We start from the raw sequence: 72,089 nt of genomic DNA on the forward strand, positions 1-72,089 counted from the left end.
CAAAGTGCTATATGCTTAATTAAGAAAGTAGGAGTAAATTCTTTTAAAATATTTATTAAAATCTGAAAGCATCTTTCTCGTTGATAAATGTAACAGCCAAGGGCCAGTGAGTTGGCTTGGAGGATAAAGGCACTTGGGAGTCTGACAATATGACTTTGCTCCCAGGACTCATAGGGATTAAGATGAGAACTGACCCTTACGGTTGTCTGTGTTCATGTGTGCTGTAGCTCATATGAATGTCAACCCATGTACACACACACACAGACACACACACACAATTGTGCAAGTTTTCTTCCTGTTAATGTGTTATGCTGTTAAACACAAAGCTTGGAAGAGCGGAATTCATCCAGTTTATTATCACTGCTTTCCTATTCTAGGTGGAATATTTCATTTTAAATATATGCCACACTTTGTCAGTAAACAGATACTTGGATTTCTTCTGCCTTTTGACGTTTATGAATAATGCCACTATGAAGATAAGTGTCAGTCTGTCAGACTGCTAAAATAAAATAATGTCCTAGAGTCTCTCAATAGCCTAGAAAATACGATGAAGTCAAAGATGAACAAGTCCCGCTCTATTGAGGGGTGTGTTGAAGGTAGCTCATGTCTTCTTGTTGTAGTGGGACAAGGACCAGGATCTATGGTCTCTTCTTATCAAGACATGCGTTCCATCTATCTAACCTCCAAAATGCCATCACACTGTCAGTGTTCCAAATGAAGGCTGAGGACACACTATGAGTAAATGATCACTGCTGTGCAAATGTGTGTGAGTCCTTGCACTCACCTTTTTAAAAGATTAAAAGAAAAACCAAGCCTATGTAACTAGAAGGAACTGCTAGATGATGTGATAATCGTGTCTAGTTTTCTGCAGGACTTACACCGTTTCCCACAGTAGATGAACCACAGTAAATCCCTACAGGAAACGCCAATTTCTCCTCATCCTAGCATTTGTTCATTTCCTGGCTTTTAAGCTGCGCAATAGACTTTCTTGTAGGAGTGAAATGAAATACTGCTTGGTATCTATTTGCACTTGCTTTAAAATTGGGAAGTAATGGTGGCGAATAGCTTGTCGTGTGCTTTTGGACATCTATAGGATTTCTTCAGATAAGTCTTTTTAAGTCCTTAGCCAGCTTTAAAGTAATCTACTAATTCTTTGAGAACTTCATACATGCATACAAGGTACTTTGATGATATTCAGCCCTATTCTTCCCAACCCCTCCCAGGTCTACACCCCATCTCCACTCCTCTCAAATTTTGTCCACTTTTATTTTCATTGTTTTATATTTGTTTTTATTCTATGTGTGTGTGTTGCCCGTATGTATCTACATACATGTACATGTGTATGCTTGGTGCCTGCAGAGGCCAGAAGAGTGCATCAGATCCACTGGAACCGTACTTACCATTGTGAGATCAGTCATTTATAAAAACACACTACCACAAACATCCTTCCTTTACGTAATTACACATTTCTTGTGTAGACAGTATATTTTAAGGCATATTTCTTATGTTTATGTCAAAGTTTTCCAGTTTTTCTTTAATGTTGCCTGTGCTTTTGATATCCTATCCAACAGATTACTGCTCAGAGGAAGTTTTCTACTCACGCCACATAGGAAATTAAGCATGAGCAAACTGTGTCAGTGACACTGGGTGAATGGCATGAGAACAGAGTTCAGAAGATGAAGGCAAGTAGGACTTGCAGGGCAGAGAGTACCAGAAAGGGAGTTACTTGTCAGAGAAAAATGCTAATAAGACCTCTCTGCCCATGCAGGTTGTGAAATTCCAATCAAGGAAAAACCAGCAAATAAAATATTTACACAGGACTGGGAATAGAGTGAGCTTCCTCCAGCCAGCATTAACAAATGCATTACAGTCAAATCCTCAGAATACCACTCGAAAATGAAGCCATAAAACCCTACATCAACCATCCTATCTTACCTTAACTTTATCCTCTTTAAACATCCCACCCTTTACCCCACTCTCTGCAGCCTCAACACAGTCACTCTTCCTTTTACCTCTACAAAATTAACTTTTTTACTTAATGTTTTTATTTTATACGTTTTTATTTTTTAATATTAATCACAGGTTATTATTTACTTTGTATCCCAGCTGTAGCCCCTCACTTATTCCCTCCCAATCCCACCCTCCATCCCTCATTTCCTCCCTGCCCCTTTCCAAGTTTTTTAAAACTACCTCTAAAGGAGAACTTTTATGCCTTTGTCATAAAGGAATGATGGAAATTTAAGGTGATGAATACGCTAATTTCATTGTTAGACTCATGAAACAATTATGCATTTAACAAAACATCATTTATCATACCCCCATTAATATGTAAAAAAAAGCTATTCTTGCCTTTCTAACAAAATTTAAAAGTGAAAGAAAGAAAGAAAGAAAGAAAGAAAGAAAGAAAGAAAGAAAGAATTGAACTTAGCTTTTTGTACATTCTTTAACTAGTCCTGAGGAGGAAACGCAAAAGTAAAAGTTGTGAATATTCTGTGTAATAAAGACTGTTATCACCATCCAAAGGTGTTAGGTTTTAAATGGGGCAGAATTCTCCAGAGAATACCTAGATGGGTCATTGAGCAATAAATAATTTATCATCTGCTATGGACAGACAAGGTCAAGAACATGGTGAGGGCTTTGAGGACAGTTCAGACTCAGTCACCATACACAGACAGCGCAGTGGGGAGAAGCAGAGGCCTGTTCTTACAGCTTTCTGAAGATGGGAGGTTTCACAGCAGGAGCTTGCAGCCAGGCTTTCTGGTTCCCAGGCAGAAAGAGTATATAGGGGCAGGACCCTTTCATGTGAACCAGTGGGAACCTAGTGAGAAATCCTGGTATGGGTTGCCTGTCAGCTAGGAACTCAGAGAATGTCTCAATAGGGAACCTCAATATATAAAGTATCTGCAGAAGGAGGGCTGAGGCAGGGCTGAATTCTAACATCACATTCTTACAGATCCCAGTGCTATTTTATTATAGGTTGGTATCTACTTTACATTTTTAATTTTTGTTATGTTTTGGTTTCTTGTATTTATGGTGGGGATGTTTTTAAGAAAGAGAGAGAGCATAAATTTGGATGGGTCAGTAAATGGGAGGATCTGGGAAGACCTGGGGAAATGCCAAAACTATGATCAAAATATAATGATTTAAAAATTTTAAATTAAAAAAAACTTGAAAAATGTTAAAAAAAAAAAAGAGTTTCACTAAAGGAACTCTGGGAACAATATTTCTTAATGAGTGCTTTTGAGAAAACTTATTTACAAATACCTTGGAGGTAACCTGTTTGAATCAGTATCTCTGTTGTTCTTCATCAATTTTTCTGTCACCAAATATACATTTATTGTTTCTATGTGTGAGGCTGTCATGTTGGACAGAAAACACGGATAGAAGTCTCTGGTTCATGTGCCTTTCTCCAAATATGAGAAAGTATGCAAGCATACTCCAACTGCTAGTACTGTGTATCTCCAGTTAGGTGGCCTCTGGGTTAGTCACATGAGATTACAGTAAAAGGTCAAACATTTCTGTAGCATACACACATACACACACTAAGTCAGTCTTTCCTGAATCTTTAGATATTGAGAATGATTTTTATGTTATAACTAAAGTTCTTATTCAGTTGGCTTTAATCAAATGAAAGGCCATTCTGAACGGACCATTTGACCTACTCAGAGGAGCTAAAAAACCTTTCCTCTGAAGACTCCAACAGTGGCTGTGCCTGCAGTTCCTCTCCCTGAGCCCCTGCCATCTTCCTGCCTGCCTGCCTACTTGCAGAGAGCAGCTGCCACCTTGTGGTCCTTCATAGGTTTCTGTTCAGTTGTGTAAGCCAGTTCCTCATATTAAGTCATAAAGCACACACAATTCTCCCTGGTGAGTCTTCTCATTAAAGCCTGATAACAGAGGTTTTCTTTCTACAGTTCCACACTGTGTGCAAAGGTCTGCTGTTTCTCACTGATCTGTTTATTCTGAATGTGCCCTATAATTATCACCAATCCTTCTCTTTTAGTTCCAGTTCCCATCCAGAAAGTATAAGAATAACAGATGTGTCTTAATTAGGGTTTCTGTGCTGTGAAGAGATACCATAACCTCAGCAATTCTTATAAAAGAAAACATTTAACTGGGGCTAGCTTACAGTTTCAGGGGTTTAGTCCATTACTGACATGGTAGGAAGCATGGCAGCATTCAGGCAGACCTGGGTGCCAGAGAAGGAGTTGGCAGTTCTACATCTGGATCTGAGGACAGCAGGAGTCTGTGTGCTACATATAGCATAAGCATATATGTCCTCAGAGCCTACTTTCAATGATAGAGTTCCTCCAACAACGCTACACCTTTGGACTATTCTTTGGACTATTTTTATTTTCTTAACTTTAATAAGAAAATCTATACAAATCAGCATGTTTCTAGATCTGAAAACTCACTTATTTTATGTACACAAGGTCACACCTGCTGATAGCACCATTCCCTATGGGCCAAGCATTCAAGCACATGAAGTATATGGGGGCCTACATATTCAAACCACCACGTATGCTGTCCTAATCTTTTCCTGTTTTGTAATATGTGGTGACTGTGGAACATTTACTTTCTTTTCATACTCTGTCATTGTCCAATTCCAAAAGTTCTTTTGGTGAACACAAAGGCTTTGATCCAAAAGCAGAAAAATTAAGACAGAATTGTATTTCCTTTGGAATATTCTGAAACAAATTAATAGTAAAATGTTTAAATATCAGCATTTTTTACATATAATGATAAACAATCTATAGTAAGGCCAAATTTATCACCTGTGGATCAGGCTTCTGGGTATTTCAGGAAATTTTCAAATGGTGAAATTTTTACTACTATGGGATTCAGGTAAAAAAAATGATAAACATAAAATCTAGTATCTTTTGATGACTATTCTTCTCAAAGTGGTATTCAAAAATAAATGACAGAAATTATAAATAGAAAAACATGTCATGCCATGTCATCCAGCATATAACAGAACACATCACATGAACGACATTTATTGAATATATATTTCTTTATTAAAAAGTACATAACTGACACAAGGAATATATTGCTGACCTTGAAGTCTTAAAATGAGAACAATAATCATGATGCTCTCCCAAAATTCATGTTATGAAAACTAAAATGTATTATAGTGTAGTTTATTTTTTTATTATGTATACAGTGTTCTGCCTGCATGTATGACTATATAATGGAGAAGAGCACCTGATCTCATTATAGATGGTTGTGAGCCAGCATGCGATTGCTGGGAATTGAACTCGGGACTTCTGGAACTGAGCCATCTCTCCAACCCATAGTGTCGTTTATTAATTCTACAGCAGTATATGATTATGCCCTCCACACTACCTGTAATACAGAAGTTTACAAAAGAACCTTTGTTACTCATTTCACCTTTGTTGAATGCCTCATGTTAACAATCAATGATTCTCTTCCTTCAATAAATGTATAAGGGTTCTTTGGACTATTTTTATTTTCGTAACTTATCTTTAATAAAAAATCTATACAAATCAGCATGTTTCTAGATATGAAAACTCACTTACTTTATATAATAGATTTAGATCGTCATGCTAGAAGAATTCACATGGCCATCAGCACTTCCTTTAAGGAAATGTTCACAAACATCTTTTCTGGAGTTTTGAGGCTGGCCTGACATTAACAATATTATTCTCATGCTGAGAAGGAACTGAAGCAATCGTGGAAGGCATAACTGCTTGTGTACCCTATTACATTGTGCAGGGGATGATGCAATACTTTAATTCAAGCAATGGTAGGTCTGACTGAGGATCATAACCTCAATCTATTTCCATCCACAAATTCCCTCCACAATTTCTTCTAATATAAATTCCATTATTTTATTAATACATTAACACAGAAACTTGAGTTTCTAGTACTCAAATCAACACTAAATTGAAGTAATCAACTTTTTTATTTTAATTTTGTTTTTTAATATTAATTACAGTTTATTCACTTTGTATCCCAGCTGTAGCCCCTTTCCTCACCCCCTCCCAATCCCAGTCTCTCTCCCTCATCTCCTCCAATGCCCCTCTCCAAGTCCAAGTCCACTGATAGGGGAGGTCCTCCTCCCCTTCCATCTGACCTTAGCTTATCAGGTCTCAACAGGACTGGCTGCATTGTCTTCCTCTGTGGCCTGGTGATCAAAGAGCCAGCCACTGAGTTTATGTCAGATAGAAAAACCTGAAGGGAACAGGAGTTCCACAAGGAATATTTTTAATTTTCATTTTATTTTTATTAATTACATTTTAATCACTTTGTATCCCAGCAGTGATTTTTTTTTAAATTTATTTATTATTTATACAGTATTCTGCCTGCATGTGTGCTGGCAGGGCAGCAGAGGGCACCAGATCTCGTCATAGATGGTTGTGAGCCACTGTGTGGGTTGCTGGGAATTGAACTCAGGACCTTTGGAAGAATAGCCAGTGCTCTTAACCTCTGAGCCATCTCTCCAGCCCAAGCTGTGAATTTTTTAAAGGCAAAGTTTATTTATTTGCCAGACATGGTGGCTCATACCTTTAATACCAGCACTTGGGAGGCAGAGGCAGGTATATCTCTGTGAGTTTGAGACCAGCCTACAGAGTGAGTTCCAGGACAGCCAGAGCTACAGAGTGAGACCCTGTCTCAAAACAAAGCAACACAAAACAAAACACAAGTTATTTATAAATAATTGTATTATTATCTCTAAGCAGTACACCATTTTAATTTTCTGAAATAATGTACTTTGGAAATACTTGGTGTAGATGATTTTCAGATTTTCATATTTTAACTCAGGCTCTCTAAATATGTGTATTAGCATGACTGCACATTTATAATCACTGCCTTTTAATGAAAGGCTTCCAAAGCAAACACATTAACAGGTGTTTGAATTACCAGAAGACATAGTTTTATTACTCTCTTCGAGTATAACTAAAGATCCAGGTGTTACGCAGATTGCTGCTTCTCTGCCAAACACTTCTCAATGTCATCAAGCACCTGAACGGCGGCCTTGGGAATCCGGGTTCCAGGACCAAATACATTGGAAACACCAACTTCATACAGAAAGTCATAATCCTGTTGAATAAATTTGCTTGATTAATAGAGTCTTGCATGTGTGTGTGTGTGTACACCTTTTCCTTTCTACTGTGTCAATGTAAAGCTTTTCCTTTCTTCTCCAACATCCGAAACATTCTCAGCTGGACACTGTTTGCATGTGGAGCTTACACGAACACCTTCCTTGAATGAAGCAGCTGATAACTAGCAGCACTGTGCTCAGATCCCAAGTCTAAACCAGAATTCTGCCCAGTACTGTTTGTGATCCAAAGCTATGTAGCCCTAATGAAGGAGCTGCACTTTAAAACCTAATTTTCTAAGTCTTTACTGCTTGTCATTCTGTGTTAAACTCAGGATCATGATATGTCTCTGATATGTAGATATGTATCAGTCACTGGTGAATAGTGATACTTTGAATCTGGCCTCATGATAAATCACTTTGGTCCAGGAAGACCAGTTGTTTTTCTGTTCTGCTGCCACAGTCGTTAGCTTAATTTAGTGACAGCTAGTGTTTTTGTGTAAGGATTCCCAGGGCTCGAGTCCTGCCACAGGCTTTAGGCTGAGTTAGCATCAGAACATGTTTGGCTCTAACACTGTGAGCCTTGACCCATACCATACAGGAAGGTGGTCTGGTTTGTGTTTAACTGTTGCAACACTAGTCTTTTCCACATTTTCAAATAATCAAAATTAGACAATAAATTACAAGTCACACTGATTATCCACCATGTGTCTCTTCCTACCTTGGCAGTATTCTAACAACACAAAGATTTTTGAAATAGCATTTAACATGTACTCCTGAACCTGTGTCCTTATCCCCTGTATTTCTGAGAAAGGAGACCATGCCCCTACTTTGTATCCCCAACACCGAATCTATACACACTGAAAACGCATCACTGAGAAAGCAGGTGCTACATGTTTTAAGAGCACTTGTAAGAAGAACTGGAGCACTTGGTAACAATTATCTCCAAGTTAAGAACAGGCTGATTGCCAAGCTATCTTCTTTTCCAATAATGCATAATGTTCCATGGCATTATCCTGACATCTGACTTGGGATGGGGTATAGACATAGCAGAACTATGGGGTACTCTGAAATTCTGTAACCAAAAGAAGGTCTCACTAAGCTAAGTCTTACATAGGATTTGTAAAATGCACCTTAGTGGGTGGATTAAAAGTCAGTAATACCTGATTATGTGCAAAGGGCACACAGATGATGTTTATGCTGTTTTTTTTTTTTTATTTTTGCACCTTAGGTATTAATTTAAAACTATTTTTAAATAAAAAGGTATTTTACAATGTCCTCCACATACTAGGCCTAAAAATTCATGCTTCAAAATGTAACTATGAAATCACTGGGATATAATTTGCCTGTACATCTAAAACAAATTCATCCTTAGAAACATGTCTGTCTGTCTGACTGTGTGTGTGTGTGTGTGCATTGTTAGTCCCATATTCTATCAACTATCTATCTATCTATCTATCTATCTATCTATCTATCTATCTATCTATCTATCTATCTATCTATGTGAGTTGTAGTTTCACGTTATATCTAATCTCATATACTTAGGCATACACACGAAGGGGGGGCAGGTGGCAAGGTTTGTGTGCATTTTACACAGCAGTTTCCTCTGAATCACTGAAATTGTCCTTCAAGAAAAAGGCAGGAATCTTCCTGAGTCTCGGGAAGAAAACAAAATTTACAAGTCTAGGATAGGTGAAACTTTCAAGATTCACAAGGACCCCACCCCTTGTTACAGAAGCAGTGAGCGACTGCTGGAGCCTGACCAACAGAGCTATGAAGGGAGATTTTTCTGACCTACTGAGCTGCCCACGTCCTGCAGAGAGCAGACTTCTCCAGTGTGGACTGGGCCTTTTGGTGATACAGCTGATTTTGGGTCATCCCTGCTCCTCTAAGTAACCCCAATACACCACATATGCAAGTGTGTGCACATGTACACGTACGCATGTGTAGAAAAGCATGGAGAAGAAAATACCTGTGGTGGAATCACGCCCCCACACATGACAAGGATATCTGGGCGTCCCAGGGCAGACAGTTCTTTGATAAGCTCAGGAACGAGGGTTTTGTGACCAGCGGCAAGTGTGCTGACACCCACAGCATGCACATCTGCGTCCACAGCCTGCTGTGCCACTTCACGGGGAGTCTAAGGCACATAGAAGACAGAGACAGATCACTGGTTCTTCCCAGGTAAGGTACAAGCAAGACCTGCTAGGAAGCACTGGCTACTTCCCTCAACAGGAGGGATTCTTCCTGACTGTCACTTCCTATTTCCTTACCTTTAGATTTTGAATAGTACTGAAGTTACTGATAAAATGAACACCAATCCTGTATTTGTTTCTGGGACTGGAATTTACCAATCACGTCTAAGTTAGAACAAAAAAATTTCCTCAAGGATTCTTCAAGGTAATCTTCATGAACCACAAAATAGCAATCAACTCTCAAAAACTACATAATAAAATCTCTTAAAGTAATCTTCACTTTGCAAAGCCTCATAAAAATTTCATTCTGCACTTACATTTATTTTTACAAGAATCTGAGTTAACATGAATTTTGCTTTATTTTTATCATAAATTAAATGGATTATAAACATTGGAAAATGCTGAATTTGTTGGACTTTTTAAAAATAACCTTAAAAACATCATCTTGGCTATTCTGATTTACTTTTTCTAAATGTGGCACATACCTGAAAAAGAGGCCCTATATCCACATCAAAACCAAGATCAGCAAATCCTGTAGCAATGACCTTGGCTCCTCTGTCATGGCCATCTTGCCCCATTTTTGCCACAAGAAGACGAGGTCGGCGACCTTCACGTTCCTTGAACTTATCAACTCTGGGAACATTTAAAAAGGCAATAATAGTTAAATATTAGCTGTCCAAATATAAGATATAAAAACTGCAATTTATACTCAGAAATCTTTCAAGAACATCCACTTATGTACATCTCAAAAACAAAATCTCCCAAAGAAAGAAAAAAAAAAAAGCTTTTGATTTTTTTTTCCAAGTTCTACCAAACCTTCAATGCTCCTCAAACTGGTCCATAAACAGAAAGGAAAGGAACACTACCACCCTCATCCTGTGAGGCCAGTATTAGTGTTTACTGGCCATTGTGATGACACACAATCAGAATGCGTGTGTGTATAAAATGACAAATTATACTAACCATGACAAAACGGTATGTCAATTTTGTCTTTTTAAAAAGTTTCTTTTGTGGCTCAGTAATACAGTAATACAAGTGGGTTCCCTAGTAAGGGGAACAGGGGCTGTCTCTGACATGAACTCAGTGGAGGGCTCTTTGATCAGTCACCCTGAGAGGGGAGCAGCCTTACCAGGCCACAGAGGAAGACAATGCAGCCAGTGCTGATGAGACCTGTTAAGCTAGGGTCAGATGGAAGGGGAGAAGGACCCCTCCTATCAGTGGACTTGGACAGGGGCTTGGGAGGAGATGAGAGAGGGAGGGTGGGATTGGGAGGGGATGAGGGAGGGAGCTAGAGCTGGGATATAAAGTGAATAAACTGTAATTAATATAAAAAAATAAAATTTAATTTAAAAAAAGTTTCTCTTGATGACCTTTACCTTGGCTATTTAACATTTACAGAGTGCATAAGTGCTAACACGGTTTTTGGAAGAATGTGCCTTACACAAGTTGCAAACACCAATCACTCAGAAGGCAGTTTTCCACCTGAGAAACAAATCATCGCAGCTTCATGTCAGGCAGTGGCATTAGCCCTCACTGTCAACTCAATCAAGGCTGATTTTACTTTTTGCACAGGTAGCAAACAGCTGTTTATTTTCCAAATGGAAAAATTAAGTTTTAACTACGTAAGCAACTAAACCATGTGAAGAAAGTTATGAAAATCTATAGCAACATCACTGCAAGCTCTCCACCTGGAGGATATGAAGCAGTGTCAGTATTAGTTATACAAATTAATATTTGACATGAGAAACTCCTAATGGAGACTGTGGTGTAAGGAAAAAGTAATATTCATTTTGCCAAGTGAATATTAGTTTTAATATTTAATTTTGTTTTTTATTTAATAATTATTTATTATTTTAGTTAATATTTTATTTAATAATTATAAATACTCATTTAATATTTAATTCTCATTGGTCAGTATATGCTATATTTCATATATATAATTCGTTAGGTCATAAATTATTGAAGACCAGGATATCTTTAGAGAAACACATCATGAAGAGGCTGTGTCAACATACAAACACTATACAATATACATATGCTTGGTGGTACTGCCTACTACACATTTGGGCTCTATAATATGTGTATGCATGCACGTGTATGTGTGTGTGTGTGTGTGTGTGTGTGTGTGTGTGTGTGTGTATGTTATAAATTTTTGCTCCTACAAGTGTTGGAAAAAACACAAAACACATCAGATTCAGGAGAAAATGGTGCAGTTGAGAAGCAGTAAGCAAAAAGCAGGTGAGGCTGCTTCCTGCCTGCATACCATTTTGCAGTATCCCTTTTTACCACATTCTAAAATAAAAATTTAAAATACAGCAAGTGAGTAACAGCATTGTTTATTATCACTAATTACTACATAGTGTTCATGATGGTAGGTGGATACTTCTGCGTAACTGGCAGAGTACAGGTGTACAGCAGCAGCATCATAACCACATGATTGTGACCACGGTTTCAACATCACTAGGTGCAATACCACTGGGAAACAGGAATTAGCACCATTATCATCTTATGAGATTGTACACACACTCTACTGATGGTCAAAATATCAAAGGTTCACATACTGGCATAGGACTGTGTATTTATAATTATAAGACTGTGTATTTATAATTACAGTTAAAATGATAAATTATGTAATATTTTAAATTACAGATTAATCACATATTAACTGTATAATATATTTAATATTTGTTAGTTTTATAAAAATAACAGACTAGTAGAAAAGTCAGTTCATTTATTTCCCAAGTAGCGAGGACATTAAGCCATCAGCAGGCTCAAGGGAGTGGTATTAACATGAAGATGAAACCTGAAATCACTCAAGCTTACACAGTACCTCTTGATGGCAGATGTTATCTCTTTACTTTCTCCAAACTCCTGCCGATATGCTCCACTCACCATGCGATCATTAGCTTTATGCTCACCAAATATCTTTTTCAAAGCATCTGTGATTTCTCCAACTGTGCATCTGTAATATTAAAAGCAGGTACCAGTAAGAGCATTAATTTGTCGAAAATACATTCATGTTTACCTCAATAATTAATAAAATTAGAATATTTTGTTAATAAATAAAACAGGCTATAAAAATTCAAAGATTTTTAAAGATACTATGAAAATATTTTTCCTGAGAACACTTATATAAAAGTGATTCTTGGGGCTGTTCTAGATTGTAATCCCTTCATAATACCTGTCCACCAAAATAAAAAGTAATTGACAGCAGGGTGGGCTGGCCCATGACTGTAATCCTAGCTCTTAGGAAGACAGGCACACGGATCTCTGTGAGTTCAAAGTCGGCCTGGTTCTACAAAGTGAGTCCAGGACAGACAAGGCTACACAGAGTAACCATATCTTGAAAAACAAAACAAAGGAACAAACAAAGAAAAGAGTAAATTACCTAAAAGTTAGGAGTAGGTAAGTATCTGAAGGCAGCTCAACAAAACCCCATTTATATCAATACAAACAAGCAGAGCAGAAGTATCACTGGTATTTTCTGATTAGAAATAAACTTTTCGGTATGTTTCACTCACAGAGAATGGTAAACTCAAGAAGAACAGGTAGGTTACAGAAGAAAAGGATGTGAAACAGAAAATAAGAGAATAAAATCCATTCTCATAAGTGCTCTCCATTCCTTCTCCCTGCCTTTTCACCCTTCCCTCTATTTTTATCTTACATTAGACTAATTTAGCAAGAGGAGAAAAGCTTAGGGTTGGTGGTTGTGTATTTTTCTGGTTGCTTAATGATTAATGACTCAAAAGTCATGATGACATTAATTTTTTTTTCCAACAATTATCAGTTTAAGAGTTTCCCCTCTCCTTCAAAGACTATGTATGCCAAGGTTGTACACATAACCTTGCCTACAAATGAAAGAAATTGATGCAATATTAATAGTGACAACTGTTCTGAGCTACAGTGAATTGCACAATTATTAAAACCCCTTTAAGTATATTAATATTTCAAATGTACTGAAACTTGAGAAAAACTAATATAAAGTTTCTATTATGTTCCTCTGGGTTCACAGAGTATAGAAAAACAATGTTTTACTTGAATACACTCTGAAAAGCTACAATGCTCAAACTTTCATTATTTGAAAATCTCCAAATTCCCCCATGTTCACCTTGCACGAGCTGCATCCACTGCAAGAGCCAAAATATTGCCGTCTCCACTGGCAGCACACTGGGTAAGTGCCTCGAGGGCCCGTTCAGCCAAAGCTTGATCCCGGCTGGATTTGATCTTAAAAAGAAGGGAAGGGACAGTTTATGTGGAAAGGCAATAAAATAGTACCAAGAGATTAAACCCTGATACATACTTTATAAACCATTTTCCATAATCTTGACCTCAAAGGGGAGGGGGGAATAGAAGACAATAATATTCAACCTAAGAATTATGTTCATTTGTTCAGCTTAGTCTGTAAAATAATTCTGATTTAGTACAAAGCCAACAACTCAGAAACAAGCAGAGTAGAAACTTCCCGAATGGTTACCCAGACTTTTCTGAAGCAACAACACAATGAAAATAGGTGAGCCTTTTAAGGGGAGATGACTAGGAACACTCAGTTAGCAATGGGAAGACCAGACCAGAGCTTAACTATGCAGAAGTGTCATTTAGATGACTGACAACATACTGGCTATAATACATATCGCTATTCTTTTTATTTAAAAATAAGTCCAAGAGAATGAGCCAGAGGCTGAAAGAGACTGAGAAAGAGAAAGAGAATAGAAACCATGGCTCAAACCACATCCCTTCAGGTCCTAGCTTTACTCTACCCTATCAACAACTTGTACAATCAACGTTACTCAAGCCCACATCTCACAAGATGCACCTCCTGCAAAAAGTCCAAACTCTGACACTTCCCAGGATGCCACTGAGATTATAACATCTGTTATCACAGATAGAATAGAGAATGTATATTACAGCAAGGAAAAACTCAATGCAAAACTCTCTACAAAGAGAAAAGACCTATTTTTCTTTGTTTTATGCTACATGTTTTAACTCTGAATGTTCCATCCAAGGAGAGTGTGTTAGTGTGGTGCCTCTCAATTATGACTTCTAACACACTGCACTGTGATGGTGTAGATTTAACAATTGTGTAGCTTGGTGCGATTGTGCACAACTGTAATCCCAGTACTCTGGGAAGCACAGGCAGGTAGAGCTCCGTGAGTTCGAGGCCAGCCTGGCCTACAAAGAGAGTCCAGGACAGCCAAGGCTACACAGAGAAACCCTGTCTGGAAAAATAAATAAATAAATAAATAAATAAATAAATAAATAAATAAATAAATAAATGAGATAAATGATGAAATAAAAAAATAAAATAAAACAACACAAAAAATTGTGCAACCTCTTTTATAGAATTTAAATGAAACAAAACATCTAAAGGCATGGAATGTAGTTTATAAAAGTATTGTTTGCTGAAACTTATCTTTGTAACAGGTACACTCACACATTATACATATCTAGAAATATGGGAAAATGCACCCTTTACTTGGTTTTGAAAAATGCTGGAAAAACACTAGTATTAAAAGGAAGAGAATAAGCACAGAATCTACACATACTCGGTTCAACTTCCAACTTCCCCCTGACATTCACTATGTGACAAGTCTCAAGAAAATACAGACATCTCTCCAAACCAACTTCCTATCAGGTTAGATTGATGATAATAATAGTAATAATAATAATAATAATATAAATCTTAACAGAATTAAATTTGAAAAATGTGTGTCTAACGAAAATGCTGGCATAACAAATACTCAGTAAATCTTAGTATTAAAAAGAAGTTGTAATAACAAGAATGCAGAGTCATTGTTGTTGAAAACAAGAACTTCAGCAAGTATGATCTGTACTTATATCCAGAATGGCTTAACTATTCAATCCTTAATATATATTTTCAGTAATTATGATCTAAAAGCAGCATTAGTCTTCAGTTCATGGAATCCCAAGCTATTCAACTCACGCAATAATTAGCATGGACAAAGTTTTACAATTAAAATGGGCAACTATTATCTAAGCAGCAATTGATGGCAGCTGTATTAGTCATTGTGACTGATTATATCAACAAACAAAACAATGCTCATGCCTTCCTGTCATTTTATTTTACTCCTGGATTTTTAAGAAAAAACACTAAGCAAATAAACAAGTAAGTATCTAATTTAACAGAAGAAAAAAAAGCAGATTAGATTAAAACACTGAGCAGTGCAGCTGGCAGGAATTACTACTAACTTCTTAGATAAGGTAATATTTAAGACAAGACCTGAAAAGCACACCTTTCCAAATTCACTAAAACACTAGTACTTCTTTATTTTTTTATTTTGGTTTTTCAAGCCAGGGTTTTTCTGTGTAGCCTTGGCTTCCTTGAATTCACTCTGTAGGCTCACCTCAAACTCACAGAAGAACTCAAAGTATCATAGCAGAAATGTATTTTAAAAACTTCTTGATTTTAACTACGGTAAAAGTTATTTTTTTATGATGAAAGAATTTTGATTTGGCCATGGTCCTAAGAAGTCATTCTAGGTTTAAAGTTTTTAAAAAGCTACAGCAGAGCCTTCCATTTTTCTAGAAGCTGAGTTTCCTTGCCCCAAATATGGTTTAGAATAGCTTACGGTAAATAGTGTCCCAAGTTTTGACAGTATATAGTTGATATAGTATACAGGTAAGAAAGTAAAGTGCAAGTGTCAAGGGTTTCAGCTGTAATAAATCCTCGGACTCCTGTGGCTGCAGAGGACATAAGGCTACTTGTTAAACAGAACATCTCAATGATAAAATGTGATACTTGATTTCAATCAAGGATGAACTTGGGAAAAAGATCATTCAATATCTGCAAAGAATTCCATGCTATCTAACTAGAAAAGTCTATTTGATTTTTATAGAATGTTTGAACTAAGGGAGAAAAAGCAGTTTCTTAATCAGGAAAAGTAAGTGAAGAAAAAAATTAAAGGGTTTTGTTTCTTGCCTGAGAAATAATTATTACAAAAGCTAGAGACTAGAAAACAGGTAACCTCAGACTGTAGAATATATATGACAACAGTAAATGTTTTGTCCATTTCTGTATAATTATAACATTTTTAAAAGACACTGAAATGAAACATAAGCATAGTGCTCACCAAGATGAACATACAGAACACCTTCAGCAAATGCACAGAGCTCCCTAGACACTGAAGCTTATAAAGGTGCTTGCAAAGACAGATAATCTTAAGTATCAGAAAGGAAATGAACCATAGGCTAGTGAAGGATCATTACAGTGAAAGCCCTGACTCAAACACTGACCTGAAGCCCCACCATGTACTTTGTGACTTCAGCTCTAAAGTCTTAAGAGATATAGACTGAGTCATAACTGTCCAATTATTTATTCCAAGCAAGTTTCCCAATTACCCTTTAAAAAATTTCAAGAGAAATAATATTGACCTCATGTGGATGTTACAGACTTTATGTAGAATGATAATAAGAACTCAGAACCCAGAGCCCATGACATCCTTAGGAAACAGTAACCAGTAATACCTTCTTAATTTTCTCAATCTGCTTCTTGCGCACTGAAGTGTTGTCAATGGCCAGGACTTCCACAGAGTCTTCTTTTTCCAACTGATACTTATTTACTCCAACAATTACTTCAGAACCTACAAATTTCCCAAAGGAAAACATGTGGACTTACTCATAAACAGTTTCCTATTTCTCAATAGGAAAAATTCTATTCTCATACTCTCATTATCACATTTTTTTCTAAGTTTAATATTGTTAAGTAGCATTCTTAACTCACAATGACTTCTGGAATAATTCTGAAATTGAAGAACAGTTACACAGTTACATGACAGGTTCTCTGCAAGGAAGGGCTTTACTATTCTCCTGAGCTACATACTTTCTCAGTTCTTAACCCAAGAAACCAAGGACAATCAGTTACCAGGACAGATTTAAAAAGCAAAGCAGGCAGCAATGCCCAAAGGCTTTCCAGTACTTTCTACAATTCTCCTACAGTCAGTGTTGTTAAATGAAAAGACAAATGCTTTTCAAATCTGTCAATAATAAATCAGTACTATGAACAAACTTTCTCTCACCAAAAGGTAACTCCCCACTCTTGCATCCCAGGCTACACTCCTTATTTCCTTCATAGCACTTACCACCATCAATAATTACTTTGTTTCTTTAATTGTTCAATTCCTCTTTGACTGCAATGACGCTCTATACTCCCAAGAGTTCATTTCTGTCCTAATAATAGCTGCAACCCAGCCACACAGCAAGTACCTCAAACATAACTACCAAAAAATACCTCCAGAAAATGAGGGAATTCCTTCATGTAGAGCAGAAAGACTGCCAAGCATGTCATCCTTAACACAGTCAATGGCAATAGCCACTCGTATATGCACACATGTGTTACAAACATGCTTGCCTGTGTGCTTGCAAAAATGCAAAGATCTAAGATACAGATATATGGATATATTTGGATATACAGATATGAGAAATGTTCTACTGAAGCCCTATTTTTTCATTATTGTTTCATTTTTAAATGTATTTGTACCAATTCTGCATGGTATCCATAGACAGAAACTAACAGTCCTGCTTAATTATAGAATGTCATATATAAACTTTTCTATTCTCTCTTACCAGAATCTATTCTAGCTTGTCTTCGGGCAGCACATTCTTCAATTCGAAGTTTAGGTATTCCTTCAGCTACAGCTTTGGCCATTCCACCCATTTCTTCAACCTCATGTATCAGCTAACCAAAAAAGTAAACAAAAGGGGAAGGAGGGACAAAAAGAAAACATTAGCAAAACTAAGAGATAAAAGCATTCAAACTATCCATGTCTATTATATATTCCCTAATACTATTCAAATTACAAGCTAACTGTTATTATTTTTTATAAGAAAATCATTAAGTAAATACAAGAGAAATATTTGGAATTTATGTGCTTAAAGCTATCTAAAAAGACAAAAAAAAAAACCTTTAAAGTATATTTTGAATAACCTGAAATTTCTTCAATTTTTTTACTCTTTTCTTTAATTTATTTTTTATTATTAATTACACTTTATTCATTTTGTATCCCCCCATAAGCCCCTCCCTCTTCCCCTCCCGATCCCACCCTTCCTCCCCTTTCTGCATGCATGCTCCTCCCCAAGTCCACTGATAGGGGAGGTCCTCCTCTCCTTCCTTCTGATCTTAGTCTATCAGATCACATCAGGAATGGCTGCATTGTCGTCTTCTGTGGCCTAGTAAGGCTGCTCCCCCCTCAGGGGGAGGTGATCAAAGAGCAGGCCCATCAGTTTATGTCAGAGGCAGTCCCTTTTCCCATCACAATGTAACCCACTTGGACACTAAACTGCCATGGGCTACATCTGTGCAGGGGTTCTAGGTTATCTCCATGAATAGTTCTTGGTTGGAGTATGAGTCTCTGGGAAGTTCCCTGTATTCAAATTTTCTTGTTCTGTTGCTCTCTCAGTCTATTCTTGTAGGAAAAAGGTAATAATAGTTCCAATTCTTTAGGCTCTATTTTTGGTTACATAAATAAAGTTTTAAGGGTTCTATATGACTCTCCCATATATATATATATGTGTGTGTGTGTGTGTGTGTGTGTGTGTGTGTATGTGTGTGTTTATGTCAAAATGCAAGTCTACTTTCAATTTAAAAAACAAGAATATCATATATGTGTATGTGTGAGATAGAAGAGAATCATCAAAAACCAAAAAAAATTAGAAAATTGTACATACAAGATGTGTGTCAACACAAAAATCAGAGATCTTGATGCTTTCAGAAAGAAAGATCTAGAATAAAATAGCATGAAATTTCTGATGACAAATATTGGAGGCAACAGTGAAAACTCAGAATGAAAAGCAGACTAATATTAATAAAGTTGCTCATAGAGTTATGAATAAAAATAATTTCAAACTAAGTCTGCTGCAGTTCATGTGCAAAGTTCTGTGAACTTGACTGGGGTAGGGGATGGGGAATAAGGACACAATATTAAGAACAACAGATAGATATAGAACATAAGCAAAGCTGGGATAAGACAGACCCTAAGCTCCCTCATGGAAAGATGCACCAGACATAAGCAATGGCCAAGAAACTTGAGTGTTTTTATTATGTACAGCACAGGAAGAGGGATAAGCTAGTCTCCTTGTGAGGTCTGTACTAAGCAGCGGCCTCATACTGCAGTCATCCAGGAGGAAGAAACTGCAGTTGCTGTTTTGCATACACTGTCAATATCTGCCCAGGGAAGAGAAAGACTGTGTCAGTTCTTTGGTCTGAGGCATTGACTTGACATAGCTGAGGTAAGGATTTCATCCACTCCTTACAGATTCACTCTAGGCTTCCTCTGATCCTTGCACTAGTCAGGAATAAGAGCAAAATGGACAAACTTTCAAACATGTGAAGTTATAAATGACTCATCTCCTAGGAAGCTTCTGTGAGAAGTGCTTCAAGATTAACATAGATATGTACAACGGGTCAATGCTTGAAGACTGAGAGACTGGAGTGCTCCACACCAAATGCAACGTTTCTATCACATTCCTTCCCCCAAGGTTCAAGTAATCATTGTGGATGGGAAGGTGGAAAGACTCTTAAGTGGCAGAGAAGATAGACTTCTGGGAAAAAAAGTTTTGCCAGCCATGACAGCCCAATTGCACACATGGACTCACAGTAGCTGACTTGGACTGCAAGTCAAAAGAGCTGCTCAAGATTAAGCCAGTGAAAATTTTAGTATGGATAGGGAAGGAGTTTGAGTTCCATCCCCATCTCAGGAGCTCTTGGCAACTGACATCTACTAGGAGAAGGAGAGAACATTTTTATAGGGAAGAGGGTTCTGACGGTAGACAGTCTCACATCTGTGGAGACAGGCAGCACAAAATGGGACTTAGTATGTATTTTTTTAAGAGAGTTTACATAAAGTTAGAAGGGAAAAGTAGATAAGGGAAGTGTGTTGTTTTTATTTCTTATGAAAGCCATACCCAAGCTTGAGGAATACATGGCTTGCTTGGGCTAAGCCCTGAGAATTTCTATCTAACTATCCCTTGGCCTTGGCCTGGAAGCTTCTAGCCTCTGTATACTCAATCTAATGTTCTTCAAGATTAAAGGCTTCAGCTTCCAGCCTTCATCTGCTAACCTAGGCCTAGAATGTTTACAGCCTCCAAGATTTACAGCTGAATAAGCTCACACTTTCTAGTTCTTTCTAAACTCTGGCTTTTAAGTTCAACTCAGCTGTTCTGGCTAAAACTCCTATCCAAGCTGACTGATTCAAACTGGCTTCTCTCCACTTGTCACTGAATTGTTCTACATGGAAAAACTGCCTCTGAACTCTACAAACTGAAAAGCACTGAAATGTACAGAACCACACTGTACTGTACTGTCTTCACGAACTCTTCTGTATTATTGTACTGTACTCTCCCATTGCACTACACTGTCTGTCCTTTGGAGTTGGGCATATCCTATCTCTGACTCATTCCGTCAAATCTTTCACTTTGCTCTGCAATTAGATATCATTGTTTGGCATTAAAGGTGTGTACTAAATTCTAGCAAGAGGGATTAAAGGTTTATCATGTCTGTATTCCAGTTAGATGGATTAAAGGTGTGTTTTCCAACCAGAGGGATTAAAGGTGTACAATAAGAAAGTATCTATATTCACAGCGACCTAGAACTTTAAATGTTATCCCATGCTAGAGCGGCCATGTTGCTGGATTAAAATTCCTTTACAGGGAAGAATTCAAACAGAAAGAAAAGGGAGTGGATTTGACCAACAGATTCTATGCATGTATGAATATTACATAGTTTTTCAAAAAGAGCTTTCTATTCCCCAAATATCAGAAAACCTAGAGAGAAACTAGTTCAAATCAAATAAGAACAAGAGAATACTACAGAAATGGAGAAGCTGAGATATAATTATATTGGTACGAAGGGGACTAGTAGGAAGGTGGAAAGGAAAGATGGGGTATTAATCAGCTGAAATACTAAACACTACTCAACCAGGAAAGCAGCACACAGTATGTCTAAAGCTTTGTGCCTAATACTTAAATTCAACAAAATCAGAAGAAACGGGATGTGTTTGACTTAAAACACACAGATAATTAAAAACAACAACAAAAACCTGTGTAGCTTACTCCAGTGAATAGAAAATAAGAAATGGAAGAGTGCTTCCTCTCCCTCTTTCTCTCTCTCTCTGTGTGTGTGTGTGTGTGTGTGTGTGTGTGTGTGTGTGTCTGCCTGTGTCTATGCATCTATGCAAGTATATGCACTTTTTAATAGTAGCTATCTTTTAATCATGAAATACAATCATAGAAAAAGAAATATATTTTTAAATTATGTTTCAGTAGTGAAGACTATAGTCAACAATAAATTTCTCTTTTCTCCTATACATTTTATAGTTTTAGTATAAATCTAAAAATGATTATTTATAAATTAAAAAATATAAAAATTGAAGTTGTAAAGAAGAGAAACTGACCTTCAGAGCAGCTTCAAACACATCATTTGTGAGAGATTCCATCATGTATGATCCTCCCCAAGGATCAGCCACTTTGGGAATCCCAGATTCTTCTTGAATGATGATTTGTGTATTTCGGGCAATTCGAGCGCTTTTCACAGTTGGCAAGCCCAGAGCTTCATCAAAAGAATTCGTATGCAAAGACTGTGTTCCTCCAAACACAGCTGCCATTGCTTCGATTGCAGTGCGGACAATGTTATTGTAAGGATCCTAAATCATTTGACCAAAAATTCCAAATCAAAACAAAGAAAAAGACTCATCAACAGTGGAACTAAAAGACATTATATTTAAGCAACAACTATATAAACTACCCCAATGTCAAAAGCAGTTTGGGAATGGATTTGACATCCGATGTCAGCATAGCAAATAAACTCAGGGAAATTAGTCAGTAAGCTAGAAAAGAATTTGGAGCCAAGGAGTCCAGGTTTAGGCATAAAAACATTGTCTCATGAACTCCACAGATATATCAAACACATTTACACTATTTAAATACTATTCCATAAGTATATCAACAAGTATAATTTTTCTTGGATTACAGGAATTTTTCTTTCCTAATTTACTATCTCCTAACTATTTTGCATACCTCAGAATGTCTCCTGGCATAGATGTGTACTCAATAAATAATTAATTAAATGTAAACTCTTAGGCAGGAAATTGGACTCCACTTTATTATATTCTAACTGTGATGTTGGCCAGTTACTGGACTTTCATAGATTTCTTTTTTAACTGTAAAAGTTGGCATACTAAAATATAATTATAAAAGTTCCTTCCAGCCTGAGAATATCTACATGTCCAGTCATAAAGAACCTGTTCACTGTTATTCAATATTAAAAGTAGAAAAGATATACAACTTAAAATCACAGTAAGTAAACATATAAAATGAATGTGTACAGAAACAAGACTACTGCCACACAATTTTAGTGGAATAAAATTAAACTATTCAAATGATAATAGTCTTTAAATACCTGTGTACTTGCTTAAAACACAATATGTGTGTTTTTGTGTGTGTAAAATAAAATGTTAAAGAGGTAGTTTTATGCTAAGATCTCTATCTCTTAAAATCATTACAATATAGTTTTTATTTCTTCTTCATCAGTAAATAATTTTCTACTGGATTAGCACAGTAAATCCCAAGAACTGACAAATGAGATTTCATGAAATTAAAATGCTTCTGTATAACAAAGGAAACAATCAGCAGAGTGAGAAGACTGGCTACAGAATGGGTATATTAAAAAATCTGCCAACTACACATCAAATGGGAGATTAACACCTAAGATACACAAAAAACTGCAAAAATTGGGCTCCCAAGTCCAAACCATTGAATCAACAAATGAACTGGGCTAATGAACTGGATAGTTCTCAAAAGAAGAAATAAAAATAGCAGATAAACAGCTTTAGCCATCAGGTAAGTGCATATGAAAACTGCTTTAAAATTCCATTTCATATGGAGCCTGAACCAGCCAATAAAACCAAAGTAAAGCCAAAAATTAGGAAGAGCTTGGTGAATCCTGCAGGAAAGGGGGAGGAAGAATTATAGGAGCCAGAGGGGTCAAGGACACCACAAGAACATGGCTGACAGAATCAACTAACCTGGGCTCATAGGGGCTCACAGAGACTGACACAGAGAGCCTGCATGGGTCTAACCGAGGATATGTTATAGTTGTGCAGCTTGGTGTTCTTCCTCACCTAGGAATGGCAGCTGTCTCAAGACTCTTTTGACTGCTTTGGAGACCCTTTTCCTCCTACTGGGTGGCCTCGTCCAGCCTTGATGTGAGGTTATGTGCCTAGTCAATGCCATGTTTGATAGGTATCCCTGAGAGACCTGCTCTTTTCTGAAGAGAAATGGAGGAGTAGATCGGGGGGTAGAGAAGGTGAGAACAAATGGACTGGGAGGAGAAGAACAAGGGTGAACTGTGGTCAGGATGTAATATATGAGAGAAGAATAAATTATTATAAACAAAACAAAACAGATTCCATTTCATCCAAGTCTGAATGGCTATCATCATGAACACAAATGATACAAGCTATGATAGTGCGTGCCTTTAATCCTAACACCCAGAGGGCAAGGAAAGACAAGCAGTGGACAGCCTAGTCTACATAATGAGTTCCAGAACAGCCAGTAGTATACAGTAGGATCTTGGATCAGAAGGAAATAAAGATAGATAGATAGATAGATAGATAGATAGATAGATAGATAGATAGATAAAGATTGAAAGAAGAAAAGGAAGGAGAAAAGACAAGAAAACAAATGTTAGCAAAGAAGTGAAGAGGAGCCCTTAGTCACCATTGATGAAAGCGTGAAGTGTTGTGTAGCCACTGTAGATATCAATGTGCCATTTCTAAGAGTCCAGGAAGTAGCACTACCATATGTTCCAGCTATATGGCTCTTGAGTTTACACCCACGGGACTCTAAATCAGCACAGCAGAGACACTTGCATATCCATATTTATTGATTCTCTAGTCACAATCGTTATAAAATGCAATCAGCTTAGATCTATATCAACATATGAAAACAGAATGTAAGAAATAAAAATAGAATCCGACACAGCTGTAAAGAAAATGAAATCATGACTTGCAGGGAAACAGGTGTAGCAAAATAAGCAAAACAATCCAGATACAGGACAAATATCTTGTGTTTCCCTCTCATCCACAAAACCAAGATTTAAAATAAAACATATATGTGTGCATTTACAAGTGTATTTGCAGACCACAAAACTAAATGAGGGCCATGCATGAAAAGAGAGGAAGGTCTCTTTGGTTGGTGAGCAACAGAGAGAAGACATATAAAACTGAATACGTGTGATATGGAAGTTGAATGGGGGACTGTCTAGGAAAAGAAAGGGAACCAGTGGGAAAAGAGAGTGGTGAGGGGGAGGGGAACGAAGAAAACAAAGTATGAAGATGACACGATAAAACAGACCCGCTACTCTGTATGCTAACCCAAACACTAAAATGCAGGATTGTGCACAAGGCACGATAGTAATGATTTTAGCGTTAGCCACCAGAGGGAGCTAAGTCTATTCAATACGTGTGAACTCAAAACCTAAGCATGCATTTATGCTTCACGATATTTATGACTTTTAGGTATTAGCAAACAGGCTGCTGACTATGGTTCTTGGCTGCACCTCTTGCCTAGAAGGAAATGATCATTTTCTTTACTCAAGTTCTCTAGTTTCAGCTAGATACATACCTGCTCAGTGAGTGACCACCCTGATGTCTGACAATGTGCTCGTAGAAGAAGAGATTTAGAGTTTTTAGGTTGGAACATTTTTTCTATTAAGTGAGCCCAGAGTCTCCTCCCAGCTCGCATCTTTGCTATTTCCATGTAGAAATTCATCCCAATTCCCCAAAAGAAAGACAACCTAAAAAAGCAAAGCCCAGAGCACACTGAAATTTCAAAATACAAATCAGAAAGTAAACTAATTGCATCACATACTAGAAAAAAAAAAGTATGTGCAGATTTGAGCATTACACAATGTAAGTTTACTTAAAAAGCAACACACGTTTCTAAGTAACTGTAAGCTTAACACAGAAATAGCTGTGCATGTCTGCTTCTGCAAAGAATATTTTACCTCACAAGTACGTTTCTTTTGAAAAGACTTTCCTCTGGCGTGCTGAGATAAGGACAGGTTCTCAGGCTGGGGATGTGGCTTTGTGGTACTTATGAGGCACGAACTAGAAGCTGAGCTCCATGCCAGTGGCACAGAAACAAACAACTTTTTATTTTCCCAGTGCTGAGATTGAACCTAGGACCTTACACTTGCCAGGCATATGCTTCCACCATTCAGCTACATGTCCAGTTCAAGATCCATTTCTTTAACAAGGAAAAAACAAAACAGAAATGCCAACTTCACGACATGAGGGTTGTGACAGAAAGCACAGAATCACAGGCTTGCTTTGGTAGCACAGGGTTGCTTTTGTGTGTGTTTTAAGATGACTGAGCACTGAGTTTAGTCATTCTCCTCTAATTTGTCCCTAGCCTAACTATTTCCTTTTATCTCACAAACTATAGTGGAGTAAACTGATTTACATATTTAGATTACTGATTTGCCTCTTATGGCCAGAAGGTTGTAAAATCTCATATAAAGCAAATGAGGTTTAAGACTCCACAGTTTAAAAAAAATCAATGTATTCAAGCATGGAGGGTCTAGGATCTATGCTCATTCTTAAAATCTGTGCAGAATGTGAAGAATTTTTCTCTATTTCAATATATTTATCTAAATTTTTCCATTAGTTCATAATAATAAACATATTATATATAAAATTGATAACATCTTATACGAGTAACATTCCTCTATGAATAAAAATTTATCATAAAAGAAGTATTTTTTTTATTTTAAAATATTTTTACTAGAAGGGTGTCTGTTTCAAGTTCCTGTGTGTGCATATATGTGTGTGTGGAGGCCAAAGGACAGTGCAAAGAGTGCTTCTGAGGAATCTTTTTTTGTTTGTTTGTTTGTTTGTTTGTTTGTCTCTTTATTTTTGTGATGGGACCAATTACTGATACAGAACTCATAAATGAGCTGAGATAGCTGGTCAGTGAGCCCCAAGAACCTGTCTGTGCCTTCTCAGCATTGGGATTACAAGCATGCCTCTACCTTTGAAACATGGGTTGTAGGGACTAAACTCAGATCCTCTGCAAGTTTTACATTTTTTCAGATTTCTTTAATGTGCATCTTAAAACAAGATAGTTAAAAACCATATATATGTTCAGTCTATTTTAATATAACACACCATGTAACTTTAGAAAAGCACACAAACTCCAGGGGAAATGAAAATTTAAATGGAAAGCAACATGTTAAAACACTCAGGAATAGTGTAGACCTTGAAGATCTACATAATTCCCAGGAGTAACTGGGTCACATTTTGGAAGCTGCTATGATAAGTGTACAATATCTCAGAATAAATAAACCATCACTAACCATATTTTGCATATTTGAATTGACAGCACATAGATGAGTCTAGTATCAGGGACAAGCTTGCCAAGAATTACTGATCTGAATGAAACCTGGATTTATTTTTGACCAATTTAAATATTTCATAAACTTCATTTAAATGTTTCTATATTCTTTAATCCAACTTTATTAACAATTCATTTTGAGACAATAAAGTTTATAGTATTTTGCATCCTAAAACATTTATACATTACAGAAAAAAAGAGGTGATTTCCATGTTTTCAAATGAAAAAAAAAAATTAAAGTAACTTAATTTTATGTTTATATCTTAATATACCTCCTACATATGTGTTGGTTGTGTTCTGTAAATCCCTAGAAACATGGCATTACTACAATTAACAGAGAACTATGGTCAAATTAAATTGATTTTTTTTTCTTAAGACAGTAGTATCTTATTTTCTTTTTATCACTTAGAAAACTATAAAACAATTTAAATCTATCATGGCATTTATCTCTACAAGTTTATTTTATCAGTATATTTTGCTGTCCAGGTGGAAAAGGGTTCTATGCATGTCTTTAATGGAGAAAAGATTCATTAAGTTTAATCAACTGACCTTGGTGCAAATTCATCAATTGTGAGACCAGCCTGGAGTCCGGTTCTGCAGTACTCCAAGCCATCCGCGATGGTATAGGCCAGTTCTAGAATGGCATCAGCTCCTGCTTCCTGCATATGGTACCCACTAATCGAAATGGAATTAAATTTTGGCATGTGCTACATAAAATAATAAAAACAGCAAAGAATAAAATATAAAAAGGTTTTGTTAAACTTATTTTATAAAAGTAATTATCTTTAAATGATGTTCAATTTCAGATAAACTTGGTAGTTTATAATCTTAACTGAAAGAAAGACTAATTTGTTATATTAAATTCACTCCAAATTTAAATGACTGACCTATGAAGCATCTTCAAGATGCTATGTCTGTTTTTTCCACTAGAAAATAGCTGCACCAGTTATCCTTTCAGCTAGCTAAGGTTTTACAAAGACCTTATAATTTTGCCTGATATGTTGAAGATGAATAAATTTCATATTACTTACATTATTTTTTAATTTGAATGAAGGTATCTAATATGAATAAGTACACAATGAGCAAAAGTGGTTTGATATTAGTGTTATATTTTGAAGCAAAACAGGAAAAAAATTAATGATTTCAGTTTGATTTATTGTAATAGTTAATGCAAAGCATATTCCAGGTTCTTTCTTCCGTGACCACTAAGAACACAACATACCATTATTTTCTAACATTTTACATTTGTCAAGAACCTGACTGAATATATTCTGGAGCGTCAAAGAGCTATCATGCTAATTGAGTCAACTAAACATAAAAAATTTCAAAACATGGGCTCGATGTCAGAGGGCTTAAGTTGTAACCATGATATTTAACCACTGGTAAGTTTCTCAACTTTGCTAATTCATTGATTTCCTACAATATAGAGGTAATAATTATATTGTGTATTATATTAAGAGTAAAGTTATTCATCTAAATCAGACACTAAGCACTTTAAAAAATTAGCTGGCATTATTTATATACGGTATAAAATATACCACATTTATATATATCATTCATATGTACATTCATATAGCATATATACAGTTCTATATTTTACATTCTCAAGTATTTATAACTTAAACCTTGTGGAAAATGCTCTTTAACAAAATCAGAAAGGGGATAGAATCACATAGAATTGAGAAAAATGACTATATTTTGGAATTTACACACAAATCCATGAAACAGGGGCCTTGCTGTGCAGAGGAGTATACTGACAGACTTTTAAAATAATAGAAATAAAAGCATAATAGAATATTATTCAACCTTAAAAAGGAAAGAAATTTTGGTATGTTATAAAAATGGACAAACGCAGGTGATATTATATTAAATGAAATGGGCCTACCCAAAAAAGAAATACTGAATGATCCTACTCATATGAACAATCTGCAGTATTCAAATTTACAAATGTTTATAGCAATACAATGGCTTTATCCCAGAGCAGGAATGGAGGGGAGAATGGGATTTTCTGTTGAACAGAAAAATTAAGGATAAAAGCAGGTGTTGGTAATGGCTGAAGAAAATTACTACAAAAGACAGAAATGTTAAAAGATAACAAGGTGGGCTGACAATGTAACTTACTCAGTCTCAGTTATGAAATTCAAGGTAACTTGTAGCACTTTGTGAAGATCCCTACAAATGATTACAGTAAATCTGCAGAGAAAACATACCTGTGCTGTGTATTGGAAAATGTCAGCAATAATTTTCATGGATGGTTCTGGGGGAAAGATATATGTATTTCTGACCATAAACTCCTTTAGGATATCATTCTGAATTGTACCAGTGAGCTTCTCTTTCGGCACACCTTGTTCTTCCCCGGTTACTATAAACGTCGCAAGGATTGGGATAACTGCTCCATTCATGGTCATGGAAACGGACATTTTTTCTAAAGGAATTCCATCAAATAGGATTTTGGTGTCTTCTACAGTGTCAATAGCAACTCCCGCCATTCCAACATCTCCACGAACTCGAGGGTTGTCTGAATCGTAACCACGATGTGTGGCCAGGTCAAAGGCAACGGACAACCCCTGCTGACCAGCTAGGAACATAAAGAAAAACGTGGGTAGGTTAGATTCTAAGATTGAAGTAACTGGAAGCAGATGGGTCTCATCACAGTATGCTTATCAGCACATATCCATGCTCAGGTGAAACAAATTTTTAGAACATTTGACTTCCTAAGAATCAGCCGTTTCTAGAAGGCTAAGACACAAACTGAGCTGCTAGAGCTGTAAGAAATAAGAGAAGCAACAGAATATCAATAATCTCATACGAGCCCAGGGATTATTTAAATTCATGCATCAAATAATTTTTGTGGTTGTTTTAAGTTTTCTATTGAGATATTTTCAAAATTCGTGAAAATATCTAGCTGATCCCATATTCTTAATACAACTTAGCATGCATATGTTTTTTACCATTTTTTAAATTCTTTAAAATCATCATAACAAAATCAAATATTGCTGGAACAGAATTTTAGAAATTATTTTCATCACCACTAAAAGATTTTAATAGAACTAGGAATTAAATTCAAGGCCTTCTACACACTAAGTGCACTACCACTCAGCTAAGTGTGCAGCCCCATGCAAATTTTTCAAATAACTAGTTTATACTAAATCTAAATTCAATTCCTCCCTAAGCAACATAATCCTAGAATTTTTAAAGTTTAGCATTCAAACAGTAAGATTTTATTATACATTAGAAAGAAAATCATAGATATAATTTTCTAATGAAAACTTATTTCTTACTAATGCATTTGGCATCATTTAAGCTCTCCTACCAATTCTTATCTCACCAAAGCTAATTAAAAGCTTTCTGAAGACAATCTCCATCTCACTTTTCTTCATGCATCTTCATCTCATTTCTTTTCTACCATGTATATAGAAGTGTGATTTATCTCCAAGAATTTGACACTCTTTAAGGCATCTTTTTGATCACACAGAAGTTAAAAAGCATTCATTTGTTTCACGGTAAATTTAAGCACACAACATCATGTTCGCAGAAAGGAATTAGTGCCTCATGTCATTGTAAGCATCATGTCTCACATTAAAATCTTACCCTTAATATTGTCCTTATAGAATTTATTGCTTTCTTCCACAGTACTAAAGCCTGCATACTGACGGATGGTCCATGGCCTATAGGTATACATGGTGGGATACGGTCCTCGTGTGAATGGCTTCACTCCTGGAAGTTCTTCAGGTAAGTCCATTGTGTCTGCCCTGGAATATAAGGGCTTTATAGAGATCCCTTCTGGGGTACGCCATATGAGGTCCTCTGGGTTTTTGCCTTTCAGCTGCTTTTTGGCCAGTGCAGCCCATTCTGGGTGAAGGGTTTTCTGCTGATGCAGGAGCCGTTTCCACGTGGAGGATGATGGATCTTTTAGCTGCTTCAGGTAGTGGGGTGATAACAAAAAAAGCTGATTCTTAGCTCTCAACATGGTGAAGCATGGATACTCCCAAAAGGAAATGAGAACTGACCTAGAAAATTTTAGAAAAACAATACGCATACATTCAAAAGTGTGAAGAAAATCAGGAGCTTTCAATGAGTAGGGGGGAAAGATGGAATATTGGTCCTGTTTCAGCTTTCTTCCCTTTTCTGCTCTTGCACATGATAGTACACCATTGTTCTCTATAATTACTGTTGTTCTGGGTAAGTCTTCTTACTCCAATGCCTCTGAGCTTGAAGTACCAAGCAGTCTTAGTCACTCCAACCCATTCTACGCTGATAAAATGCTAATATGACTGTATCATACTCCCACAAAGTTTGTCAACGGTTATATAATGTGGTAGATGTAACACAGTATTTCAATTAATTTTCATTCAAAACCTAATTACAGATCCTTTAGTTTATGGTAGACATTACATCGGTGTGTGGAGAAAAAAATGCAGCAAACAGGACTTGCAGGCACCAAAGACATCCATGACCTATTCTCTCTGTAGCTGTCAAACTTACCTCTGTCTTTGTCATGTATACATTTTATATACTAGAAACACTTAAAATCTCATTGTTTACGGCTGCACATGCCACATATTTACCCACATAGAAAAGCAGCAAACTGCCTCTATTACTTGATACTTAAGTGTCACACAGCTTCAACATATAATTTTAAAAAGAAAATCAGACATAAATTTCTTTAATATAGTTGTCCCTTCTACAATGAAAGATAAAACAAGACATTCTCTCCTGTTTTATCTGTCGCCCTAGAAACATTACAAATATCTACAGTTAGAATAAGCGCATTACTACATACTCAAATACAGAATTTAAAGGAATTATTATATTTCATATCAGAATTTTACAGCTAACACAGAAAAGGAGGAGAAGACGCAGCAGCAGCAGCAGCAGCTCCATGTTTAAGAACACTGTCTACTCTACCTAAGGTCCTGAATTCAATTCCCTGCAATCAAATGCTGGTTCACAACCATCTATAGGATCTGATCCAGACAAACATGCAGATAGAACACCATTTACACTAAATAAATAAATATCTTAAAAAAAAAAGAGAAGCTTTTAGGGTGACTGTGTGATCCAGACGTGAATTATGTTGATGTTACATAACTTTATGATTATATTATGTTTGTGGAGATTATTATTCTGTGCAATTACCATTGTGTGTGCTTTCTCCAAGTATTTTTCATTACTTTAAAAGTTAGTTGAGTAGCCAGGCATGGTGGTGCACGCCTTTAATCCAAGCACTCAGTGAGGCTGAGGCAGGCAATCTCTGTATCAGTACAGCCTGGTCTACAAAGGGAGTCCAGAACAGCGAAGGGCCAAGGCTACACAGAGAAACCTTGTCTCAACCCCCCCCCCCCCCAAAAAAAAGGTTAAGTTGAGCATAGTTTCTATTAATGGCACCAGGTTCAAATAAATACTAGTTGGAAGATCAGGATACATCCCTGTAAATGTAATATACTCAACTAGGTTTTCTTTTTAAGTTACAGAACAGAATATAAACATAACTACAACAAAAGCAATACCTATTTTTTAAAGCTTTTGTAATTTTTCACCTATTAAATTCAAGAGAGTTGCCATCCATTTGTATTTCAAGCCACATAGATTTGGCAAGCCTAAAAAGGGAACAATATACAATAAGCTTAAAACTTCACTCCTGCTGTGATGCATAACATGAAAAGGAATTTGAAAAATGAAACTGGATTAAATACAGGAAGCATACCCATTTCCAACAAAATTTTAATCAATCAAACAAATGATAAAACAGGGTTCCATCTAGGACAGATTTCCTGAAAAGTCAAAGCCAAATTTGTGAAAGCTGAAACAGCGCTTGAAAATAACAATACTATACAGGCATAGTGCCTTTGAAACAAGCACTTAGAAGGCAGAGAGGCAGTTGGATCTCCGTGAATTCAAGTCAGCCTGGTCTACATGGGGAGTTTCAGTACAGTCAGAGCTACATAGTAAAACTCTATCTCAAATACATACACACATGTATACACACATCACGGAACATTACTGTTAATGGTAACAGGACTTGTACAGTTTCATTGAACAGGCATTAAAAAATAAAAGCTTCAAGCAGTCAAAGAAGCGATATGTAAGTTTGTTAAAGACTAGACGTGTTAACGTAAAGTAATGAAGGCCATCCTCACACCTCCAGAAAAAAAGTAATTTAGAAAAAGACTGAGAACCTTTAATCCCAGTGCTCTTGGGAGACAGAGGCAAATGAATTTTTAAGTTTTAGGCCAAGTTCTACAGCAAGTGTTCCAGGACAACCAGAATTACACGACAAAACCTTTCCAAAAACCAAGTTAAAAAATATTTGGAAACAAAAATAACTCTTAAGTCTGTTTACACGTGGCTCCAATGTATCATTCTGGAATGGCTAACCCCTCCCACTGTTCGATATGCAGAGGTGGTGATTGCACAAAGCGTTACAGTTATTAAGACAAAGGAACTTTTAGCCTAAAGCCGTGGGCTGGGAATCTTTTCGCAAACCTCTACCGCCTCAAAAATGTTCCCTTTACGATTCATAAAAGTAGCAAAATTAGTTATGAAGTGGCAAGGAAATAATTGTTATGTTTGGGGGCGGGGTCACCACAACATACAATGTATTGAAGAGTTGGGAACATTAGGAAGTTTGAGAACTAAAGGCCAAGGAATCATGAAACACAAAACTATGTTGGAAGAAAATCAGCAAGTGGCTTAAAAATCACACACCCATGTGTCACGTTATGAAGGGCAAAGCTGAGACGTTAGAAATTCATATTTTTGGGTCAGATTACGCCTGCTTTTCCTTTTTCATCTCTTCCTCCTGTCGCGGTTTTTGTCTCACCACATCTAGCAAAAACACCCGAGAAACAACCTGAGCCTCCGATAAGCGTGGGTCCAGCGCACCTCTACTTAACTACCGGTGACCTCTGCCTTGCGCCTGCGTGGAAAGCCAGGGAAGAGGCCACAAGGCTGCCGGGCTGCGGAACAGCACTCTGCACCCGCATGCCAACGGCCTAACGAAAACGTGAATTCGGCTGAAGTGAACACCCGAACTTCAGGAACCAGCAAGCGGCTAAGAGAGGAGGGCAGAGAGGTGGAGCGCAGAGATGAACGAACCCAGGAAGGGGGAGACTTGCGAGACCTGCTCCACAGCACACAGGCCTACTCACAGGCCGCGAGGTGGGGGTCAACCGGGCCGCGCCCCGATCCCAGAGCGGAACCCGGATCCCCCGCGGTCACTCGGGTGCTCCCACTCGCGAAGCAGGGGGCGTAGCCGACTCCGCCCTCGGACCGGCCAATCCAACCCCGCCGTCGTGGGCGCGCTTCTGATGACGTAAGGGCACGCCTGGAGCGGCCTCCTGCTAAGAGTGTCAGTTTTCCAAACAGCTACTTCCGGTTCCCGGGTCTTTGTAGTTGTTTTTCTTTTCTCTTCCGGCTGTTCGGGCGCGGAAAGACTGAGGCGCGGGTTTTGAAGAGACAGGGAAGAGCCGAGGAAGCGTTTAAGCGGCTGACGGATCCAGAAGGGGATGAAACCACACGCGTTGTGGTAAACTCTGTTGGTACTTTTAGAGTTAGGTTTTGTGGGTTTGTTTCATTTATTTTTTTGAGGGGCAATGTGTAATGTCCGACTAGGTCTCTGCCACCTTGGGGAGCGGCTTGAGATACTGGATTCTCCAGGGAGGAGTAAAAACATCCGTCTCCCAGTTCCTATTCCCCCTGACCCTCCGGGTTCTCGTTCGTGGAGCTCTGTATAACCCGTCCTGGAGCGACCGACTCTCTCGCCAAAGTTCGTTCTCGTTTGTGGTTCACAGATAAAGGCTTACATTGAGATAAGTCTGCTTAACTAGTGTCAACAGACCAGCAAAGAAAACCAACAACCAAAAAAAAAAAAAAAAAAAAGGGTGCCTTGCTCCTTTTTTTACACTCCTCCCATAAATATCCACGTCTAAAAGGACTTGAAGCAAAACAAACCACTGTTCTTTGAGCTATCACACGATTTATGCTGATTTCATTTAAGTACTTTATTTCTTTTTCCTAGCTAATATTCCAAAGATATCCCCACACCTGCCCACAATTCAGTTTGATTGAATTTAGTATATCTTGCATAGTAATTGTTTTTATATCTGTCTATCAACCCACAGTTTTTTAAATTTTTATTTTACTTTTATTAATTACAGCTTATTCACTTTGTATCCCAGCTGTAGCCCCCTTACCATCCCCTCCCAATCCCACCCTCTCTCCCTCTTCTTCTCCTACACTACTCCCCCAGTCCAATGATAGGGGTGGTCCTCCTCCCCTTCCATCTGAAACTAATCTATCAGGCTTCATCAGAACTGGCTTCATTGTCTTCCTCTGTGGACCGTTAAGGCTGCTCCCCTCTCAAGCGGAGCCTATAATCATATCAGAGACGGTCGCTGGTAGGGGTTCTAAGTTATCTCCGTGCATGGTCCTTGTTTTCAACCCACTATTAAGCTGTGATTTCCTAGGTATCTGGGAACAGTAAGGAATTCTCTCTTCCTTCCTTTTTTTTCTTTTTTAATTTATACTGAAATTGTCCCAGCGGGATAGAAATCATGACTCTTGTTTATATTCTTACAATGTCTGTCTCATGGACTGATCTAGGAGTTTTATGTATCCTGTAATTCCATTTCAGCATTGCAGATACCTGATATTGGTGCTATTTAATCAGTGAGAAATTGAGTAGGGTTAGATCCTTAAGGACTGTACATGTCAAAGTAAAGAGTGTTATACATATTAAGTGAATATTTAATGTATTTTGTTCTGAAGTTTAGGATTGTAAATGACTTAGTAGGCCTGACTATATGGTTGAAGATACATTGGCTCAGGCACATGCACCCAACTGGCAAAGTGGTTCTGAGAGCTTAGAGCCAAGAGTTCAGTTGCTCTTCATGTTGACCTTTCTCTTGGTGACTGGGTTCCAAGAGCAGCTGTTTCTGAGCACAAGGAAGTAGATGCTGCAAATCTCTTCCTATTTAAGCAATGTGCTAGAACAGAATCACCTCTCCCGCATTGTACTTTTCAAGCAGCTGCAGATTCTAGTGTGATATAACAGATTGGCATTGACCCTATATTCCTGTAACAGTAGTGAGAAAGAATTCATACCATTTTAAACTAAAGATCTCAGCCTGCAATTTCCCTCTCACATAGATGCTCTTTTAGTGAACATGAACTGCTTTAATGTCAGTTCTGGGAGAGGTTCACAAGTAAACATGACTTAGTGTGAGTTGGTGTTTGAGTAGAAGTCATTGAGTTATGCGATTTGGTATTTTTTTAACTGAAAGAAGGAGTAAGACTGGGGATTGAGTAATGTGCTACATTACTCGATCTTTTTAAAAGACTCGACACTTACTGTTCTTCAGAGGACCCAGGCTTAACTCCCAGCACACACATGCTAGCTTACAATCATCTCTAACTGGTTCCAGAGGATCTCTATTCTCCTCTGGCCTCTAGGACCACCAGGCATGCTTATGGTTCACAGGCATCATGCAGGTAAAGCACTTAGCCATAAATAAATAAAACTTAAAAGCAATAAATCTGTAGAGTTTAGAAAGAAAATGGTGACAAATTTAGTAGATATATGTATGAATTAAAACAAATAATGTATATATATACTTTTTAAACTATACTTAATTTATAACCTATCCACTCATCAATTTCAGAAATACATAACTCATTCCTCCTTTTTTCTTTTTTTTTTTTATTATAAAGGTCTACTAGAGAAAAGAAATTATTGTAAATGTTATGACTGCTACCTCCATCACCATTCCCATATCTGTTTTGTAACTTCACGAAAGCACCAAGTAATCGGCATACTTCTGTAACCTTATCACAATTCACATAGTCCCTATAGGCACAACCTAACTCCTTATGAGGGGCAGTCTTTCACATTACTATTCACAGTGTGGGATGATAACTCAAGCCTAAAACTTTTCTTTTTTCATCTTTGCCATAAATTGAGTTATGGTGAACCTATTACTTAAAATCCAGTAATGTTCTAAACTGACGTGGCCTGTGTCCATTTTATATGTTCTCCTCTTGAATTTAAACATTGAGATGATATTGCATATAGGAGTATAAAAATTCAAAAGCATCTTTAAAATGATTTTAAAGAGTGAAAATAAATTACAATTCTTTTACTAATGAGAGCCACAGGAGTTCTTTTTGTTGTTGTTTTTATTTTGTTTTGTTTTTTTTACATTTTTACATAGAAAGTTAAATATTTTATGTTCATTGGTGTTCTACCTGAATGTATGTATGAGGGTGTCAGATTCCCTGGAACTACAATTAAAGACAGTTGTGAGCTTCTGTGTGGGTGCTAGGAATTGAACCAAGGTCATCTGGAAGAGCAGTCAGTGCTCTTAACTGCTCAGCCATCTCTCCAGCTCCCAAGAGCCAAAGGCTTTTATTTGTTTGCTTGAGACAAGGTCTCATTTATCTTGTCAAAGGCCTGCCTCAAACGCATCTCTGTAACTGAAGATGGTCTTAAACTTACAGTCTTCCTGATTCTACTTCTGAGTGCTGAAATTACAGACATGCCCACCAAGCTAGATTTACAATGTGCTGTGGGTTTTATGCATTTTAGATAAGCCTTCAACCAACTGAACTACATCTCCAGCCCCAAAGTTATTTTTTTAACATAATTAAATGTTTTTAAAACATAAGATGTTTTTCCCAAATTCTGAAAGCCTAGTTTAGAATAATTAAAATGTAATATTTTTGGCTTGCTCTAGTAGCTGATATGACCAGATTCAGAAACTCACAGCCAAATATCAGGTGGAGCTTGGAGAACCCTCAGAAGAGTAGGGGAGGAAGGATGGTAGGAGCCAGAGGGGTCAAGAACACCAGATGAACATGTTCCACAGAATCAACTAAGCAGGGCTCATAGAGGCTCACAGGGACCGAAGCAGCAATCACAGAGCCTTCGTGAGTCTAGGTCCTCTGCATATATATTATGGTTGTTAGCTTGGTGTTTCTGTGGAACTCCTAAAAGTGGGAGTAGGGCTATTTCTGGCTCTTTTGCTTGCTCTTGGGACCCTTTTTCTCCTACTGGGTTGCCTCAGTCGCCTTCATATGAGGGTTTGTGCCTAGTCTTATTACATCCTGTGATACCATGTTCAGTTCATATCACTGGGAGGCCTGCTCTGTTGTGATGTGAAACAGAGGAAGAGTGGATGGGGGAGAGGGGCCTGGAGATGGCAACTTGGAGGAATGGGAGAAGAAACCACAGTTGGCATGTATTGTATGAGAGAAGAATGAATAAAATATTTTTAAATGCAGTCTTTCAACAAAAAAATTGTACAAGCCTTTATCGTTTTTCTCCATTTTTTTTTTCACCATTGTAGACTATGTATCATTGTAATTGTATGGTTTAGATCGAGATGTCTGGTAAAGCAAATTCTTCTAAGAAAAAATCTCAACAGTTAAAAAGAAATTCAAAACAAAGAGCTGATAAGGAAGTGGATTTGCCTGAGAATGAGGTAATGAAATATCAAATGTATTATTTAGCTCTCTTAGATTAGAAATATAATCTGTTTCCTTAAAAAGGCTAAAAGTCAGTTTTACTACAAATTGTAATTCATATTATATACATTAGTGCATTCTTTGCTTGGATATTATAAAATGTGTTGCAAAGGTATCTCTGTTGTTTGTATGGCTCTAGGTTGGAAACACAGCGAAAAGAAATAAAAGTCATTCAGCACATCGATCCTCTAAAGGTATTATTCTTATATGCCTTGTTTAAAATGTCTTCTACTGATTTTCATGACAAAATTTTCAGGATCTTGGTTATAAGTTCTTCAATAGTAATAGGTGGTTATAAGCAGCCACAGCCTCAGTATTTAATTCTTCTAGCAAATATATAGAGGTTTATCTGCCACATTGAAAGGAACCAGAAGGCAATCATTGTGCCCAACTCTGAATTACTAATCTCTGCTATAAAGACAGACCTTCTTTCTCTTTAAGACACCTGTGCTTTCAGTTCTGCCAGTACTGTACAGATAACTTAAAATCACCAGCTTAAGCTTTTCCAGGTTAATTAGTTTGAAGTATTTGTGCTTTCTTAAACATCTCTTACATGTAAGCAGACTCTTTACCTATCAGTGCAGATAGTGTTTTGGTTTCTATTTCTGAGGGTGCCATGCTTTTTTCTTTTGTATTTCTGTACTCCTGTAATTTGCATAATAATATCCCCCTTTTCCTTACCTAATCTTAGTGAAACCAGTATTGTCTCTTGTTGCTTATCTTTTTTTAAGTAGAACTGTTTTTATTTAACTTCTAGCAAACACTGATGAGGTTTACCTGCAATATTGATGAGACTAGAAAGTGAATCATTGTTGTCCACCATGAATTACTTATCTCTGATATAAAGATATATCAGTCTTTATTTATTTACTGGTATCTATCTATACCAGTCAGTGTCAATTTCTAGCTTGTTCTATCTTTTCAGTGTTTGGTAGAAATGGTTTTTCCATATTTTACTGAAATTCTTAAGCATTCAGGTCATTTTTAATAAGCAAATTTTAATAACACGTCAATTATTTAAAAGTATTCATATTGCAGTTTCAGTTGATAGTATATCAGGTATGCCACAATGAAGAAATTCATCTTTCAGTAACTGATGTGTTACAGATTCAATAAGATCTGAATTAAAGAGTAGACTATTTTAGTCTTATAATGCCATTACTGTTCTTTAAGTAAAATTGCAAACATCTAGATTGATTAGACTCTCTTATATTACCAGGAACAGGACAAGCAAAATCTAATCTAAAACGGGTAAAAATATCATCCAATAAGAGAACAACATGGCAACCTCTTCCGAAAAATACTGAAGAGTATTTGCGAAGTATGATGGAATCAGTAATTCTGTGAGTTAAAGATTTTTTTTTTCAACTCTTGTCGCCTACTTAGGTTTTTACTATTTACATTTTTTTTTCTAAGTTTACTATATATCTTAGTTACTTTTTCATAGAGGTGACAGGATGGCTAATATATACATTTTAAATAGCAGAGAGATTATTTGAGAAGGTGTGATCCATAATTCTGAGCTCCAGTGTTTCTAAGCGCTTGGCAGGCAGAACATCATGACAGTGGGAGCAGAGCACAAGACTGGAAGCAGGGGCCAGGTGTCACTTAAATCATACCCCATTGCCCTACATATCTACCAGCCAGTCACTGTCTCCTAAAATTTCCAACTGAAGACCGTATGTTCAGCACATATGCTAGTGGCAGACATATCAGATTGAACCCGTGACACTATTTTAAGGCAATAAACTGTTTTTCTGTTTCAAAAAAAGGTGCTCAATGATTTGTGATTGTCATTAGCCCAACAAAAACAAGGTTTTCTTAATTGTAGAAACTTGCAATTCTATCAGTGAAGTAAAAGTCAAATCTGTGTGGATTGATTTGCAGTCTACAAAACTTTTAAAATGTCTGTCAGTGTTGATTCTTCAGAAATTATGTTCATGATAACACTTTCTGTGAAACTATCATCTTATACACAATACAAAGAAACTAAGAGAAGAATGCTTCCTCATAGAATATAACTGTATCAGAAAAGTTTAGCATATGATTTATTGAGATACAATTTGTTTCAAGGAAAATGTCATTGTTCTGCTTAAAGTGTTTTGTATGTAATAGAGAAATGCTATAAAATTACTGTGTGTATATGTATATAAATGTCAAAATGAAAGCCACTATTTTGTATTAATAGACACCAATAACAATTAAAACATAGATACACAATACTAAAAAATCTTAGTATCATTTCAATTAAACGTAAGTTGTATTGTTTAAAAATGTATCTAATAAACCCACAGAATCAACTAATCTGGGTTTGTAGGGGCTTACAGAGACTGAACTGTCAACCATGGAGCCTTCATGGGACTAACCTAGGCCCCGTGTACATGTTACAGTTGTATAGCTTGGGCTTCCTTGGGACTCCTAACAGTGGTAGCAGGGGCTGTCTCTGACACTGTTATCTGCTTTTGAGACTATTTCCTCCGATTGGGTTGCCCTGGCCAGCCTTAATAAGAAAGGAGGTGCCTAGTCTTGCTGAAACTTGATATGCCATGGCTGGTTGATCATGAGAGGCCTCCCCTTTTCTGAAGAGAAACTGGAGTGAATGGGGTGGGGGAGGTGGTAGGAAGAGACTGTGAGGAAAGGAGGGGAGGGGAAAAAGTTAAATAAGAAAAATCTTTGAAATGTAGATTATATTATTTTTCAAAGTAATTTTAGGCAATCTCTTTTTTTTCCCCCAACAGAGAAGTTTTAAGCAAAAACATTAAAAGAAAGACACAAGTTCAGTATCATCTTAACTACTTAAAGGAAAGGTAATATACAATTGGAAATGATTAAATTATAATAATTATTTTTAAAGTGTGATTTGCTCCTATGTTCTAAAGTAGATTTTTGTGGAATATACTTTTCAGTACTTTTTAAAAAGAAATAAACTTTTTAAAAATTTTGAAAATACATACTTACTAAGTTTCAGAAAATGTATACCAAAAAATATGGTCATCATGTAACTTTTATTGTTACATTTTACAACTCTGTTTTCTGTCAATATTTTAAAACTACTTGACAACTTTAACTCCTTTACACTTTAATTTTAACAAGAGTTCACAGCTCTGTATTTGTCTTACGTTTTCCATTACTGTTGTTTATTGGTACAGATTATTGTTTTCCTTCATTTTAGTATTAATTATGTTTTCTTTTGCTGTGGTAAAACATTAGGACCAAAGCAACCTGGAAAGGAAATAGTTTGCTTCACCTTACAGCTTATAGTTGATCACTGAGGGAAGCCAGGGCAGAAACCTGGAGGCAGAAACTACAGCAGAAGCCATGAAGGAACAGTGCATATTGGTTTACTCCTCCTTGTGGCAGACTCAGTCTGTGCTTCTAGCACCCAAGACCACATGCCCAGGCTGGCCCTCCCCACGGTTAGCTGGCCCCTCCTACATCAATTGTCAGTCAAGAAAACGCACCCACAGGCCAATCTGGTGGAGAAGTTTTTTTCAGTTGAGGTTCTATCTTGTAAAAACTATTAGTTCATGTCAAATTGTTATAAAACTAGCCTACACAACATCATATTGTATTGCTCAGTTACTTACACCAGCAATAAGTATAATTTCCCCAGAAACTGCTTCGAATTTTGTGGTACATCACTGATGGAGGCTCCTTTTTTGTTATTGCTGTTTTTTTGAGATAGGGTTTCTCTGTGTAGCCTTGGCCATCCTGGACTTGCTTTGTAGACCAGGCTGGCCTTGAACTCACAGAGATTCCCCCTGCCTTCTTGAGTAATGGGATTACAGGTTTGCGCCACCTCGCTTTAGCTAGAGGCTACCTTTAAAATGCTCTTGAGAGCCACACCAACACTGGTGTTGGGAGTGAACACTTTTCTCTTAGTATACAACTTCTTATGCACCTTCCAATTTAAAAGAAATGTGTGAGGTCTGGTTCTTTTCACGTGGATGGGTCCCTTGAGCATAGTTCTCAAGAATGATTCTCTGTAGAAAAGAGTGGCATAGTTTGAGGTGGGGCAGATGTAGAAATTTGTTGAGCAAAGTGGATAAGTTAAAGAACTGGAATTCAGCTCTTAGAGCAGTTACTAGTTATAGCCTAATAGTGAAGGACCATGGCCATATCCAGAAGAGAAAAACATCACTAATGAACAAAGAGCTAGTCCTTTTTAATATAGGCCAAATAGTCACATATAGTGTAGGAAAGATAATAAAGTACGTATTGATCACCCTGTGTTATCAAAAAAATATGTTCAGCAAGTAGGTGTTCTCTTCATGTGGAACTAATTTACTGCTTTCCTATTTTACATCTGTAACTTTAATTTTTAGGTTCATATACCAAAGCAATGTCTCACGCACCTCTCTCTCTCTCTCTCTTTCTGTGTTTATGTGTGTGTGTTTTGTAGTATTTTATTTTTCTTGTTTCTCCCACCTCTGTCTTTATCACTTTTATTTCATTGCATCCTTTTCTCCAAGACCTCTTCTTTATCTCTTCATGTTCCATTTTCTAATTTCACTGTCTACACATTTATTTAGTTAGCTATTTACAAATAAAGTTTTATTAGAACACAGTCACATCTATGTGTTTACTCAGGATCTATGGCTGTTTTTAGGCTATAAGGACAGGGTTAGGCAGTATGACATAGACAACATGATGTGGCAAAATCATTTACTCTCAGGTTTTATATAGAGCATACAGGCTGACCCCTAGCTGATTGACAAATGACACTTGTCTTACTGTGTACACATGCATCATTTTCAGAGGGATCAAATGGGTTACAGTCAGAGAGAATATGTGGCTAGGAGCCCAGTGTGGGGTGTACACCTATAAGTTAGCATTTGGAAGGTGGATGCAGAAGGATTTGTGATTTTGTGGCTAGCTTGGGCTATATGAGGAATGGTCTCAAAGGAAAAAAGAATATATGATGTGTGACTTAAGGCTTTTATGACATTCAGGAACATTAAAAAAGGAAATTAAAAATGCAAATCACCAGGCATTATCTCTGGGCAATATTTTTCCATGAATTGGACTCTGTTAAAAGAGACAACCAAGAGCCACTGCAATGCACATGATTATCACTTTATGTTAAGTGAGCCTTCCTTGTGTTGGCAACAGAATATCTCCTGCTGACAGACTCTGAGTGGCTGACAGATTGCATCCAAAGGTCAGTACTTTGGCTGTTTTCTGTCACAATCCTTGTCAAAGCTCAGCTCCACAGCAGCTTCCATGGCCAGGATCTTAGGACACTGTCCCCTACAAGCGCTTCATCTTGGCTTGGTGCCGCTCCCCAAGCTTCTCAGATGAGAGCTCTACTGACCATTGGTAGTTGTAGTACAGGCCATGGTTGGCATTGACAGGCATTCATTTAGTCATCCAGGCAGTCTATGTCTAGCTGCTGCTGTTGCTGTCACTCTCTTCTCTGTGCTTCTCAGTCTCTGCAAAGTACTGGCAGAACTCTTGGTGATTTCCATATTATTCAGGTCACATTCTGCTTCATCATCTGAAGCCTACTCCAGCTCTTGCTCTTCACACAGTGCTTCATCTTGTCTTATGGATGTCCTACTGCTATCATGCAGAGGCTGCCCAGAGTTGTTGAGATATGAAACACAGTAGGGAGACTCCTGCCAGTCCATGTGCTGGCCTTGAAAGTTCCAAGAATGCCCAGCCTCATAAGCAAGAGAGTTCCAGGGAAGAAGTCCATGAGGGGAGAACCATGGAGAATTAAAATAGAAATTCCTGGCCTTTCAGTAGGCATTCTGGTGGCTTCACATCCAAACCATTGCATGATTATAAGGTCACCAGTGTACAGTAAGACAAGTGTCATTTGTCACTCAGCTAGGTTTTATGTATTGTTTCTTTAAAACTATTGTTATTTGTATATGTGTATGTGCACATATACTTTGAGGAATTGGTTATCTCCTACTTTGTGTTCCAGAGATTGAACTCAGGTCATCAGACATGCTTGCTAAGGGCCTTTTCTTGCTGAGCTCATTTTACAAATTTTTAACACTCATCAGTCAGTATTTTATGATGGTGAATTTTCCATTCATGGTATCAGTTTGGCACCAAAACTGGTTCAGATTTTAGAACATTTTAAGCACTTTGGGGAGGTGTTCAACATAAGTAGAAATTTTAGAAAAAAAAATTACACTGTGGCAGAAGCAACTATAATGATTTTATTCTCAATTTCTTATAAAGCTGAAGAATCTAGTTTAAGAAACTTATTTTGCTGTCTGTTGGAAATGTGGAATCACAAAAATCAGTTAGGACTTCAGTTAGAAATATAGACTACAGTCCATGTCTTAGTACTCTACAGCAAAACACAAAGAGATCATTATCTTATCTGCCTTAAGGTATAAAACTCAGTGATCTTTGAAAACATTTGGATTAACCTTTTATTAGTTGCATTCTTTAAAGTGAGAGGTTAAAGTTTGAGGTCATATTTAAAACTTGTAGAGTTCTTTCTCTTATCCAACAATCCATACTAAATTGACATGCTTACATTCTGTAGTAGATTAAAAAGTATTTACACAATAGTAGGAAATTCTGATTTCAAATATATTATAAAATGTGTAAACTAAAAACAATGTTTTAGTAAAGTAGCCTTAGCATTCCATGATTTGAGATTACTGTTAATGTGTTGAAAAGTTGGGTGATGGTTTATTAGAAATGTTTTGGGGAGGAACACTGTTAGCCATTGTGGGGGTCATGGAAAGAATGTGTGGCCCATACAAGTGTGGGAGAAGGGAAAAAATAAAACTGTTTTAAAAAAATAAATAAAGATAATCTTCCCAAAAGTCAACATGGTATTCTGTTTTAAGATTACTGCAACAGTGTGGAACACTGAAAGTCCCTTCCAGAAAGTTGAACTATTCAACTGATGTTTCTAATCTGCTGAAAATGGAAAGAGCACAGGAAAGAGCTAATGAAGAGGACCTGGCTTTACTGCAGGTATGGCATTCAAAAGGTCTCCATGATCAGAGGAAAGAGAACAATGGTAAACTAAGATTTTAACTAAGGTGGTATACTAATCTTACAAATTTCATAGGTCCTTCAGAGTTGTGCATTGAAGTATTCACAAGTGAGGTGGTATGGTGTCTAGGACACACTTTAACATAGTGCAGCTATGATGGCCCAGAAGTTTATTTCTGTTGTTCTTTATCTGCAGTCAGCATATTCCTGTTTCATTTATAATACATTTACTTTAAGCCAGTAACCTTTCTTTTTTGCCTTAGGAAGAAATAGACAAAATCATAAAGACCACAGAGTCAGTGACTGAGAGTATTCAGAGCCTAAAGAACAAAATTCAAATTCTGACAAATGAAGTTAAGGAAGAAGAACAGAAGGTGAAACAGGTAATTGTTTAAAACTGTATTGCTAGTATTTAATTATAATTTTTAATGTTAACTATTACCAAAATAACTTGAATATTTAAGGTGAACAAAATCAGCCTTCTGAAATAATCCCTAGCTTTCTGTTTGTATTTAGGAATTTAACATCGTTAGTAATAAGGTACTGGCTCTTCCAGAACTCTCTGAGAAAAGTCTTAAAGCACCCATACTTCAAGTAAGTACACATTTACCATACTGACTATTGCCAGGCTATATCACAGATACACACACACACTCATAAAACCATATCTCATTTCTTTTAACAAACTAATACTGTTATAAAACTTCTGACAAATTACTTTTCTTACTTGGCAATTTTTTTTAACTTTTTATTAGTTCTTTGTGAACCTCACATCATGTATCCCAATTCCACTCATCTCCCCCTCTCCTTATACCCGCCCTCTACCCTTGCAACCTTCCCCAACAGAGAAGAAAAAAAACAAAAAATCTCCTTGTAGAAGGTGTAGTGTGTCACAGTGTATCCCATAGCATACCCTTTTGTCCACACTTCTTTGCTTGCAAACGTTTGTTGCAATGTGGTTGGTTTGGTACCTTTGGCTTCTGCTACTCTATCAATACTGGAACCTCACTGGGATTCATCTTGTATATCCTATGTTGCCCTGTATTGTGGAGATTCTGTAGTTTTGAATCTATAGAACCAGCTCCCATGTGCATTCCAGCAGTTCATCCAGGGGATAGATATTGGGGTAGGCCAATTCAAAGCCCTGGATCTGGGCCTGAGAGATACTGATCTGCTCAGCTCACCAGCTCTCCCTCTCTTCCACCTTCCTTCCCTTACTCCCAAATCAAGAGTAACCCCCACACCCAGGGACAATTCTACCCACGTAAGGCGCAGGTCCACTCTCCCAAGTGTTACATGACTTAGCTAGTTCTCCCATTCTCATGACCCTGGGGCCAGTTCTCCTATATGTCATAGGTAGTGAAGGATGAGGGAGGGTAGGATGGTGTCTGTGCCACTGCCCATCAGACAAGAGGCAGAGCCAGCTCTTCTGCACTCATACCCTCTGGTCTGGCACACCTGCAACTCCTACATCCATGACTGTTTCTGCTGTGCTGCCCATGTGAGGTGCAGGGCACACTTCCAAGTTTTGCAGCAGTTGAGGGTTGACATATAATTTGAACATCTTTTCTTTTTTTTTCAATGCAGTTTATTCAGGAACCTTGAACAATCCTCGGACCCTGGGGAAAGCCAGCCCACAGCTTAAATAGCCTCTGGGTAGCCAACCCAGGCGTGCCACGTGGGCAATGCAGATAGGTCCACATACATGGAAGCAAGCCAGATCCTCAGCCTTAGCCAAATGTGGAATTGTTCGTGACAGAGAGCACTCACCATCGGGAAGGTGGAAGGCAGAAACCAGCTCCATCTTTAAGGCATAGCATTCCGCAGCTCTCTACAGTTCCCCCTTTTTGTTTTAGACGCATCAGTCAAGAGTAGAGGTCTGATCTCTGATATTAAAAATAAATTGGGACTTTGTACCGATGTTCATTTAGGTGTCATCCACCCAAAGAGCATCAGACCCGTCTGATACCTTTTTCTCAGAGGCGGGACCTGGGGCATCAACCCGCATGCAATCAGACATGCTCTTCTCTGGGTCCAAAGCAGCTGACCCTGAGTGCAGTGCTTAGCCTCGCATCCTGAGCATATCATTTTAGCTTTTTATGGTATCCAACCATGCTTGGGGACAATGTCCTGCTTTAATGGCTGTAAAGGCCTGAATGATCATGGCTGCATCACACTGTTGTGAGACTCTAATCTTGCATATATACCACAGGCGAACCAAGGAGACCAACACCAGAAGGCCTGCTAACGCTCCCATGCCCGCCCATTCCTTCAGATGATTCATGGCTGCAGCAATCCATGTTGATAATCCTGTGGCTAGTCCTGCGTCCACTCTGGTAGAATTTACTGTGACAATGGCCACTCTCAGCTGCTCCATCGTAGTATCGAATTCTCCAGTCCAATTACCTAAAATATAGCTCGACAATTGTTTAGACAGATTTGCAGCACAGGAAAAATTCTCATGTTATATGCTAGTGACACAAAGTCCAGCATACTTTCATTGACAGCCAGGTTGAGCGATTTGCCGTAGGGTATCAATTTGCTCCTGCAAGAGGTCAATCCTCTGATTGAACACCATCAAGCTTCCTTTTAGTTGAGCATTAATTCCTTTATGTACAACTAAGGCATGAGCTACATTGGCTAAATGATTATTCAGGGTCTGAGCAGTCTGCCCAGTATGACTCAAGGCTAATGCCCTGGTGGTAGCTCCAACAGCCGCCAATGAGATGGTAGTAACAATGGTGGCTGTAGTTCCAAGATCCCTTTTCTGTCTGAAGAGAGTCATAGCGTGAGGGGCATCAATGGGCACAGGCACCCAGTCAGGCATGCGAGTAACCAGGGCATACCTAAATTTACTAGCATTCCAGCATTGGGCAAAAAAGCAAGTATCATTACCACAACTACTTGGCTCTATCTGGCTAATAATGAATAAAAATGGGGGATATAGACAAACAGGTGTGGGCTTATAGGAAATATTATGAGAAGCCTTACCCCCTCGTTGGAACATCCTGCGTCAGTTCTAGAACTAGCAGTGGTGGTGTCCGAGGTCTGAGTAGGTTCAGGAGACCATTGTCCCCAGGGGCGAGACGTGCTCCATGCCAATTGACTAACTCCATGTTTTCCTCCACTTTTGAAAGTCATTTAAGGTTCTTAAATTATTTTTTCCCTTTTTTTTTTAAATTTTCATCAATTACACTTTATTCATTCTGCATCCCCCCATAAGCCCCTCCCTCCTCCCCTCCCAATCCCACCCTCCCTCCACCCTCTGCTTGCATGCCACTCCCCAAGTCCACTAATAGGGGAGGTTCTCCTCTCCTTTCTGATCTTAGTCTGTCAGTTCACATCAGAAGTGACTGCATTGTCCTCTACTATGGCCTGGTAAGGCTGCTCCCCCCCCCCCCAGGGGGAGGTGATCAAAGAGCAGGCCAATCAGATTATGTCAGAGGCAGTCCCTCTTCACATTACTATGTAACCCAGTTGGACTCTGAACTGCCCTGGGCTACATCTGTGCAGGGGTTCTGGGTTATCTCCATGAATAGTCCTTGGTTGGAGTATGAGTCTCTGGGAAGTTCCCTGTGTTCAAATTTTCTTGTTCTGTTGCTCTCCTTGTGGAGACCCTGTCCTCTCCAGCTCTTACTATTTCCCAATTCTTACCTAAAATTCCGTTCACCTGCCCAACAGTTGCCCATCAGGCTCAGCATCTGCTTTGATAATCTGAAGGGCAGAGGCTTTCAGAGGCCCTCTGTGGTAGGTTCCTAGGTTGTTTCCTGTTTTCTTCTTCTTCTGATGTACATCCTCTTTGCCTTTCCGGATGGGGATTGTACATTTTAGTTAGGGTCCTCTCTCTTGCTTAGTTTCTTTAGATGCACAGGTTTTAGTGGGTTTGTCCTATGTTGTATGTCTGTATGAGTGAGTATATACCATGTGTGTCTTTTTGCTTCTGGGACAACTCACTCAGGATGATCCTTTCCAGATCCCACCATTTACCTGCAAATTTCATGATTTCCTTATTTTTCATTGCTGAGTAATATTCCATTGTGTAGATGTACCACAATTTCTGCATCCATTCTTCAGTTGAGGGGCATCTGGGTTGTTTCCAGCTTCTGGCTATTACAAATAAAGCTGCTACAAACATGGTTGAGCAAATGTCCTTTTTGTGTACTTGAGCCTCTTTTGGGTATATGCCCAGTAGTGGTATGGCTGGATCTTGAGGAAGCGCTATTCCTAGTTGTCTGAGAAAGCGCCAGATTGATTTCCAGAGTGGTTGTACAAGTTTACATTCCCACCAGCAGTGAAGAAGGTTGAACATCTTTTCTATCTATTGGCAAAGACTCATTCCTATCAGTATGTATAAAACATTGCATTGTACAGATGTGCCATTGTTGTAAAGTACTGATAGAAATAAGTAATTTTACATTTTATTCCTTTATATGTTTTTATGTGCTTGTATAGTCAAAACTGTATCTCTAATTTTTTACTTTTAACAATGACATACAGCTCTTTAAAAACTAGCACTGCATATGTCATTAATCTATACTCTCATAATTTATCTTCCAGAGAGTTCCTTGATACTGTGTAAATGTTGGATGGTGGGCACTTAAGATTACAATAAATATCTCCAAAATGACAGACATTGATACTTTTCATCATAAAATGCTAAAGTTAATTTTACCGTCTTACCCACAGAAAGAAATTTTGGCACTAATTCCAAACCAGAATGCTCTTCTGAAGGACTTGGATGTTCTTCATAGTTCAGCCCCAGTGAAGAACATGGCAGCATTCATTCAAGAAGCATATCAGAAACTTGATGGCTCCTAAAGAGCTGGTTTTTGTTTTTGTTTTAAGCATTGTTCCATATTAACTTATTGTTCATGAATCGTAAAACTTTTTTAAACAGTCTTACTACTGTTTGTTGCCTAGGCTGGTTCAAATCAGCCAAATTGGCCTGAACTTAGAGAAATCCTGCTTCAGCATTTTGAGTGCTGGAATTACAAGTATGAGCTGCACATCTGGCCCAAAGGTGTACAACTTAACTGCAGTAATTCTACAAAGCTGATGTGTCTGCAGAGCACTTTTCCTGCTATCTACTTTAAAACTAGCTTTTGTAGGCCTATATTAGTATCTAATGTCCTAGAACATTTTATAGAAGTTGCTAAATCTAGGAAATATATACATATGTATTTTTTTGCTAAAACTGTACACTAAGAATGATTTTTAAAATTAAATAAAAAGACCATGATGTGATAGTTTATGGTGTCTGTATGGAACTTATTTGTTGAAAGTGGTTTTGTGGAGTTGGTGTGTAGTGCCTACTTGGTAGAAATATGAGTATTTCTCTCTCTACTCAAAGTCTGCATTTACTGTCTGGTCATGTGGAACTTGAAAAATCCCAAATGCTTTCTTATATCCCTGATTTCTGTGGAATTACTGCTGTTTTTTCAGATGTTTTTGCGTTGGAGGTAATACTTTAGTCCTTTGGTTAGTGATTGTTAGATACTGGATATTTTCAGCTGTCATCAAAGCATACTTTAAGATTTTTTTAAAGTATGTAAAAAAAACTGGGTATGTAAATTCCATTTCAGATAGAAACAAAACAAACAGCAACAACAAAAGAGCCATAAAACTGGGAAAACTCAGCATTGAAGAACTGACCACCAGAAGTAGAAGTGGCTGAGAGATGAAAGGGGGAGCACACAGCCTAAGGTTACAAATGGAAATGTGTCAGGCTTGCAGAGGACACTGTGCTTAGTAGCTAAACAGGAAGATCCCGGACCCTTCAGTAGAAAGAAAGGTTGCTATGCTGAATGACCCACAGCTAGCCAAAACAGTTTCTGAGAAACTGTTACCATATAGTGTCAGTTATGAGACAGCCTGGGTGTTAGTGCCCACCACCTATGTACATCTTAGATCTCAACAACTATCCTAGAGTAACAATGTGCCAGGATAGCTGACAGGCAAGGTAGCAGTTTTGACCAAGACACCATTAGTTATATCAAGCTGTATTCAACCAAAGCATTTTTGCATAGTCCTTGACTTGGATAAGTTTTTGCATGTGAGTAAATGATTCCATAAGCAGGTCTGAAATCATCTCTAAGCAACAGTTGAATATTGGCTTGGATTTTTTAATCTACTTAGAACTGTAATTGAATTTTCTATCATACTAGAATATTTTTGTTAGTTTATTTTGGAAATGCCATAATAGTGCTAATGTCCCTCAGAATTTCCCAAGAATTCACCCATGGTTAAATATGTTGGGAATGATGCCTACTATAGCAGGAATCCTGTCGGAGGGATCCTAGAACTGCTTGATTCCAAAGAATTAGAAGCAGGATCATCTAAGGAAGTAAAAAGGTCAGAAGGATTTCAAAAAAGTAGTACTTTCACAAAATGTCTTAAAACCCTGCACTCTGCAACTGAAAACTTGATGCTTTTAGACTAGTAAAGCCCTAAGTCATTTATTTTTATCATTAGCTATAATATTTACACCAGCAGCTACTTTCTAGGGATATCTACTTGATAGATGATTTCAAATCAACTAGAATATTAGTTATCATTACTACTGAATGAGCGTCACCTTGTTTTGTCTGAATTGCCCATACTCCCCTCCTGGCTATCTTTGGAAGTGTATCCTTTAGCTTAGGTCTGTGCCATTGTCCAGGGCATACCAGGCAAACAGAAACAGGCAGTTTTTCTTTAAATGCTTTATTTTGACATACTTCTGTAAATTATTTGAGGCAAATATGTGGCTAATATTTTTTATGATCAAATAGATGCTAAGTAATTAAATAAGGTCTGAATGAATAACCGGTGTCAATGTAGCAAAAGCCAATGTCCCAGCAAGCAAAGATAACACTGTAATAAAAAGCAGATAACTCTGCTCTGGTGGTTTTGAAAAGGAGCCGAGCCAAATACTGACTATACTGCAGACTGGAGAAAACAGCATTTATGTATAAAGTCCTTATATATAAAGAACTGTAAAATAGGTATTATAGGTTAACTACCAAGAGAAAAATGGATTAATTCTTAAAGGAAAGCTTTAAAAGTTAAATGTTTGAATAGTGTTCAGCCTTATGATCACTTAGATATAAACTAAGTGCTTTCACCAATTAGATTGAACTAAGAATGAAAATTGTTGAATTTAGCTAACAGGAAACTAAGTGTTCAGTAAACGGCCACAGGGCAATAACTTGGTCTAACTGTCCTGGGAAACACGTACAGTTTTGCAGCCTTCATGTCATGTTAGTCCTTTAAATTTTTTACCTAAGCCTCTGTATCACCTCCCAACCTGTTTGCATATTTTCCACAATTAGGCTCTGTTCAATGTGAAACACCTGTGGTAGAACCTATGATTAAAGGATTTACTTTATTTGGTTGGATATCATTTCTTTGCATTCTCTGTTTACCAAAAATATGCAGTTTGCACCTGTCAAAATTAGCATTTGGATTGTTCCCATTGGTTTCTAAGCAGGTCTAAATCCTCTCATGTTTCTTATTGTCAAGAAATATTGGGCTTTGGGAAAGAGAAAGGAATGAAGGACGGCAATTGTAGGGAGGATTTCCAATTTCCCAATTGAAAGATAGCATGTCGTCTACAGGTATGAGCCCTATTTATGTTCAAAGGAACTTTTCTTCAAAAATTGCCCTTCCTATGTACATTTCTTTACTACATGGCCACTTTTTCTAGGATTGGGTGTTTGCCTGCCTGTTCTTTGAGAGAGGCCCTCATTTTGTAGGCAAGGCTGGCCTGAATCTTGTGTCAAACCTGCAGGCTCTGGTTAGAAAATGTTAGGATTACAGACATAAGCCACCATGCCCAATTTGCTTCCCTCTTTGAAATAGTGACAGGGCTATGAATTACTACAGCAATAGTACAAAGATGGTCACAATTCAATTCAAATTCAAAAGGATGTCTTCCAAGTTCAGTGAAACTATTTTAGAATTCATTTAAATGAAATTGTTAATTTATGAGCCAATAGAAAAAAAAAAAGTATGTTTTAGCCAATTTTAACAATTTTCATTCTCAAGGTAGTTCTTAAAATTAATGCAAGTTTTCAAGTGAGACAAATAGGACAGAGGAGCCTTTCTGACGGTAACAATGGTAGAGGGCTTACGTGTGTGGTATGTGGACACATGCATGTATTTCTGTCCTATAACAATATTTAATCTCATAACAACCAGTGGATATTAAGCGTCATAATACTCACTATCCATTCAGCAGATAAGCTGAGGAACCAGTAAGTTAAGTAACTGTGTTAAGATCACAAATAGTGAGTGATAGAATTTGAACACATAAAATATAGTTGAAACCTTGACTTCTTAGAAATTTCCTGAACTACAGTTATAAGAAACAGTTATCAGTGAATATAGTGGCATGGATCCATGTTTTTCTCTGATAATAATAATAATAATAAATACAGATTTATCGCTTGTGTTTACTGAGGCAAACGACTTTATATTTCTTTTATATTCACTCAAGCACTCTCTTCTTCAGTTTGGAATTGAGTGCTCGCCTTACTCTAAAATGCATGCTGCAGGATAATCATCTTCACCCAATTCAGTTTTCCTGGAATGTGTGCACTTCCTCTTTGTTATATTTACTTAGGCCAGAAGAAACCATTCTGAGTAGTTCTGATGTCATTCAGAACCAAGACCCCTGAATTGGGGTAGAAGCTTGTTTTGAATGCCCTTACACAGGATATCATCCACATTGAGGGAGACACTCCTGTTTCTCAAAGGTCATAAGTAACCTGACGTCTCTCTTAAATAATTTTCTAGGATGCTTTATACATATTTTTAATTCCACAATAATAGTATCATTTATTTTTTAAGTCTATATTACTTAGTGCTTATTTAAAAACTACTTACAAAATTCTTTGGACCACAAAAAAAAAAAAGCTCTTACATGTCTTCAGTTTTGTTTATCAATATACCAGTATCTAACACCCTTAATTTTAGCACAATGTAATTTATATAACAATTTCTTAAATCCCTGGTTTTCAGTTGCTGGCTACCCATTTTATTCCTTAGAACGGGGTCTTTCAGTAAACGTGTCTTCCTGACTTACCTAGTCTTAGCAGCTAAGGTGATAAACAGCACCCTCCCCTGTGACCACATCAAGCAAGCATGCTCCGTACGCTATGGACACATTGCTGCAGTTTATTTTCCAAAGATGGGTGTAGCATGTTATGTGCCTGCTTGATGGTGGAAATTCAAAGGCTAACATTTCATTTAAAAGAATATGGTAAAGGAAGTAAAGTTCTCAAAACAGTCTCAGTTTCACAAATAATTCTTTTCTGAGACTTTTTTATCCTGGAATGTTTAGGACAACAAAACCATTTTTCTGAAAATAATTTAAAAACATCTGAGAATCGGGATGAATAACTCTTTCCTATTGTACCTTCCTTGCCTGGCTTCTGTTCCTATTTCCCTCCATAAGAGTTGTTAAGTAGGTAGGCTGCATGTCTAAAATGTATCTAGATAGTTGTCTCTTACTCAAGATTTATATTTGTTAAATTTCACATTACAAGACGAGATGGAGTTGAAAAGAAAAGAATTGCAAATAATGCTATACTTGAGGTGATTTTTACTAGGCCCTTCATAAATCCCTCCCCGTCTCTAGGTGTGGCCACTCTCCCTCCCCCTCTCCACTAAGGCTTAATTAGCAAAGTAGCCCTGATGTATAAGGGCTTTTACACAAAAGGAGCTCTGCATGGATACACAGAAAATACCTGTTTTCGACTGAACTCTCTCAGCAGCAAGGTATGTTATAAAAATGACACACTTTGAATGATAAGTCTGTTGTTAGGAAAGAATGAGAGATACAGAAAAGATAAATTTCACTTTGTATACAAGACAGGATAAATTATTAGATTTAGAGGAAAAATCACTTTTGTGTGGTTTCATTTTTCTTTTTAAGTTTTTGGTAGGAAAATAAGCATTACAAAGTTTTAAACTCTGCACTATGGTATGATTATTAAAAGGGAAAGAAAAAAAGTCATTTTAACCCTAATTTTTATTCATTTCCCCCAAAGTCTAAAGTAACACTAGAGAGAAAGAAAATATAAGAATTGTGAATCTAGTTGATCAGAGTTTTGTTTTAGTGGTTGTTTTTGTTCTGTTTTGTTATTGTTTTCCTGTTAACATTTCTGTCAGAGTCATAAATCAGAACTGAATCCAAAGATCCACAGCTGAAGGAAAATGATTTTATAACATGCAAATGTACTACCCCAGAAAACAACTAGAGGAGTACCTAAGATAGCAGACTTAAAAATGACGTTGCATGGGAGACTGTGTGTTCTTTGCTATTCTGTTCAGCAAGGGGCCTCCCTGGACAGCTCTTTCAGCTGAAGTCTACTTTCAGTAACTTCCAGAGGGTTGGTCAGAAAAGGATTCTTCATAGAGCAACAGTATTTCTTCCAAAACGCTTTCCTCTGTGCCTAGCCTCGAGGGCTGTGAAGAGGAAACTTCTGTTATGTTAAATGACTCAGGTTGTAGTAACTGGTGAGGGTAGTCTTGAAAATTAAAAAACTTTTTTAATTAATAATTGAGATTAAAAAAAAAATTTAAAGTTTACTGGCAGCAGAGATACCATAATATGGAAGGTATTTTTCCCAAGGCAAGATTTAGCCATAGCACCTAGCAAGAACTGACCTCTGCAATTTCTGAAAATTTGGAAAACTTGATTGAATAAGTTATGGTAATGAAAGACTATTCATATGAGCTCTCCCCTGAAAATTAAAAAAAAATGCTGGTGTACCACCACGAAATCAAATCATGTTTTACTTTTTTTATAAAAATCATTTTCCAAGAGAGAATGAATCATGATTTCATTATATAATTAATCAATAAAAATTTAAAAATTTCCAAGTCTTTCCCTGTGCTGATAAGTACTTAATGTCCCTGAAGAAACTCGAGTTCTTAAGACTTGAAAAACTTATTTTTCTTGCAAGACTTTCTCTGTGTGTGCCTATCGATAGAGGTTCACTTAAAAGGGTTTTCAACCCTTACTCTCCAATTCTAGAAGACATACTGATTTTTAGACACCTGTAGTGGAGTAGAAAGGACATGAGAGTGTGGTACCTTTAGCACTTAGTAGTTGTCATTACATTTTCATATACATATAATTTTTAAATGTGTAAAAAATGTTTTCATCATCTATGGGAATTTCCATATTCTGTTTTGTGGTATTAACCAAATCTTCACATTTCATTGAGACTGCCTATGAAATTCATCACTATTTACTGAACAGGCTTCTTGTGAGTTAAACATCTAGTGAGTTAAAGTCAGTATCATGTGTTTAAGACCCTGAGAAGTGTCTGCTTTTAATTTTTCATCTGTGTAATTTGTCAGTTCCACGAATTTAGCCTAGAGGGTTAACTGATAGCTGATCTGGGGACGCTTTGACTGTAGGGAAGTGCACTGTGTTGCAGAGATGGCAAGCATGCAAAAGCAAGAAAGTGACAGGAAAAGAGCATGGGGTAACTTTATAGACAATTGGAGCAGTACCTAATCATGTAGTTTAGTGTCAAATGTGAGCTCTCAGCCTGTCATTTCTCATTGTGGGGGGTGTTAGTCTGTAAAGTCACATGGGTCATGAATTTAGTTGAAACTGAGCTAGGTTGCTACAAGACTGTTTTCATTCGCAAGTAATGCATAACCTCGCTTGGTTTGTTCTTGTTTAAAATAAACAAATTGTTTATTCAGTATGTATTATTCATCGGCTCTCATTGAACTGGTCAGTAATACAGACTGAACAATGCTTACCTAACATGTCTTTTCTGGCCAGACACCCTTTGCACTTAGGAATATCTAAGCGGTGTTTATGCACTATGCCTAGGAGACTTTTCAAACATTTTAATTGCTTGACAGTTTCATATATTTACATCATGAGCTATATATTTCTTTTCACTCCTATTGCCTGCTATTCCTCCCCACCCCACCCCCTTCCCCTTCCTTTCCCACTGGAACCCTTCTTAACAAGTTCTGCTCCTTCTTTTGTGTAATTTTTTGTGTGTGGCTACTACAATTAATTAGAGTTTCTAGCCCTTTATCATGGATGGGAGGTTATTCGCTATAGCAAGAGCCACTTACCAGTAACTACACTACTGAATATCCTCTCTTAACAACTGTTAATTACCAACAATCTATCAGAGAGATTTGAAGCCTCTCATGTCCCATCCATGATGAAATGTTGACAGACCCAATCTTGTGCCAACAAGCAGAGCTGCAGTGGGCCTATGTATGCAACATCCATGTCATGTCAAGAAAACATCTTTTGTTTCGCATCTCCCATCCTCTGGGTCTTTCTTCCTGGCCCTGCTTCTAGATATTCCCTGAGCCTTGAAGAGAGTAATATAGAGATGTCCCTTTTAGGACCAAGCACTCTTGGTTCTTATCTTCATATTTTTCAATTTATTTATTCCATTATTTTTCATATTTATTCATTACAATTCATTCACTGTGTATCCCCACTGCAGCCCTCTCATCTCCTCCCAATCCCACTCACCCTCCCTTTTCTCCCTTATGCCCTTTCCCTAGTCCCCTGATAGGGTAGGACCTCCTCCCCTTCTATCTGATCCTAGCTTATTAGGTCTCATCAAGGCTGGCTGCATCATCTTCCTCAAAACGGCCAACAAAAATCACCAAAGTATTTTTTTACCAAAGTATTTTTTAATTAAGTAAATAAGAGCACTAAATGGTGACACTTGTTAACAACCTAAGAAGTTAAATAGGACAATAAAGTTCTCTGTTGAGCATTAACTGGAAATGTGTGTCAGGAGATAGTTTTGCATTGCTCTTTGCACATCCACAGATAAATGCCACAACATTCCCAGTATTGATTTGGTGATTACAAATAAAGCCTAATTAGAAAGCAGGTGGTCATCACAATCAGAATCTAAGAATAAAATAAGTTATATCTGCAGGATCATATTTTAAGTTGATAGACCAACCATTCTCTTGGTTCTATTCCTTTTTTTTTTAATCTTATTTTCCATTTGCCTGAATTATTAATTTCAACTTAACTGTTCTGTGTAGATTTTACCTGTTTTCAAAAAAAATGTTTCACAACACTTAGGGAATGATAAGCTAGTGGGTAGTTTCATTTTATCCTTCAATTAAGAGACAGTGAAGAGTTCAGGACCAACCAAAGGTAAAGTTTGTTGTCAAGCATTACAGTTCCTTCAGTAGAAGAGGGCCCTCCCAGAGCTAGGGAGGCCATTGTCTCTAGAGGAGTTTGGGTTTTTATTTGGGCTCACAATGTGGAACCTGGTTATTTTTCTTTCCTCCTGTCTTCATTGGTCCATGGGTGTCTATAGTTCTCTTCTGTAACAGGGAACTTATATGGTAGGTGGTCTAAAGGAAATCTACAAACCAGATGGGCCCTTTTTTCTTGTGCCTGATAAGCTATATGAGAGAGACTAACTGAAAAAAAAAAAAAAAGGGCATGTGAACTTATAATTCTTACAAGTTCCCTACTGGAAACGATAAGATCATAGTGGATGTATAGCCCCCTCTATAAAGGATTGGGTCTATTGATCTCCATTTCCACATATTCACTGGTTTACCTTCCTACCTTCCATTTCCTTCCTCTTCAAAGGAAGTGTCAGTGTTATACCAAAAGAAAGCATCATCACAAGCATATTCCCAAGTAGAAATGTGAATAGACAAAAATTAAATGTTTCTCTTCAAGTTTCTAGTTAGGTGCGGAAATACATAACTTTGGAGACAATGTTGGTGCTAAACTGCTCCACCAAATTACTCACTCTGGAGAAAATGTTGAAGAGTCACTTTCCTGAATCACTCAAGGTACTTTAAGGCTAATTGTCATACTAAGTTTCTCTATTGTGTTAATCTGTAGGATAATGTCAGACTTGTGCCTGTTCCTGCTCTTTTCTGATGAACATATATTAGTTTCCCATCTGCTCCTGTCATCCTCCTGTTACTCTCGAGGACTCTCTCGGGAAATTTGGGCAATGATAGACTGTTATTTCTGAAGTGAAGTGTTTTAAATAATAGAAGATTATGGATTTGGTGGTGCTAAAGGTAGGAATATTCTTGAGGTTTGTTACCTCTTGTTCATTCAAGCCTCCAATCTAAAATCCAAGGGGACCTCGTGATTGCTCTGTGCCAGTGGGAAAAATACCATAAATCAAAGATTACAATAAATGTGAGCACTGAAGTTGCCTTTGAATTGACTACTGGACATTTAGGTTGTTTCCTGTTGAATGTAGTAGTAGAAGAAGATGATGATGCTATGAATATTAGCTCAACAATTCCTGCTATACTGCAACTTTCACCAGTTCTTGTGTGCATGTTGCATTTTAGAACAGACATTTTTCTTAATGAAGGAAAATATAGGAAAGTTACACAACAGCTTCTCTCTCATATTACCCTCGTAGTAATTGGTACTCAGTCACCACACATTCACTTAGCTTCTTCAGGATTCTAGGGTATTAGGATTTAACCAAGTATTTATCAATTTCCATAAGCATCTTTGTAGTAACAACGCTAAAGAAATTCATCTTGTCTATGTGTGTGTGACTGTATTTATAGCTCTTCTCTCAGGGCTGTGACTTTAGGGGAGAGCAGGAAGAAGGGGATGCTAAAATGGCTAGTGGAATGACTGTCTTGCCTCTGGTTCCCTGGCTCAGGTTTATGGAGCAGTGATGAACATAAACCGTGGGAATCCCTTTCAAAAGGAAGTAGTAGTGGATTCATGGCCAGACTTCAAAGCTGTCATCACCCGGCGACAGAGAGAGGTACATTTCTGAAAATGAAATAAGAAAAGTTAAAAGTAGGGCTGGAGAGATGGCTCAGCAGCTAAGAGCACTGGCTGTTCTTAAATGGTCCTGAGTTCAATTCCCAGCAACCACATGGTGGAGGCTCAGAACCATCTGTAGTGGTATCTGGTGCCCTCTTCTGGTGTACAGGCACATATGGAGGAAGAACACTGTATAAATAATAAATAAATAAGTATGAAAAAGATGAGAACTTTAAAAAAAAAAGAAAAGAAAAGTTAAAAGTAAATTTGGCAGCTGGAAAGAACAGGGTAGATGAAAGAAATAGTATGACCATTATGTTAGCATGCATTATCTTAACATGGTATACATTATATCAATAGTCTGTAATTGATTGCTTTGGAGCCTCAGGAGCATGGAAGACTGCTTGCCTGAAAGTGTCGCCTTAGGGCCTTATAATCTCTAGAAGATGCAGCATCAATATGCATAAGTAGCTCCTTCACTGAGTAGGGATTTCTTACCTTTCTATGAAGTGGGGAATTTGAAATATATTGAGAAAATTTAAGGAAGTCAGCAGAATGATCTCATTCTGCTTCTGAGGCCAAAGAGAACCTCAGGTAACCAGAGATGAGGTTCCCTCCACATTAGGAAGACTGTGAGAGCTGTCAGTCTTGCATTGTACCCACTAGGGTTTACCTTTTCTGTCTCTCTCTGTCTCTCCATTCCCCCACCCCTCTCTGGAGGGGGGGTGTGAGGATGGGGGTGTGGCTAGGTGTTAAAACCGGATGTCCTGATTAGCTTTAGCTGTTAATTTGATGCCTTCTAGAGTGATCTGGGGTAGTCTCAGTTGAGTCACTGCGCAGTTTCGACTGGCCTATTGCCATGTCTGAGATGACTGACATGGGAGAGCCCAGCCTTTGGTGTGGGAGACTCTTCCTATATAAGAAAGCTAGCTGACCAGGCTAAAACGTGTTTCTGGCCAGGCAGAAACATTCTTTCACATCTTCTTCAGTTGCTCCCGGACTTCCCTCAGTAATGGGTTGTGACCAGGAAGTGTAGGCCAAATACTGGACCCCATTGGTCAGAGTTGTTCATTACAGAAACAAAGCAAACTGGAAGAGCAGAGTCTGTGCCAAGCAGCTGCTTTGCTTCTGAGCTGCATTCCCACCACCTATTTCTTTTTTTCTTTTATCTTTTTAAGATTTATTTATTTTTATGTGTATTGGTGTTTTGCCTACATGTTTTATGGGAGTGACAGATCCTCTGGAACTGGAGTTACAGACAATTGTCAATTTGGGTGCTGACAACTGGACCTGGGTCCTCTCAAAGAATTGTCAGTGCTCTTAACCACTGAACCATTTCTCTAGCCCCTTTCAAAACCTCTTATTCATCTTTTGTTGTTGTTGTTTTGTTTTGAGACAGAGTGTTTTGATAGTCCCCAGACCAGCCTTTTAGAATCAAGCAATTCTTCTGCCTCAGCCTCTCAACAACCTCTCAGCTCATACTGCAGTTGCAGGCCACTACAGGTTTTATCTTTATAAATTAAATCCTGGGAACTCTGAAATAACTTTTTTAGTTTGGGGGAAAAAAGAATCAAGAAAAAAAAAATCACGAAATTTTCATTTTCCTCACTGTAGTTTATTTGCCTCATCCTTGTTTCTGTGTTTCCAGCTAACTAATTTGAGCAATAGAAAATTCACTAGATGTCAATGATAAATAATGATTCTAAGACATGGACTTCCTAGAAGATATGCTTGGGTATTGTATTCATGACTACTTCTTCAACCCTAGGCTGAGACAGATAACCTTGACCATTACACTAATGCATATGCTGTGTTCTACAAAGACGTCAGAGCTTACCAACAGCTACTGAAAGAAAATGATGTTATTAACTGGGACCAAGTTTTTCAAATACAAGGTAAGGGCAAGTTCGAGGCATACATTACATACTCATATTTTCCTTCTTATCATGTACACCAGAGCGGTATAGAAAGGCATTTCATGGGAACTGGAGAGGTAGTTCAGCTGTTAAGAGCTTTTGCTGCTCTTTTAGAGGATCGGAGTTCAGTTTCTAGCACCTATGTTAATGTTAGGCAGCTCACAACTACCTCTAACTCCAGCTCCAAGGGATTTGATACCATTTTCTAGCTTCTGCAGTCACTGTGCTCATGGGTGCATGTGGACAAACACACTTTTTATAAATCTTTTTTGAAAGATATTTTACATATGTGTATAGTATATAGAGGTAGACACTTAGAGACAAGTCTGTATATGCCTACCATATGTAATTGAAATTTGTACTGTTACTATTCCTATATTAGAATATGCAAAATCACCTTTGAATTATACTACTTATTTTTCTCTTGTAGACAACCTTTTGAGTGTTGGCTATGCGTGCACACACTGGTAATCTTTGGGCTTTGAGACAGAGGCAGAAGGATCCCAATTTAAGGCCTGCCTAAGCCACAGGAATCACATATATTTCAAAAAATATATATGTTTCTACATATGAAAACTACACTGTTAGTAAAATACAAGCTTTTTAATTACTTAGTTATAACTCAGTTTTGTAATAAGAGATGCTAGCTTTTCCACCTGTAATTTTAGTAGCATTAAGTCATTTTGTTTTTTTTGAGACAGGGTTTCTCTGGGTAGACCTAGCTGTCCTAGAACTTATTTTGTAGACCAGGCTGGTCTCAAACTCAGAGATCAGCCTGCCCTTGCCTCCCAAGTGCTGACATTAAAGGCATGCACAAGGAAGCCCGCTTAGTAACATTAACTTGAAAACTGCCTAGTCTTTACTGTGGCTTGGCTCCCAGACTGATGTTAAGGTTCAATTATCACACAAGTGTAGTCTCAAGGCCATATTGAGAACTGACTTACCAACTGAGAGAAAAACATATAGAGATATGGCATTCTTCAGTAATGAGCCTGGAAGAGAGAAAGCCAAGTTACAGAGGATTCTAAGAGTCAGACTGCAAAGGATAGAAAATAGGGGAACTTGGGGAAAAAAAAAAAAGTAATGTTGCAAGAACAGAGACCAAACCTTATTTGTAAACACTATAAGGAGGGCAGGGCAGAGGAGTCCCAGAACACTACCAAATAAATATGAAACAAAGGCAAGTAAATAATGCAGTGTATCTGTGAGAAATGAGTGGAATCTGGGTGGAGTGACTAAGATCAATCTGGCCAACTCCGAGCTACACCTGGAATACCATAATGGACACTGTGGAAATGGAAGGGAAACTTTAAAAGTGGCCTTGTGCCCTAGTCTCATTTCTGTGGATGATAAACAGCCCAGGCCCCATGCCTGCCTAACGGTGCCACCCACTGCAGGCCGTTCTCCTCACGGAACTGGTATAGTCTCAGTTAATTAAGACTATACCACACAGAAGTGCCCACAGACCAACCCCAATGTAGACAGTCCTCACTGAGACTCTCCTCTCAAGTAATTCTAGACTGTCAAGTTGAAGCTAAGCATCACACCTTCCCATACTGAATAAATCTAAACACTGATAAAGTTGATCTTTAATTTTAAAGCTATTAATAAAAAAAAATGACAGTTCTCTTCAAGAAATTTAAAATAATCTTAGGCATTAAGAAACGAACAAATAAAACTTCCAATAGGAAATTCCAAATTCCCTTGAGATATTTCCAGTAGAAATTTCCTTAAAAGAACATGACTGGTGCTGACAACGTGGTTTGTATTTGTAGGTCAGCTAGAGCATGCCTGTAAGACATGACAGTGTAGTAAACTGGTGGTATTGATGATACTTGGAATACAAATGTAAAAATAAATATATTTTGCTCAAATTCCATGACTGTGTTTTTGTGTCTATCATTATCCAGGGCTTCAAAGTGAAATATATGCTATTTCCAAAGCTGTTGCCAGTTCAAAGCTGTTAGATTTGGATATAAAGCTAACTTCCTTCAAGGCTGTCCAATTTTCTCCTGTTTCATCTGTGCCAGACCACAGCTTCCTGTATGTAAGCCAAGTTTTACATTTGGGGATCGAGTTACCGTTTTGCAAGTCCAGACAACAATGCTGAAATGCTAGCTATCACTAAAGAATAGTTAGGCTTTTCACATTGGGCCATCGATCTGTGTGTGTGTGTGTGTGTGTGTGTGTGTGTGTGTGTGTGTGTGTGTGTCTGTATGTGTGTCTTGTATATCTGTGTATATATGTGTCTGTGTTTATGTACATGCTTCCTTTTTCCTGTGTTCCACTAATTGTAATTCCTCTGAAAATCAAATCAGTGTCTTTGTCTATAGTCACTGAGCTCATGAAACCTGCCAATTCATAGTATACATGATATATATAGAAAAATTACTTCTTAGTTCTCCTTCACGAAATGATTCTAAATAATCCCTGTGGTCTGAGTCCAAAGATGTTGAAGTTTCTGTTGTTTAAAGCTGGAAATGTATTAGTGATTTATGTTAAGCTTTTAAGTATAAGGAACTAAATGTTTAACATATATCACTCTCCCTGTCTTTCCTTGGGCCTTTAAAGTAGAATCATATTCTAATCTGTTCTGTTCAATTCTCTTCTATTGTACTCTATTCTATTTATTTGGTTTTTTGAAACAGGGTTTCTCTGTGTAGCCTTGGCTGTACTGGAACTGACTCTACAGACCAGGCTGACTTTAAACTCAGATAACACCTGCCTCTGCCGCCTCTGTGCTGGGACTAAAGGACTGTGCAACCATTTTTAGCAGAGTTGACATTAAACACACAACTAAGTTCTGAGGCCGGGAACTGATCACAGAAGTCTGTCTTGAGAAGGCAGTCCTTGAAAACCACTTGATAGTGTGTGTTTACCTTGCTTCTTCTCCCTTAATTGGAGGTCTTCTGCTGTCATTTCTATCTTCCATTTAGCTTCTCCTTCCTGGACCTCAGTTTCTTCTCAAAAATTAGGGTCTAGGCACTGGAAACACAGCTCACTCAGGCGCTTTTGATGCGAGAACAAGTACCTACACTTGGGCTGGGCTGTGATGACACACACCTTTGTAAAAAAAAATTATGTATTATTTTAATTTTTTTAATTAATTATTACAATTTATTCACTTTGTATCCCAACTGTGTCCCCCTCCCTTATCTCCTCTCAATCCCTCCCTCCCTCTTCTCCTCCTATGCCCCTTGCCTAGTCCACTGATAGAGGAGATCCTTCTCCCCTACCCTCTGACCCTAACCTATCAGGTCTCATCAAGACTGGCTGCTTTGTCTTCCTCTGTCCTGGCAAGGCTGCACTCCCCAAAGGGAGGTGATCAGAGAATCTGCCACTGAGTTCATGTCAGAGACAGCCCCTGCTCTGCTTACTAAGTAACCCACTTGGAGAATGAGTCTATGGGCTACATCTGAGCATGGGTTTCAGGTCCTCTCCATTCATGGTCCTTGGTTGGGGTGTCAGTCTCTGCAGGGCCTCTAGGGTCCAGGTTTCTTTTTGGCTCTGCTGGTCTCCTTCTGGAGCTCCTGTCCTTTCCAGGTCTTTCTATATCCCCCTTCTTTCCTAAAATTCCATGTACTCTGCCCAAAGTTTGGCTATACACTTTAATCCCAACACTTAGGGAAGCAGAGACAGGCAGATTTCTGTGAGTTTGAGGACAGCCTGGTGTGCAAAGAGAGTTCAATCTCTGGGACATCCAGCGAGTTACACAGAGAAACCCTATCTTTAAAAAAAAAAAAAAAACAACAACAAAAAACAGAAACAAAAAATATATATATATATTATAAATATTATATATAAGCAAATACATTTATATAAATTTGTTTGTTTACTTATTATATATGATAAATAAAATGTATTTACTATCTATACCTAAAACTTAGGCATACATAATACATAATAATTTTTTTTGTATATATAATATATATATATATAAATATATATATATAAAACCTAAGTTGTAGGTATAGATAATAAACGTATATACCTGAGTTTGAAGTCCTAACACCTACTTAAAAGTTGGTTGTAAGAACCAAAAAATCTGGGCACAGGGGTCTTTTCTGAGACTGATACTCCAACCAAGGACCATTCATGGAGATAACCTAGAACCCCTGCACAGATGTAGCCTATGCCAGTTCAGTCTCCAAGTGGGTTCCATAGTAATAGGAACAGGGACTGTCTCTGACATGAACTCAGTGGCCGGCTCTTTGATCACCTCCCCCTAAGGGGGGAGCAGCCTTACCAGGCCACAGAGGAAGACAATGCAGCTACTCCTGATGAGATCTGATAGACTTGGATCAGAAGGAAGGAAAGGAGGTCCTCCCCTATCAGTTTACTTGGGGAGGGACATGGATGGAGAATGGAAAGGGAAGGTGGGATTGGGAGGGGAGGAGGGAGAGAGCTACAGGGGGCTACAAAGTGAATAAACTGTAATTAATAAAAATAAAAAATGAAAAAACAAATTGGTTGTAGCAGCACAAAGCTGTAGCTCTGAGTACAATGGGAGCCTCTCTGATCATTGCTGACTATCCAGTCTAGCTGAATTAGTGAGCTTAGAGGTTCAGTGAGAGACCCTGTCTCAAAAAATAGAGTGAAAAGCAATTAAAGAGTACACCTCATGTTGCCATGCACACACATGCTCACACACACACACAATTATGTAAAAACAAAATAAGGAAATTAGAAGAATTAGGTTGTAGTATCTTTTTCAAGTGATTTTGTTTGTTTGTTTTTGTAAAAGAATTAAAGAAGGTTAATTGAAAAGTACCCATCTCCATGCATGTCAGTTTCTCTGTTCCTAATGGTAGGTGTTGGAGCAGGTAGGCACAGAATAACTCTACTCACAGAAAGTCACAGGAAATTACCAGGAGTTTCTTTACTGTTTTCACAGTATGGAAATTTTCAGTACACACAAACATTGAAAGGAAAAAACTCTGCCTCAGCACAGGAGCAATCTTTCACATACACTCTGAGGACTACCCTACAAAGGCTACAACCTGTTCAATATATTGAAACAGAATATCATACAGATTATCCTTAATCCTACTTTAACATGTACGTCCAAAGAGCAAAGGTTGTTTATTTGTTCAGTGGTGATGTTTGGTGTTGATGTCTTATTGTGAAGCATGCCGTTGCGGTCAACAGGGATGGCAGATGTCTCTACTTAAGAATAGAATTGTTTGGTCATATTCTCATTTTAATTTTTTGAGGAGTTTCCACACTGTTTTTCTCAGTATCTACACTAATATACCTCCCCACCGTGTACACTAATATACTCTCCACAGCGGTGTATAAAGGTTTTCTTTTCCCATCTTCACGATTCCTTGTTGCTTTTTGATTTTTGGATAAGAACCATTCTAACTTCACTGAGATGATGTTTCATTGTGTGTTTGATTTGCAATTTTTTCTTATAACTATTGGCCATTTGTATACCTCATTTTTAAAAATGTCTCTGTGGGCCTATTGATCATTTCTAAATTGTGTTATTTAGTTTTTATCCCCATTGATTTTTTTTTCATTCTTTCTATTCTGGATATTAGACACTGACCACAAGTATAATTGCTTTCACCCATTCTTTAGGGTTTTCCTTCTTTTTTTATTTCTTTTGCTGTACATAGTTTTTACTGTGGTGTGTTAGTGGTATAATAGCAAGCCTAGTGACCTACTGGAAGCTTTTAGTTTGATGTAATCCTATTTTTGCAATTTCCCTTTATACTTTTGTATCTTATTCAAAATATCCTTGTCTATGCCAATGTCATGGGACTTACTCTAGTGATCTCGTATAGTAGTGATATTTTGTTCTTTAACCCCAAGCCATACTCGAGTTGTGGATTCTACTCATAACATTTTACCTTCCGGTAAAAATATGTAGCATGCTCTGCCTGAAGTGCTTGCCATGGAAATGTTTCTGTTTGTGGTAATATTTGTGCTTGAGGTTCTCTGCCCGTTCTTTGAAGTATACATTCAAAGTTAAAAATTCTAAACCAGCTTTCTGCTTTCCCTCCTGGATAGAAGATTGGCCAGTGCTACAGCTGACAACCACTTAGAAAAGTAAAAGACAGAATTAGATACATTTATAAAACCACAGCAGGGCTACGATAGGAGTCTTTGTTAGCTACTTACCATTACTTACTGAGTGTTAACAAGTATTGACAAATTCATGAAGAAAATTTCAAGACACACTCAGCCTCCTAGGCTGTAATTCATTTCAGTTCTCCTTTTCTAAGATTGATTTGTGAATGTATATGAACACTGTCTGCATGTATGCTCACATGTCAGAAGAGGGCATCAGATCCCATTATAGTTGGCTATAAGCCACCAGGTGGTTGCTAAAAAATGAACTTAGGACCTCTGGAAGAGCAGGCAGCACACTTAACCACTTACCTGTTTCTTCAGGCCAGCCCCTCGTTTCAGTTTTTAAAATGTTCCTAAAACTTTATCTGGACATCAGGGCTTTTACATATAAAATTACAAGACACTTCTATAAAAGTAAGAACAATAAAGGCTACTAGCCTGCAAAAACGTGGCCAGTGAAAAGTTGAAACAACTAGATAGGAGCAGCTGAGAGGAAACCCTATCAAAGCTAATTGTTCCAGAGAATATGCATATGCAGGGCAACTTGCATTCATTGTCTACACATGATTTTGCAAAGGCAGAAGGATCCTGAGTGCTAGAATAGCATTTAGTACCAAAATATTACAGCTCGAAAGTCTGGACTGCCTAAGACTTCACAAAATTCTTTTAAGAGCAATTCTGACTGAAGTTAACAATAATAATAATCAATAGGCATGTATGTTAACTGTAGCTTATTTGTACAAAGAATGATTCAAGAATCTGGCAGCATTCCACAGGAAGGAAATCACTTGATTGGTGGCAGCTAGGTATCTGCCTCCTAAGGAAGCTGCTCAGGTGAGCGGCCTGCTTGTACCTTAAGGGTCTCTTATCCTTATTAGTATGTAAGCAATGCAAACCTAAATTAAGTTGTATCTCTTCTCCCAGAGAATGAAGATGCAGAAGTAGTCTCGGCCATACCTCAGTCTTCAGAGCTGACACAAACAAGCAGGCATAAAAATAAATTTGGAATCAATGTTTTATCTATCAACTGGGAAATGCTTATGTTCTAAATTCTTGAAAATGCCAGACATAGTCCCACAGAAGATTTCTCATTTTAAGTTGGTAGGAAAAAGCTAGCTGTTGGTAGTTACATGACTCTGAGATTACCGTCTACACACACACAGACCAAAAATTAGCAGCTATTATTTAAGGCCTGAACTAGGTGGGTGGAGAAGTCCAGGAATGTCCTGAGGGGAAGAACTGCCTTACTGAATTCTTTCCCCACCCACTAGAGATACAGTTGCTAGGAAACTGGCCCATCCCCCTAGAGAGGGACACCAGGTCTTTAATGGTCTAGGGACCTTCCTATAGCCAATCAATTCAAAATGCAGCATTTTGACCAATGCTTGCCAGGCAGGAATCGCCCCTGCCTTGGGCATGCTGGGAGGGACCAGAATCTTTAAATCACCCAACTAACCTGAGCACAGGGCATTCGGCTCACCATTTCAGCGGTGGGAGGTGTGGGCCCAAGCTGCAGCTTGTAATTTACAATAAAAAGAACCTCATGTATTTACAGCAGAGTCTAGTTATTCCTGGGCTTTTGGGGTTCGTGAACTGGGCAGAACACACACACACACACTTTATTTTTTTCTCCTCCCATTTTTTTTTTTTTTTTCTAGAACTGGGCCTTCCCCGAGACTGACCTACCTGAGTGTTACAGATGCTGATCTACTCAACCGGACTTGGTCACGTGGGGGCAACCAGCAGTGCCTGCACTACATAGCCAAACTCATCGCCTGCTTTCCCAGCGTGTGTGTGCGTGATGAGAAGGGAAACCCAGTGTCCTGGAGTATCACAGACCAATTTGCCACTATGTGCCATGGCTACACCCTGCCTGACCACCGCAGGAAAGGTTACAGCCGACTGGTGGCCCTCACGCTGGCCAGGAAGTTGCAAAGCCGGGGATTCCCCTCCCAGGGAAACGTCCTGGATGACAACACGGCCTCAATAAACCTCCTGAAGAGTGTCCACGCCGAGTTCTTGCCCTGTCGTTTCCACAGACTTATTCTCACCCCTGCCGCTTTCTCTAGATAAACTCACCTTTAGCTCGGAAAACCTCCAAGAATGTTCTTACTTTGCCAGAATATTCACCCTCATTTAGCTACCAGTGAGGTCCAAATTAAACCAAGAGAAGCCCGTGTCGTTGAAAAAGATCTGAAACAGGCAAGCAAGATCACCCTGAGAACCGATTTCCACCATCAAGAACTTTGGGGGCTGGCCTTCCTGTAGCCGTGTCTCAGAAAAGAGGGTGTGTGTCCTCTTACGGATCTTCCGTTGGGAAAGGTTTTCAAGCACCCCTGTTGTTGGCTTAGTGTTAGAAAGACTTGAGAATAAATGATTTAAACTGGGGTCATTGCCCTTCCGCTCCATAGCCTGCAATTACACCAGCCCCTCCTGCTGTAAAATCCGCCCGCTCACAGCTGGATGTCTGATCCACTTGTCTAAGCTCTCCGTAGGGGACCAGCCAGTTTTCCCTTTCAATGGCTGGCTGCTGGTGCTGAAAGACTGCGGGATTAAGCTGTAGTTCTTCCTGGGAGTGTTCTCACAGGTTCCTGCCTACCAGAGTCACCGGAAGGAGAGGTTGCAGCTCGGGTGCCAGCCCCTTCTCCAGAACCCCTGTCTCAGTGAGCACTTCGGAGGGCCTAAGAAATTGCATTTCCCAGTTTTTCCCTCTCATTTGCCTGGACAGCTCTCATCAGAAGACCAGACCTGACCCATGAACAGTTCCAGCCACCTGGATTATAATCCACTTTTTATGAACATCTGAAATTTACATGTGGGTGTATACAGATTGTAAAACATATTTTCTGTAGGCAAATGTTTATAATTCTAGAATTTTTATGTTACACTAAATTTTAATCCTTTTATTATACAAAGAAATTTGAGATCTAGGGACAATAAATTCAGTATGATCACTACTGGAATTCCAGAGCTCTATAATTTTTAATTTAGTTCATAAAAAATTAAATTAATGCTTTGTTGTTATTTTGTTGTTGTGATTCTTCTTTTTAGTGTTATTTGGTGTCTGTGTCTCTCTGTGTGTAAGTCGGAGGACATGTTGGTTTTCTGTTTCCACTATGTGGGTTTCAGAGATCCAACTCAGGCTGCCAGACTCTGTGCCCAGCACCTTTACCTGATAAGCCATCTCACCGACCCAGTTATCGCTAGTTTAAATTTAATTTCCATTGGTCTGGGCATATGTGCTTTCAAAGGTCCATATAGAAAAAGATAAACACCATGTAAGAACAGACAAAATGCAATGGCTGAATTTATGTAAACTCAAGAAAGTTGACTTTGCCATGTAGAAGTTACTGCCTCCCTATCATCCCATAGAAGTTAGAAAATCCTCACAACAAAAATAAGGCACTGTCCAAAGTTTTGGTGTTTATTCTTATAAAGAAAGACAAAGCAGTTAATGGGTGGTAAATTTGAATGATAAGTAAGACTTCTTGAGGTTGGATTTATTCTTAGGTCATCCTTAGCCAATGGTTACCTAGAAACCCATCCTTGGTACCAGAGGAAAGCAAAAGGAGCCCCTAAAGCTCTGGGGAGAATAGAGTGTAATTTCTGCTCTTGGGATGCTCATTATCTTGAGCCCTGACTCAACACAAGTAGCACCTGCCTCACTCTTGAAGCCGTTATTATTGCTGTTTCTTCCTAACAATAGTTGATCCTCCACTAATTGAGTGTTTAATTGATAAGTGCACCAAATGTTGTGTGTATGTAGCATAATCTTTGGAATAGATGAACTGTTCTCTTATAAAAGTTCTGAATTAGTGATGTAATGACTCACCAAAAATTATTCAAGGTGTAAGTGGCAAAGTCATGACCATAACCCCAGTCTGCTACACTCCAAACTGTACACTTTACATGGTGTTATTAGTTATTATATTTTTGTTTTTCATACTTTTATATTAAAATACAATCACATCATTCACCGCTTCCCATTGTGCCCCAAACTCTAATTCATTGCCTCTGTTGATTAAATTGTAGTAATACACATGCATTTCTAAATCTATAAATACAACCTGCTCAGTCCATATAATGTTACTTGAGTGTATGATTTTAAGTCTGATGGTTTAGTACTGGATAACCAATTGGGAGCACTCTTTCTTGAAGAAGACAATTTTCCCCCACTCTCAGCA

The 72,089-nt window shown here is 37.9% G+C and overlaps 3 protein-coding genes and 1 pseudogene across 10 annotated transcripts; 2 read left to right on the top strand and 2 right to left on the bottom strand.

Annotated features, from left to right (window-relative positions):
- Positions 1-6,665: 6,665 nt before the first annotated feature.
- Positions 6,666-33,948, bottom strand: Mmut (methylmalonyl-CoA mutase). Of its 5 annotated transcripts, none has more exons than XM_021659031.2 (13): positions 33,810-33,948; positions 30,250-30,668; positions 28,869-29,236; positions 27,208-27,365; positions 24,889-25,060; positions 21,660-21,908; positions 17,836-17,947; positions 16,738-16,853; positions 13,364-13,479; positions 12,086-12,217; positions 9,741-9,888; positions 9,033-9,200; positions 6,666-7,062 (listed from the first exon to the last, which is right to left on the bottom strand). In XM_021659031.2, exons 2-13 carry the CDS (start codon positions 30,626-30,628, stop codon positions 6,934-6,936), a joined length of 2,247 nt encoding a protein of 748 aa, XP_021514706.1. In that variant the 5' UTR covers positions 30,629-30,668; positions 33,810-33,948; the 3' UTR covers positions 6,666-6,933. The 5 variants fall into 5 exon arrangements, with proteins under 5 accessions (XP_021514706.1, XP_060225688.1, XP_021514705.1 ...); XM_060369705.1 differs by having other exon boundaries at positions 33,782-33,912; XM_021659030.2 differs by having other exon boundaries at positions 33,757-33,900.
- Positions 33,949-34,006: 58 nt separating this feature from the next.
- On the top strand, positions 34,007-50,399 carry Cenpq (centromere protein Q). Of its 4 annotated transcripts, none has more exons than XM_021659036.2 (9): positions 34,007-34,210; positions 38,004-38,138; positions 38,321-38,375; positions 39,401-39,524; positions 40,920-40,988; positions 45,000-45,129; positions 45,414-45,533; positions 45,667-45,744; positions 49,837-50,399. In XM_021659036.2, the coding sequence occupies exons 2-9, from the start codon at positions 38,040-38,042 to the stop codon at positions 49,966-49,968; spliced, it is 807 nt and encodes a 268-aa protein (XP_021514711.1). In that variant the 5' UTR covers positions 34,007-34,210; positions 38,004-38,039; the 3' UTR covers positions 49,969-50,399. The 4 variants fall into 4 exon arrangements, with proteins under 4 accessions (XP_021514711.1, XP_021514710.1, XP_021514709.1 ...); XM_021659035.2 differs by having other exon boundaries at positions 34,007-34,199; XM_021659034.2 differs by having other exon boundaries at positions 34,007-34,195.
- On the bottom strand, positions 43,254-43,973 carry LOC110562310 (gem-associated protein 8-like; annotated as a pseudogene).
- Positions 50,400-56,827: 6,428 nt separating the features above from the next.
- Glyatl3 (glycine-N-acyltransferase like 3) lies at positions 56,828-70,831 on the top strand. Its single transcript, XM_021659028.2, has 5 exons — positions 56,828-58,956; positions 59,802-59,909; positions 61,680-61,806; positions 63,738-63,870; positions 69,564-70,831. The coding sequence occupies exons 1-5, from the start codon at positions 58,879-58,881 to the stop codon at positions 69,976-69,978; spliced, it is 861 nt and encodes a 286-aa protein (XP_021514703.1). The 5' UTR covers positions 56,828-58,878; the 3' UTR covers positions 69,979-70,831.
- Positions 70,832-72,089: the final 1,258 nt, after the last annotated feature.

The sequence above is a fragment of the Meriones unguiculatus genome, chromosome 16 (genome assembly GCF_030254825.1).
Source record: "Meriones unguiculatus strain TT.TT164.6M chromosome 16, Bangor_MerUng_6.1, whole genome shotgun sequence".
Classification (NCBI taxonomy): domain Eukaryota; kingdom Metazoa; phylum Chordata; class Mammalia; order Rodentia; family Muridae; genus Meriones; species Meriones unguiculatus.

Bases quoted from the DNA above. Each gene is read 5' to 3' on its own strand.
- Mmut (XM_021659031.2), bottom strand. From the start codon at position 30,628: ATGTTGAGAGCTAAGAATCAGCTTTTTTTGTTATCACCCCACTACCTG. The intron at 27,366-28,868 runs GTATGTTTTCTC...TATTTTATGTAG, and splicing joins TTTTCCAATACACAGCACAG to CACATGCCAAAATTTAATTC. The intron at 16,854-17,835 runs GTAAGAGAGAAT...GGAAATTTGTAG, and splicing joins ACAAGCTAGAATAGATTCTG to GTTCTGAAGTAATTGTTGGA.
- Cenpq (XM_021659036.2), top strand. From the start codon at position 38,040: ATGTCTGGTAAAGCAAATTCTTCTAAGAAAAAATCTCAACAGTTAAAA. The intron at 38,376-39,400 runs GTATTATTCTTA...TTATATTACCAG, and splicing joins AGCACATCGATCCTCTAAAG to GAACAGGACAAGCAAAATCT. The intron at 40,989-44,999 runs GTAATATACAAT...TTCTGTTTTAAG, and splicing joins CTTAACTACTTAAAGGAAAG to ATTACTGCAACAGTGTGGAA.
- Glyatl3 (XM_021659028.2), top strand. From the start codon at position 58,879: ATGTTGGTGCTAAACTGCTCCACCAAATTACTCACTCTGGAGAAAATG. The intron at 61,807-63,737 runs GTAAGGGCAAGT...ATCATTATCCAG, and splicing joins CCAAGTTTTTCAAATACAAG to GGCTTCAAAGTGAAATATAT. The intron at 63,871-69,563 runs GTATGTAAGCCA...TTTTTTTTCTAG, and splicing joins GTGCCAGACCACAGCTTCCT to AACTGGGCCTTCCCCGAGAC.